The sequence below is a fragment of the Aythya fuligula genome, chromosome 20 (genome assembly GCF_009819795.1).
Source record: "Aythya fuligula isolate bAytFul2 chromosome 20, bAytFul2.pri, whole genome shotgun sequence".
In the NCBI taxonomy this organism is placed as follows: Eukaryota; Metazoa; Chordata; class Aves; order Anseriformes; family Anatidae; genus Aythya; species Aythya fuligula.
Genome location: NC_045578.1, coordinates 533,996 through 594,943, shown reverse-complemented (window position 1 = coordinate 594,943; position 60,948 = coordinate 533,996). Strand labels below are relative to the sequence as shown.

The 60,948-nt window shown below is 46.7% G+C and overlaps 5 protein-coding genes and 2 non-coding genes across 7 annotated transcripts in view; 4 read left to right on the top strand and 3 right to left on the bottom strand.

Moving 5' to 3' along the window:
• The first annotated feature begins 1,421 nt into the window (after positions 1 to 1,421).
• On the top strand, positions 1,422 to 8,958 carry LOC116497457 (1-acyl-sn-glycerol-3-phosphate acyltransferase alpha-like). The gene is made up of 6 exons (XM_032201203.1): positions 1,422 to 1,606; positions 4,652 to 4,785; positions 5,222 to 5,397; positions 5,684 to 5,779; positions 6,280 to 6,352; positions 8,813 to 8,958. The coding sequence occupies exons 1-6, from the start codon at positions 1,422 to 1,424 to the stop codon at positions 8,956 to 8,958; spliced, it is 810 nt and encodes a 269-aa protein (XP_032057094.1).
• A 2,721-nt stretch (positions 8,959 to 11,679) lies between these two features.
• Positions 11,680 to 26,239, bottom strand: LOC116497396 (eosinophil peroxidase-like). Its single transcript, XM_032201131.1, has 14 exons — positions 26,233 to 26,239; positions 25,227 to 25,304; positions 24,526 to 24,619; positions 23,717 to 23,892; positions 21,840 to 21,957; positions 18,946 to 19,075; positions 18,103 to 18,303; positions 17,694 to 18,009; positions 16,339 to 16,499; positions 15,532 to 15,784; positions 14,035 to 14,205; positions 12,961 to 13,198; positions 12,253 to 12,470; positions 11,680 to 11,699 (listed from the first exon to the last, which is right to left on the bottom strand). Exons 1-14 carry the CDS (start codon positions 26,237 to 26,239, stop codon positions 11,680 to 11,682), a joined length of 2,181 nt encoding a protein of 726 aa, XP_032057022.1.
• Positions 26,240 to 35,622: 9,383 nt separating this feature from the next.
• Positions 35,623 to 35,704, top strand: TRNAS-UGA. Its single transcript has one exon. It is a non-coding gene; the product is annotated as a tRNA-Ser (tRNA).
• A 485-nt stretch (positions 35,705 to 36,189) lies between these two features.
• Positions 36,190 to 36,261, bottom strand: TRNAE-CUC. Its single transcript has one exon. It is a non-coding gene; the product is annotated as a tRNA-Glu (tRNA).
• A 4,627-nt stretch (positions 36,262 to 40,888) lies between these two features.
• On the top strand, positions 40,889 to 42,257 carry LOC116497384 (C-C motif chemokine 5-like). Its single transcript, XM_032201118.1, has 3 exons — positions 40,889 to 40,961; positions 41,416 to 41,527; positions 42,170 to 42,257. Exons 1-3 carry the CDS (start codon positions 40,889 to 40,891, stop codon positions 42,255 to 42,257), a joined length of 273 nt encoding a protein of 90 aa, XP_032057009.1.
• Positions 42,258 to 50,406: 8,149 nt separating this feature from the next.
• LOC116497355 (C-C motif chemokine 4-like) lies at positions 50,407 to 51,436 on the bottom strand. The gene is made up of 3 exons (XM_032201059.1): positions 51,364 to 51,436; positions 50,782 to 50,893; positions 50,407 to 50,494 (listed from the first exon to the last, which is right to left on the bottom strand). The coding sequence occupies exons 1-3, from the start codon at positions 51,434 to 51,436 to the stop codon at positions 50,407 to 50,409; spliced, it is 273 nt and encodes a 90-aa protein (XP_032056950.1).
• Positions 51,437 to 60,014: 8,578 nt separating this feature from the next.
• The window catches only part of LOC116497330 (C-C motif chemokine 4 homolog), a 986-nt gene continuing 52 nt past the window's right edge, over positions 60,015 to 60,948 (top strand). The window contains exons 1-3 of the mRNA XM_032201027.1: positions 60,015 to 60,133; positions 60,463 to 60,577; positions 60,913 to 60,948. The exon at positions 60,913 to 60,948 is cut by the window's right edge and continues 52 nt beyond it. Coding sequence (XP_032056918.1) covers positions 60,064 to 60,133; positions 60,463 to 60,577; positions 60,913 to 60,948 — 221 coding nt within the window. The 5' untranslated portion in view covers positions 60,015 to 60,063. The remainder of the gene's footprint in view (positions 60,134 to 60,462; positions 60,578 to 60,912) is intronic.

Below are 60,948 nucleotides of genomic sequence, written 5' to 3'. Positions count from 1 at the left end.
CAGTGCCCAGGTGCTGTGCTGTGCCTGCCTTTAGCACGTGCTGGTGCAGGGCCAGGTGTCTCTCCTCACCATGCAAGACTTTCTGGATACTCAACTGATGCAACAGGAAACACTACGGAGTGAGGAAGCTGTCATTGAAACTCTTAGGTTTGGCTGCCTGTCCTGCGGTCACAGAAAACCTTGAGTATTCACTTATCTCCAGTTTTCCCACAAAAGACGGGAGGAGAAGAGGAGTCACTGGTTAAACCCAAGGAACAGGGAGCACAGCTGATGGCTTTCTTTATTGTCATTCCCTTCTTTTCTTCAAGAATTATTGCTGAGTCTTGCCCCTTTTACTATTCTTGGAGATTTGATTTTGTTCTTTAGGTTGTGGATGAAAACTGATGTTGCTTTATGGGTCTTCCAAATGTTCTTTGAGAATCTGTAGATCTCAGTACCGTTTGGAATTTAGTAATATTACTCCACTTAAGCGATAGCTGCTTGAGCAAGGCCTGTTGTGCAACTGATGAGACACAAAGGTTTTGTTTCTCAGCCTTGTCATTACGCTTGTGAAGATCCTCTTCATGCTGTGTTTTAGGAGCTAAAGTACTGCTGGAGCACTCCCACATTCTACCTGTGATTTCCTGATTTACCTCTTACATATGGAGATGTTGTCTAAACATGTGCCTGACTCTGGCCACGAAAACATCTGGAGTAGCTTTGTTTATTTTTTGTCTAGACAGGTGGCTTTTTTTGTCACTTTTCCCCCTCTCTTTGAGAAACATCCAGTTGCTAAGTTTGGTGCCTCTAATGCCTGCACGTGTGGGCAAGGAATTGGCTGGTATGATCACTGTTTTTCTCTCCATAATATTGATTCCTGATTTCCTGACCTCTTGCAGTCAGCTCACTTGGTGAAGTTTGATGCTTGCACAGGGTGAGGCATTCTAGACAGCACAACAGCTGGGTACCCGTGCTGTCCAAAACACCACACTCCCTCCTGTTAAAGATTTCTTGAAGTTCTTATGCACAGAGCTTGACACAAATGAATGCTTCTGTTAAAGATCCCTGCCCATGAAGGGGAACCCCCGTCTCTCTCTCCAAACAGTCGTTGCTCTACCAGCTGAGAGCCCCTCCAGATCATTCACATACACAGCCTTGCTATTGCATGTTTGCCTCTGCTTGCCAGCCAGCTCCTACACACAGTGTTTCCACAGCTCCCTTGCTAAACCGGCTTTCCGTGGTTATTTTAACTCCAAGATTCAGCCTTGCTGAAGATCTCCCAAATCTCATTCCAGTGCTGTGCCACCCACATGTAGCTGAACAAGGTTGCGCCACCCACATGTAGCTGAACATGTAGCTGAACTCTGCTCTGCAGCATTGGGTGCTAGTTACTCATTTACTGTTCTGGGCAACACTCCTCTGGTTAACACTGGGCTGAAAGGATGGAGCTACTGCTTCTTCGCTACCCATTTACTTTTCTGCTCATTGCATTTCTAATTCTTTACCAGATGTATCCTGCATTCAGATTCTTTTGCAAGATGTGCTTCTATAAGCTGTGGGTCTTCGCCATAAGCCTTCTGGTTATTACCGCCAGTATTCCTCGTGGACGTAACTGTGAAAACATGAAGTAAGTTGGCTGGGGCTTCTTTCCGCTCTGGGCATTGATGTAGTCAGCTCTCTGTTTTGGAGAGTCCTGGGAACTGTGCTGCAGTGGGGAGGAATTAGTTTTATATTGATGTGCAGTATTACATAGTCCTGCAATTGAGAGAATGGAGGCAGTTTTGGGGATTTTACTTGAGTTGATAGAAAGAATAATTAATGATGAGGAAGGAAAGGATGTAAAAGGTGATGAATTTGACAAACCATGTAATACCAACAAACCGAATATAACGCACAGGTAAAGTAACCTGCTTTTTTTCAGTAAACCACTCCTAACTCGTCTTCAGAGCTGTTTCCTGCCTCCCTGTGGGTGGTCATTCCCCTTCTAAGCTGTGTTGAGAAATCTTCTGAGGTACTCTTCTCTTTTTCTCCCCACAACTTTATTCTCAGCCAGTGCCCACATTACCACGGTGCACTGCTGGCATGCACCTTTGAGTTGTCACTGATGTCCCCATCACTGAAATCGCCCAGGTCTGTCAGTCTCTGAGCTTCTGCCCTCATTGCCCATTCTGTCTCCCCATCCATTTCTGCCTTTGCAATGAGCCACGGGGCTGTGCAGCTGGGTGTACTTGTGTGAGCTGTGACTTGCAGCAGCACATGTTAATGGACAGCTTCTTAGGGCATGGGGTAAGTGGGAGCTAGAAGCCAACTGCTACACAGCAGCACTAGCACTTTGTAACCCCTAGAAGTGCTCCAGGGAAAGGATTCACTGCTTCAGAAGGTGTATGTTGCAGTGCAAGTTCCCAGCTTTTCATTTTAAGAAATTTTCTTGACTTTTGTGCCTAACTTTGATCTTTATTTTTTCCATTGACTGTGCAAATTGCAGTCTGTGATCCAGTGACAAAATCACCTCTCTTCCCACCATCTGGGCAATAGCAGTGTCAGATGCACAAAATGTTTACTGCAGCCCATATTCAAGATTAAGCAATGTGGACAGGGGAGTAGAGTATAAACAGGTGCACTGTGAATTTGGGCAGCTGGAAATGTGATCACTGAGGATAAGGATAAGGCTGAGGTTCTCCATGACTTCTTTACATCTGTCTTTAATAGTCAGATCAGTTATCCTCAGGGTACTTTACTCCCTGACCTGGACGTCCCCTGTGATTCAGGTACAGAATCCCCCCTTCATGTGATCCAGGAAGAGACAGTTAGAGTCCTGGTTAGATAGTTAGTTAGAGACCTAAATTCCTCCATCTGGAATGTCACAAGTCCATGGGACCAGATGAGCTCCACCCCTGGGTGCTGAGGAAGCTGGTGGAGGTGATTGCCAAGCTGCTTTCCACCATCTATCAGCATTCCTGGTTCTCTGGGTAGGTCCCAGAGGATTGGAGGCTTGCCAATGTGAGTCCCACAAGAAGGGCCATAAGAAGGACACAGGGAAATACAAACCTGTCAGCCTGACCTTGGTTCCAGGGAAAGTTATGGAGCAAATCATCTTGGGTGAGATCACACGGCACTTGCGTGGCACCCAGGGGATCAGGCCCAGCCAGCACAGGTTCACGAAAGTCAGGTCTTATTTGCCCAACCTCATCTCCTTCTATGACCATGTGACCAGACTGGTAGATGAGGGAAGGGCTGTTGATGTAGTCTACTTAGACTTCAGCAAAGCCTTTGACACGGTCTCCCACAGTACTCTCCTGGTGAAACTGGCTGCCCATGGCCTGGACAGGTATACTCTCCTCTGGGTAAAGATCTGGCTGGAGGACCGTGTCCGTCCAGGTAGTGGTTAATGGAGTTAAGTCCAGCTGGCATCCCATTACAAGTGGTGTCCCCCAGGGGTTGGTACTGGGGCCTATCTTGTTTAATATCTTTATTGATGACCTAGATGAGCAGATTGAATGTACCCTCAGAAAATCTGCAGATGACACCAAGCTGGGAGGTAGTGTCAATCTCCCTGAGGGTATGGTGGCCCTTCAGAGGGATCTGGATAGGCTGGGCTGCTGTGCCAATGGGATGAGGTTTATCAAGGCCAAATGCCAGGTCCTGAGCTTTGGCCACAATAACCCCATGCAACCGTATAGGCTTGGGCAGAGTGGCTAGAAGACTGTGAAGAGTAAAGGGACCTGGAAGTGTTGATCAGTACTCGGCTGAACAGGAGTCAGCAGTGTGCCCAGGTGGCCAAGAAGGCCAATGGCATCCTGGCCTGTATTAGAAATAGTGTAGCCAGCAGGAGCAGGGAGGGGATTATCCTCCTGTACTCAGCTTTGGTGAGGCCGCACCTCAAGTACCGTGTTCAGTTTTGAGGCCCTCACTACAAGAAAGACATCGAGGCCCTGAAGCATGTCCAGGGAAGGGCAACAAAATTGGTGAGGGGTCTGGAGCACAAGTCTTATGAGGGACAGCTGAGGGAGCTGGGATTGTTTAGTCTGGAGGAGGCTCAGGGGAGACCTCATTGCTCTCTACAACTTCCTGAAGGAAAGTTATGATGAGGAGGGGGTCGGCCTCTTCTCTCAGATAACTAATGACAGGACTTGAGGAAATGGCCACAAGTTGCACCTGGGGAGATTTAGATTAGATATCAGGAAAAACCTTTTCTCTCAAAGAGTGGTCAGGCACTGGAACAGCTTGCCCAGGGAGGTGGTGGAGTCATCGTCCCTCCTGGTGTTCAAGAAGGGCCTGGACAAGGTGCTAAGATTTAGTAGTATTGGTGATAGGAGAACAGTTGGACTAGATGGTCTTGTAGGTCCTTTCCAACGTTGTGTTTCTATGATTCTATGATTAGCTGATATTTGGCTGATCCATGGAATTTCTGTAGCTGGAGTTGCTGGGCCATTGGTCTAAACTGTCCTGAAGAAAACCTACCAGGTGTATTTGTCTTCTCTAATGAGAGTTGAGGAGCCATACGAGTAGTTCTTCTCCAAGACAGACAATAATGGATCAAATCTTGGACTGTGGAGAAACAGGCTACTCTCCAGGAGTAGTCTGTAAGACGGGCTAGCATGGAAGATTGTTTTTTTGGCCCCTTTTCTCAATTTTAGCTTCTCTTTATCTCACGTCTGCTTCCCTTTTCCAGGTTTTTCAGCATGTCATTTCTGCCACTTAAATACATCTTCGGTATCAAGATAGTGGTGAAGGGCAAGGAGAACCTCAGGACCAAGAAGCCTTTTGTACTAGTGTTGAATCACCAGACCTCCCTTGACATTATGGGTATGTGGAGAACCTAATCCTGTCTTCTGCTCCTGGTTCCACTGCTCTTGAAGGGATGGTATTTATGATATCCCTAATACCACAGACAGAAGAGCAGGAGTGGCTGCTACACAGTCCATCCCAGCTAGCCTCAAGGCGGTCTGTGTTCCAGGGCATTAGAGCACAACAGTCATTTTCAAGCTAAAGCAGCTTCATCCTTTGCAACAGAATTGGGATGAGAACATCAGCTGATCTTATTCAATAGTCCTGCTCTAAGTGGGTGGTTGATCTGGAGACCCTCAGAATCCCTTTTCCAACATGTTTATGACCCTGTGAAGTTGGGTTGGAGCTACAGAAGCTGTAGGTATGGCATTTCCCAGAGCAGAGGGCTGTAGCCCAGAGGCTGGAGGGAATGTCAGTGTAGAACACTTGTTCTGTCCTTGTTCTTCCCTTCCAGTGATGATGGAGATACTGCCAAGTCGCTGTGTGGCCATTGCAAAGAAGGAAATACTATACATGGGCACTTTTGGCCTAGCATGCTGGCTTGCAGGACTCATTTTCATTGACCGCAAGAAGAGGGAAGAGTCTATCGCTACTTTGACAGAGGTGGCACACTCCATGCACAAAGACAATGTGAGTGGGGAATACCCTTTGGTGGGGAGCAGGAGGCATTTTGAGCCACTGGAAAATGTGAACCTTGATGTACATGGAAGGTGATCTTGGTGTTTGGACTAGGCACAGAACAGAACAAAGAGCTCCTCTGGTGGGTTAATTATATTTTGTGGCCAGAAAGTGCTTGAAGTGGAGGAAGTGCATGTCTCTTCATGGCACCAGATCAGTCCCAGGACAGTATGCCTGTGCAGTGGTTTTGAATAGCAACTCAAGATCCCTTCATCTCAATGTCTTCTCCCTCCTGCAGTTCCGTGTCTTGATCTTCCCTGAGGGAACTCGCAATCATAGTGGCTCCATGTTGCCCTTCAAACGTGGGGCCTTCCAGCTGGCTGTGAAAGCCCAGGTGAGACCCACCTTCTTCCTGCCACTTGGGATGTAGTTTTCCTACCATGGTCCACCAACAAGCAGGACTACAAGGCTCCTGGTCCCTGACTTCCCTTTGGATTGAGCACCTGTCCAGGAGCCCAGCAGGAGCCTGCAGGTAGCACAGGAGGGAGACATGTCTGGGACAGGTAGAAAACCTTAGTGACTCTGCCTGGGAAAAAAAGTGGAAGAACCTTGACAAACGCACTGGACCTTCCGGGAGAGTTCCTGCTGAACAGGCCCCTATTTGGCAATCCAGCCACAGTTGACCTAAATAAAGAGAATAAAAATTAAAAACCAACAGTGCAGACACTGGGTAATATGGTTAAATGATTGAAATATCCCTATTAGTGTCTATTATGAAGCTAACTGGGATAGTTATCAGCCAAGTACTTGGTTCATCTGAAAATACCATTTCCTTTTTGGGTGAGGAACAGAGAAATTCGCAGTTTCACTTACTGTAGACTGCTTCCCCTCCAGGTTCCCATTATTCCTGTGGTGATCTCATCCTACAGTGACTTCTACAGCCAGAAGGAGAAGAGATTCACTCCAGGTGAGGATTACTTGGGGCAAAAAGCAGGCTGGCTGCTTGTGTAGGCTCAGTCCTTGGATGGAGCCATGAGATGGGTGGGCAGAGAACCACATGCAATGTGGGGATTGCAGCTGGACAAAGGCAGTTTCTTTCTTTTCAGGAGGAAAGGGAGTGGAATACTTCAGGAAATACTCATCTGTTTGCTTTCTCAGAGCTTGTCCAATGAGGGAACCTGGAGAAGCAGCAGAGTCCTAGGGCAGATCCTGCCCTGGCTCCACTGCTGTCCTTGGATCTACAGGTGCATGGAAAGCTGGGGAGCAAAAGCAAACACAGGTCTCAGAAAAAGTTATGACTCCTATTTCCTCTCTTTTACCCTGTTCTTTCACATGTTTCATACATTTATGATGACAAAATTTCTGCTTGTCACCGTTATACAATTTCACAGGGAAAAAAAGATGAGTCTTCATCTTTTTGAAGGGTCAAAAAAATGGGTCTAGGTTTCAAAAGGAAAATGTGGAAAAAAAATCTTTCAAGTTCCTGCAGAGAAAAACAGCCTAGCGTGTTCCTCCCTGGCATCTACCCAAAAATGGGCTTCTGGCACTTCCTACCCTCTCCCAGGCTGGTCTCAAGCCCTGCTCTTTCCTAAGGGGAGGATTTGCAGCTGGAATTCTCATTCCTGTCATCATTTGTACTTTGAGGTAGTCATTCCCTTGAAGACAGACATCTGGAAGAGAGAGATAAACACTGAATTATCCGTTTCTATTCAGCTTTCAACTACTGGGTTTATTCTTTCTCTGTTGGCCACTCACAAGAGCTTTTCAGTAGTGGAAGCATTCCCCCATGTGGGCGTTAAGATAGGAGGATGAGCAGCAATTTCAGATGTATACCCTGCTCTGCTAGCCTGCTCCTTGCACTCCCTCTCTATGACATCCTTGCTTAGCTGGGCAATCAAGATAAAGCACTTCCTTGGGAAATAAGAGGAAGATGCAGTGGGGAGGGACCTCTTTGTTAGATGAACCTTTTACTTCACTCAAGACCATCTCCAAAGATAGATGAGTTTGCTCTGTGCCTTGTCCAGCCAAATTTGGTGTAACTCCAAGAAAGCAGATTCCACAACCTCCTCAAACATTTCAGAAAAGACTATTTGCAGTTGTATGTACATTTACCTTTATAATAACCTCCCCAAAACCTGGGAGTTTGTGGTTAGCTGGGATTTTTTGTGACCTCTAAGCACTCTTCAGGGTCAGTCATTTCCAAATTGCTGTTGAATAGAAAGGACTTTCACATCTGAAGAAAGGACCACAGAGTGCTTTTCCTGTACCTCTCTGCTTTTCCGATCTGGAAGTTTTGCCAGGGCTGATTCTGAAGATGTGCTACACATGCCCAAGATTTCTGCATGTTGAGCAGGCTGATCACCAGGCCAGGACAGTTCTCCATGTCCCCAGTGGCTCTGGGCATGCTGATGGACTTCTGGAAGGTCCAGCTGGTGTCCAGTGTCTGCACATTGAAGTTGTCTATCATGCATGGAGCAAGTGGGGTATTGCTGGGGTTATACCCCAGCAGCAGCACTTCTAGCACCACCTTGTCATCATTCAGCTTTTTCTGCAACACCAAGAGAAGTGTAGTAGACTCCTGAGATACAAGGCCTAGCTTTGCATTTAATGTGTTTTGTGGGTATATGTGCAGGCAGAGAGCATGCTCTCTTCTTTTGGGAAGCTATTCTCTGTGCTTTTGTTTCATTTTCCTTGCATGGCTCTGCCAGCAATACTCCTGGATCCTATTTCCTAGCACGCATATAAAGGCATGAAAAAGAAGTTAAAAGTAATATGGACACTCCCCAGATCTTTAGGTGATTGTCTGTGCAGGCAGTGTCTTGTCTCCACTGTCCAGAACAAGGGCGACTGGGTGCAAGAACAGAAGAGCATCATGACAATTCCCCTGTATATCCTTCCTGTTTACACCATTTCATTGCTAAGGCACTTTCTGAGACACATCTTGGCAAACTAAGTTTTTCTGGGCATGGTTCCTCTCATAACTACGTGCGTTTTGGTAAAGATAGACTCTTCTGAATTCGTTATACATAGGCCAGAGCATGTCCAGTTTGGATGTGTTGTATTATAGACCTCTCATTCTCTTTACCCTGATTCACACAGAATCTGAGTTCTAGGGCCAGGACTTTTTGTGAGTGACCGCTTCCCACTGTGAAATCTTATATTCCACTTGTTTTTTTGCATTGGATATAAATGAGTGTCCGTGACTGATGGTCTCTCTGCATGGGAAGAATCTGGTTTGGGCTTTTGCTGCGTGCATCTGGAATATAACTAGGTTGCTGCACAGCTGATTTGGTGTGAAAGAACACATTTCCCTTAATTTTTGTCATGTCCTTTGATTTGCACCAATCCCTCTGCCGTAGTTTCTCTTGCTCTCCCATACCACTCAAATATTTCATTCCCTTCTGACCCTTCTGTCTTACTCTTCCAGGGAAAATCACCATCCAGATTCTGCCAGAAGTCAAGACTCTTGGTCTAGGCCCAGAAGATGTTCCCAAGCTCACTGAGCAGGTCCGTGATTCCATGATCACCACCTATCAGGGGATATCAGGAATGACGAATGGGGCTTCGCATTAGTGATCCAGGAACCACAAAAAGGTCTGGAAACAGAAATAACCATGACTGCAACACTGAAACACCAGAGACAGGCCAAATGTCCACAGAGGAAGAAAAACTTTTACATAGAAGCAGTGAAATGGTTGTGTTCCTTTCAGAGAACTGTGCTGCCTCAGCTCTGTGGACAGACACATAATGGATAACAGGACAATTCTTCGTAATCATAACCCTGAGAACATCTCTCTGGCTGGACCCCAGACAGAACTAGACCTTTCCTGTGATCATCTCTGTGTGCTTATGATTATCTTTTCCTGTTCAAAACCAACAAGGTGGAGGCATTTATCCCTGAACCTGTGGCCATCCTGCCTGGGTGTCTTGGGGATAGAAGGTTACCACGATCCCCTCACAAGAACACGCAGGGGAAAGCACTGTCTCCTACCATGGGGAGGACTTGGGAGTTACCTCTGCCACAAGAGGTGGAAGCCAACGCAGTTTATTATAGGGGAATTAAAGACCAACGCATTCTTTATGTGTGTCTGCAGGGGTCAGTGTTTTCTGTTTTTTTTTTTTTTTGTTTTTTTTTTTGTTTTTTTTTTTGTGTGTGTGTGTGTGTGTGTATCTTCTCTTCTCTTCTCTTCTCTTCTCTTCTCTTCTCTTCTCTTCTCTTCTCTTCTCTTCTCTTCTCTTCTCTTCTCTTCTCTTCTCTTCTTTCTTTCTCTCTCTTCTTCTTTCTCTTTCTTTCTTTCTTTCTTTCTTTCTTTCTTTCTTTCTTTCTTTCTTTCTTTCTTTCTTTCTTTCTTTCTTTCTTTCTTTCTTTCTTTCTTTCTTTCTTTCTTTCTTTTCTTTCTTCAGCCTGCCTATTAAGCAAAGTAAGAATTTGCATTCAGTAGATGGGCAGACCTTGAAAGTGTGAAGGGAATGTGCCCAGGGGACTCAGAGGCGAACAGCAGAAAGGTATTGCTTGACACCCTTACCATAACATGATAATCTCGTGATTTTTAATACAACACATATTTTTCAATCCAAGTACACTCTGGAAGCTGCAGCTGCTCCCAGAATGAATTTTCTGAATACTTCCTAGTTCTTCTCTGTCTTCTCCATCTCCTCAACACAATTTCTGTGGCAGGTTAGGGAGAATAGAGTACCAGTAGACATCAAATTATCAAATATCTTTTTTTTTTTTAAAAAAAGCTTGAGTTTCAGGCACTGAACTTCATTTTTACCATTGGCTGTTTGTGATTGAAAAAGTAAAAGTGTTTTGTGTTTGTATATGGGCCAGCCTGGTAGCCATGGTGTGGAAGAGACGCAGCTCTCCAAGACCCCCAAGGAGTCCTATGAGCAAGGACCTGAGAAGTGTCTGGGTCTCTGTTGCTGTAAAAGACCTGGATCTGGTCTATGCTGCCTAGGAAACCTGGCCAGGTGAGTCCTGGGGACCATGGGGAACAGCCACCTCTGGTAGGACTGCATTTATTTGGCTTGCCTGGCATCTTGGCCTCCTCTGCCCAAGGGCATCACTGCCTTACCCTGTTCCCAGCCTGCTGGGGGATCATGAAGCAGCATGGTCCACATGCTCAATCACACACCTGGCAGCTATCAGTGTGAAGCGTGGGGCACTCTGGGCTGAGACACACATGCCTGCACACCCACTAGGCAAAGCCTGCATGCAGTTGCTGTAGCCATGGAAATTTACAAGCATCTCCTTCATTAGTCCTCGCCAGAGAGGTACCTGCTCCACCCAGAAACTTCAGGCATGATTCCACCTTAAACTGCTGCCTTCATGCTCCCATTCCCCTCTTTGCCTCCTGGTTGTGCCAAGGAGAGATGGAAACTTAACATAATTTTTGCATGTTTGGTATTTACTGATTTAATACAGTCTTGGGAGCGATCATTTAACCAGATGATTAATTTTTAGCCCTAATGTTTGTGGTTTACATACCAGTCAATTTACAGTTTGCTTTTTTTGTGCTGATAAGTTTAGCAATGAACCATAGTCAAAGAATATTTTGGGACAGATGTTTGACATACCAGAATGGATGCCAAATGCAGATGAGTGCATTTAATGTATTTTATTAATGCTCAGCACAAACACATCTTCACAATGGAGTTAAGTAAAAGTTGTCTCTAGGCTTCAAGATGCAGCTGCCATTCTCCAGCATCTTCCAAGAGTGAAATCTCACTGCTAACTAGAAACTGCACTTCTCCTCTCCCCCCCCCCCCCCCCCGAAGTTACACTCTTTAGCAAAACAAGGAGATAAGTAACATTGGGATAAAGATTATATGTTACATGCACTTGCTAGATTCTGAGCAGATACAAAGGATAAGGAATTTGATTTAGAAGGCTAAATTACTACTACTGTAATTAGGAGATCATAAATAAGGACAATGTTTGAAACCTGTTTCATGCAAGCACCTTGGCTTCCAGATTTCCCTCCCCTTCAGGATGGGAAAAGCAGAAAATTCCTTCTTTGATTGTGCTTTTAAACATTCATAAAACAAAAGGCACCTAATTGAGTCTTGTAAACCTCGGAAAATTTTTAAGGCAATAGGTGATAAAATGTCACTACTTTATCTGAATAATTTAATTACAGAAAGCTTTTACAAAAGAATGAGAAAAAAAATACAGTACAGTAAATGAAACAGTGGTATCAGTCTTGAGCTCCTCTCTGGGAAAACACATGCCAGATGCTCACTACAGCAGTTAGTTGAACATGACATACAGGCAGAATGCACAGCTTAGTGCCGTCAAAAGAAGTTTCCAGTACCTGTTGGAAGAGCGAGATTAGAAGCTATAAATGAAGCAGAAAAGGCTACTGAATAGCAAAAAGTCTTTGCTGGACACAGTATTTCCCTCCACATTTTTATTTGATAGTGTAACTTAAAATACTGTAATTCCTCAGGGAAGGCAAAAGGAAAGTAGGGGCTTAGACCAGCAGAGTAAGAGTTTGAAGCAGTTTGGATAATTCTGATTGATTTCTTCATAGACACCTTTCCTATGAAGAAAGACTCCAGATATCTTGGAATAACTTATCTGACTTGGAATGTTTCCTAGAGAAGGACACATTCACAGAGGCCAAAACAGATTGGACTGTCAGGGATTTTCCATCAAGTTGAAGAGGAAGAATTAGGCTGCTAAGGAGGGGATTATGAGAAGAGTAGGCTAACAGCTTGTGCGCTTCCTGTTGTGTCTGAGTGGGGCTGAATGGATGGACATACTGTATTCTGGGGGCAGGATCACTATGATGACCTTAATTCTTTTATTTCTTTAGGTAGATCAGATTTAGTATTTTCGAGAGACAAAGGAAGTCCCCTGAGTACCTTTCCTGCCACTCTCAGGTTCATCTTTCCAGGCTGAGAGATTGAGCATGTCAATCTCATGGCAGTCAACGAAGTTCTCAGGATAAGTGCTGGCTTGGAACATGTCCCGGGGTAACTTTTTGATATGAGTATTATCACAGATCACCTTCGACAGAGAAACTTTTTTCAGTGCATGTAACTGCTGCAGAGTGAAAACTCCTGGTTTCTCCCACCAGAATCTGCAATGATATTTACAGAAGCAGCTTATAGTCTCCTTCAAGGCACTTGATGCTGTTTACTTCCCAAAATGGAAATCTGGCCAAGATGAATCCCAGTTCAGATCCACCTTAATTCATCAGGCCATAAGCACAACACTTTGGAAAGAGGTGTCTCCAGGTGTGACTTCTGCCACACTCATCTGCTGGTACACAGCATCACCAGGTTGCTGGGACACAGTGACTGATCCTCCTCCCTTCTGTACGTTGAGAGCAAATGTCACCTCAAGCAGAGCCTGCTGCAGATCACCCATGGCCTGGAGCTGGTGCTCCTCAGACACGTGGGTCTGTATGGCTGGGCTGTAAGAAAGAACCCTTTGACAACTAGGGCTAAAATCAAGGTGTGAGTCCTTCTGGGAGCACTCAGTGATGTGTTAGCGATGGGCTGGATCAGTACAAGGCATAAAATGTAACCATTTTTCCCCATAATAAATGCCATGGGAGAGCCACCTACCTGTCTCCGTCACGCAGGTTCCTGAACTGGGTGCCAATGATGCAGGCCAGGAGGGGCCCGACTCTACCCTGGGGAATGAAGGGCTCTGCAATTGCACCAATCCAAAGGTCAATATTGTCTGGTGTCCCATACAAGTCCATGAACTTCTTGGCCAATTTGGAGTTGCCTAGCACCTCAGAGAGTTCTTCTACACTTTGAGGCTGGGAGAGCCCACAGAAGCGTCTCCAGGCATTGTAACCTGCAAAAGCAGAAGCTGGTCAGGACCCATGTCTCCCCACTATCTGCTTATGCTCAGAAGCTAAACAGACCCCTGAGGTCATGAGCAACATCTGCTTCTTCACATGGCATTAAAGAATTTGGAAGACATTCTTACCTAGGTAGAGACAGTCACAACAGATGTTCTCAAAAGTTGTTTTTATATGCACATACTAACATTTTGGGTTTTCTTTACACATGACTACCAGTTCAGCCCATCCTGTCACTTAGAGCTACCTGGTGCTGATGGTGAATGCACCAGTTCTTGCAGGAGGCAAAATGCCTAGGATCAAAATTGTAGGAAAGACATTTTGTTGTGCTTATCCCAAAAACACCAATTCCTCTGCAGCACCTGGAGGCGATCATCCCCATGGGTAAAAACCACTTCTGCTCAGAGTTGTGGGTTGTCTGAAGACATAAAACGAGTCTTGATGGGCAAAGAACAGATGGTCTGTCCAGCTTAGATGAAAACTGAACTTTGTCACTTGGGTCTGTACTTTCTGTACACCACACGCTTTCTTGGCAATACACCACTGCTTCTTCCACCCTTTAATACATTATTCCAATTATCATCTTTGCTCTCCAGGTCCCTTGTCCTCTTCTTACTTCCTCAGAGAAAAATCTGTATAATAGACTCTTCTTCCCTGAGTCTGTCTATCCATTCTTCCACCTCAAATCAAAGTACTGTTTTTTTGTTTGTTTGTTTGTTTGTTTTTTCCCCATTGGTTTGGAAAAAGCTTGGTACATTCATGAAGCTGCTATAAACAACCAAGAAAAAGGAATTTTATTCACAGGATCTGTGGACTTGTGTCTCCTTACCTGGAAGGCCATGGTCTCTTCCCCGCTGCAAATTCAGGGCTGCTAGATCCAGACCCATTACAGCAGTCTGTTCAAAAAGGTGGTTCTGGAGCTCCTCAACAAGCAGTTGATTCTGTTTCATTAGTTTTGCATGATCAACAACCATGCCTCGTATCAGAGGGTCAATGCCACCTGCATTCATTGCAAATCAGGAAAGGACTTATCTTTTTACCAAGTTCCAGCTTTGATGGGCCCTTCTATGCAGCTGAAACAGTGCTGCATTAGATCATTTTTCTACTCTGAGCAGTGTAGTTCCACAATTCCATCTCAGCATATGCTAGTGCCTATGTACATATCTGCAAAGGCCAGCTGATAAGGCCCCCCTTCAGCAACCAGATTCCCTATCCCTTCCTGTCCCTCAACCTTCCTTTCTTCAACCTTAAATGAACTTGTTGCCAACCGGTACCCCCAGGTCCCTTTTTGCAGATCTGCTCCTTAGGCAGTCAGTCCCCAACACACACTGATGTACGGGGTTCCATCCAAAGTTTTGTTCTGCAATTTACTTTGTTTAGAATTAGCTATCAACTGAGAAATATTTACTGGAACATTAAATGAAAAAAAATAAAATCAATTCATGTCTGTTTGTCTATGTCTTTTTCATAGCCATTAAGACAGAATTACAAAAACACAGTAAAACTGGCTGCATGCGTACATTTTGGTATATTTTCCATAATTAGTGAGATAATTCATTTTGGAGGAGACATTTGTCTTCCTTGGAAAGATTCATGCCTGCAGACATTAGCTGTATAAGAGCTGGATTCCATAATTCTCTTTAGAGTCATAAAGAGACCACTAGAAAGCAATTATCCTGTCTTAGCTCAGTTGGATTGATGTGTCACCCTCTGGCAATGGCTACCAACTACAGGGGGTTATAAAAAAAAAAAAAAAAACTTGCTTAGTCTGGCCTAAATTTTGGTTGACTGATTTTTGGCACTGTGAATCTTGTGCCTCCCAGAACAGCATGAGCACTACAGTATTTGAGTGAAGGCACAGTGCTCACACTGTCAGGTCTCACTGAGATGATAGGCCACCTGAGACGCAGATTTGATCTGTTACATATTCTGGTTATTTACTGGCATGTTCAGAATACAAATGCAATGATGTAGTGGGTGCTCAATAACATTCAGTGACTGGAGTATTACAACATGTAATTTTGGGCAGAGCTCCTTCCCCTGGGTACAGTATAGGTTCAATGTTCTTGTGATATGTTTGGAGACAGTTCTGCAGGACTGTTCTGATGTGCCACATCTAGCAGACCACTCATTTGTCTTCAGCCCCTTGGGTAGACATGTCATGAGCAACTTTCAAGCTCAATGGCACTATAATTTCTGTTAAAAATTAAGTAAATAGAGCTAGAGCAGTTTTTGGAGTCTAGGCTTGTGTGTCTAACCAGTGTACCTCCACCTGAGTGCCTACTTCAGGACCAGATCAAGACTGCTGGCTGCCCTATGTTCTTACCTTCTGTTATAATTCTCCAAGAAGCACAAAATGTCAGATGAAGAGGGACATGGGAAAATTGACCCATAGGCTGAAAACTGTCATCTAAACGGGATACAAAAGGCTGTACTGAGGTATGACCAAATCGGAAAGCCAAAGAGAAAACATTTGATACCGTAGGATTCATAGTCTCATTGTAACCACTGTACGAGGGTATCCACCTGTTAGTCTCCTCTCCAAGCACAAGTGGAAGATAATCCCTGTATGTTATTTTCTGAAAAAGGTATAAAAGCAGAGCAAGTGGTCAGCAGCTGTAGCAGAAATGCCATCAATGTCAAAGAGAACATGGAATCTCAGTGAACATAGAATCTTAGACCAGTGGCAGAGACATTGTAAGATAGTCAGGGAAGAGAGAGAAGAAAAAAAAAAAAAAAAAAAAAAAAAAAAAAAAAAAAAAGCAAGCTGTAGCAATAATATGAGTCTGGCAGGAGATGCTGAGGTAAAGTAATTGATTTAAAAAAAAAAAAAAAAGGCAGCATTAGAGAAAGGGGAGGAGGATTTTCCATGATTTCCATCCTGTTGTTACTACACAAGGTGACAAAGAGAACAGCTGAATTGAACATCTTCATATCTGCTAAAGAAAGTACACGTGGGTTTCACAAAACCTCTGGACATGCATGCTGTCTCAGGTGGACTGTGCTTATTCATGAGTTTTCAGCTCCCACAAATATCTCCATGAGTTATGCAAAGCACTATTTTTCCTCCTTTTACAGGAATAAAACCAATTTCTAAGGATGCAAGTGATAAACAGTGAGTAGTGGTTGGTACCTGAGTCATGGCAACTACGATCTTTCGACTCTCTTGGTAAAGCTTTTCGCCATCCCAGTGAGGATTTAACTTCCCCAGCTTTGTAACCAGGCGATTGTGCTCTCTGAGGAAGACAGTGTGCAGAGCAGAAAGTCCCAGGTTTTCAGTTACCCGTTTATCACCTATAAATGAAAATATTTTAGGAAGTTTGTAAGCTGCTTTTTATTTCAACTGCAGATTTTGATGTTAGGATAGACAAGCAGCAACCAATAGTGCTACTGACAGTAATGCTTGTGGTCACACTTCCTCACACTCATGACAGATATTTGTTTCCATCACAGACAATCCAGATCATTTATCCAAAAACCTTGGAAAGGGGGCTTTGGGCAATTTAAGCTAAATTGCACTTGTTCATGAAGTACCTGTAAACATATCATTTTGTGAAAATCTAATATCTGTCTTCCTCTTGTACCTCAAGGCTTTTAACTATCTTCCTTTGTATCACTGTGAATGTTTGTTTTTGAAAATCTATCTCAGTTCACTCAAGTTATGAACACCTCTGAGAGGCTTGTGAATATACTTTCAGCAGAGATGCTGGAGAGAAAACTGAGGTGATGTGGCAAAGTCCCTCAGGCAGCTTACAGAAGAAGCACCGAGTCCCTCCTCATTCAGCAAGGGGCTCTTCTCATGTGGAAGGAAAGTGACAATATTATGTAATGGGTACACGTTATATTCTTATCATTACCTTTGGAAGCTTCACATTTCTAGTTTTTTGTTTTGTTTTAATATTGTACTTATTCTGGACTACTTCCCAATTTAAATCAGTACCTTTTGAGTCATTGGCTTGTTTAAAATTCAGATTGAAATTTCTAGACTTGTCTTCAGATATATGTTGGGATATTCTTAAATATTAAAAATTTAGAATGTAGTATGAAGGAGTTACTAATAGAATTTAAGAGCTTTTAATTTTTAGTATTTATTGAATTGAAAACTGGTGAATTCTAGGTAGGAGGGAAAAGATCACTGAGAAGTTTTAAACTGTTATTTAAACTTTTGAAGGGGGTGGGGGAGGATTTGCTGTAACTCTTTCTGGAAATGAAAATAAAGTCACTTTTGTATTTAATTAAACAATTTAAACAATTTAATTTAAATAATTTATTTAATTAAACAAATTAAACAATTATTGTTTTGTTATTACTCTTTCTAAATTTAGGAGTGGTCTCTGTCTTTCACCTTATAAATTCACGTCTTGCAGCGCCTCATACAAATATAAAGAGACATGAGACAAGTGACCATAACAATCCTTTTTGGCTTTATGGACCATTAAAATATCACTGTTGCTGCCAGGAGAAAATTACTCCATGGATGTACCTTACCTGCTTTAAAACAGGGGATGTTCATACTCTTGTTTGTGAGTACACAAATACTTTTTGTTTTGTTCTCAAAGGGCAATAACTCCAACCCTGCATCAGTAAAGTTCTGGTTCACAGCCAACAAACCCATCCAGCTGGTCTGATTTCTAAGACTCTTTGCCACAGAGTCTTCGCTCCCATACACCATGCTGGCATCAATGAATGAGCTGACTGCATTGATCTGCTCGCGGGTAAATGTCCTGGAATTGCACACTGAAGCTGACTGGATGAACGGCATACAAGAATTTGATCTCAGCACCCGTGGGTCATCAGGGGGGAACTAAAGCAAACAAACGTAAGCAATGCCTCAGAGAAAGTTGTGTGGCTTTTTTTATTATTAAGGTGGCATGGGATGGAACAAAATTCATGGTACCTTGATTGGGAAGCAAGGGGACTTGAAGGTACAGTCGGTCTCACAGTGAAGATCCGGGTTTGCTCCTGCACCACTGGAAGGGGCTAAGTCTATATCGTGGCTGACCCACTGGCCCCAGTGCATGAAGAAAAGAGAGAGCTCTTGATCCTGAGTAACGTTCTCATTGCCTGTTCGAGCAAGTTCATTGGACACTCTTCGAACCTGCAGAAAATCAAAATTAACATGTGTGGACTATCTGTTCCAAGATGAATTTGCCTCTCAGCATAACACCTACCATGAGAACATGGCTAAGATGATCTCAGATATGTTCATAAGAGTTAGTTATGGCTTTGAACAGCCCCATGCCATGTCTCAGTTGGACTAAAATTGATGTGATTATAGCCTCCAGCCCTTTTGCAGCACCATCTTAACTCCACAATCACTCAGCCAAGCCTCACTTCATGGCAGGCTCAATGTGAGGTATGTGCACATACCCATAAAGACAAGATGGCTTAGGAACAGCCAAGCCTCCTTGCATGTATAAAAATCCTGTTGTATCTGAGTACACCCTGGTGCTGTCTGCACCAAACCCGAAAATGCACACTTCTGAAAGTATTTTGATGTTGCCCTGGCTTTGCTTAGTGAAGTACTTGCGTCATTGTTTCTCATCTCTGTCTCTGACAAACACATGAGCCCATGCCACAACTTCATTTCAGAAAACAATCTCTAAGTTAGTACCTGATTTAGCAGCCAATTTACACTCTAGGTGTTGTCATTGTTTCACTTCTGATGAAAGTGAATAACTTTCTGCTTCCTGAGGGCAACGTTCACTACTATTACTCAGACAAGAGTAACTGTTCTCACCAGTGGGAGTGGAAATCCATTGTAAAGCTTTCCTTCACTTACTCCTCTGGGAACAGACACTCCATCTTCATATGCCGCTGGGAGCCAGCGAACAAATGCATGGTTGGAGGCCCCAAAATGAGAATGCTTTCTGGAACATCACAAGAAGAAATGCAAACACTGGTATTATTTCATAGATAATTTAATTATTTCAGGCATGTAGACAAATGCTTTCCAGGCCTTTAATCCATGTCTGATTATTCCAGTAACAAAGGTGATAGCCAGAAAACACTGAGAAGTAAACAATACCAAGATTATGACTGATTATTATTATAAATTCCAAATAAAATTAATATAATGTCATGAGGAATCTTTTCTTATTTTTTTCTAAGTTTATTTATTGAAGTTTATCTAAATAAACTTTTTAAAAAAATAAGATTCCTCATGACATTAAATTAATTTTATTTGGAATTTATATCTCTCTAGCACCTTGCTCACACAAAATCACAGTCTCACAGTAAGGCCATCATCAATTATCAGGGTGGCCATGCTTTGTCCAGTTGAGGCTTGGAAGCCTCAAAGGATGAAGATCCTCCACCAAAGGATGAAGGTCTCTCACCTCAGTGGGGACCAGTCCCAAGGCTGCTCCTTCGGGAAGTTTTCCCCTTGTCCAGCATGAACAGCTCAAAGTGCTATCTGCAGTTATAGTAAGTATATTTTCCCACATTAATTAGAAGAATTTGACTCCATTGTTTAGTAACTACACTTCAAATAGCTGATGCAGATACTAGATCTGCTTTTGGCCTCCTCCTAGCCAAACTACAGAAGCCTAGCTTCCTTCACCCCTTCTCAGGGGCCATGTGCTCTAGGCCCCTGATATTCCTGAAAGTCCTCTGCTAAATCCTCACTAGTTTTTTTTGCATCCCTCATGAATTATGGACTATCCAAAACTGGACCCTCTATCTGCACGTCATGTTCCTCCTCCTCCTTCTATAGTCCAATATGTCATGGGCCCTATTTGCAGTACAAATGAATAGTTGCAAGGTGAGAGCATTCTTAAACTTATCTGTGTGCCTACCAGTTTTGAAGACAGGTTTCCTCAGCTGACTTGGCACAATAAGAGAGTTAGTCCTGGTTGTGACTTGAAACACTAAAAGCAACTTCCTTGTAGGGAGCTATGAAGCATCAGATTTTTTCCCCAAACATCCTTTGAAATCACTCAGTTAATAAACTCAAGGTTAACTTCAGTTAACTAGGCAATCTTGAAAGGAGGTAGGTTATACATTTCTACACTATAACTACGTTATCAATAACATTAGTAAAACTTGTTCAGAAGAACAATAATACTGGTTGAGCTAATGATCTGTGACTCTAGGGACATAGTAAAACAGGCTATTTTGATGAAGATAGTTACTGAATATCAGCTTATGCACATCAACTGTCTGTGTATAAGCTTTTAAATCAATAAACACAGAGTAATACCTGTCTATACTGAAAAAGGGGTAGTATACCCAGAATTCACACCAACGTGCTGTGAAATTAGAGCATGCCCTAGAACAAATGCCACACTATAGCTGAAGCAATTACAAAATAAATAAATCGGTACAGAGCCCATTACCACCACAGCTTGTTTTGATTGCTATTATTGTCCTTACAGGAAATTTTTGCAGAGTATTCAAGCACTATCTCATGGTGTGCATCTCAGGCTGAGCAAGATCCATTTTAAATGATCTTTATATAACACAGAGTGCCTTTGTTACTGAGTATCTTGTTATCTCACTGGATTAGGAAGCCAGAAGACAACCCTACCGTGAGCCTAAGAAACAGCATGGGCATAGCTGCTCTTTGGGTGCTGAAGCCTCTGTGGATGGAGTGAAAGTACAGATTAACCATAATGCCAGCACTGAGTATGAGCTCCCCGCACAGGTCATATAGAGCTGTGATGTCCAATCATATCTGGGGTGTGGAGTTAGCACATCAGGCAGCAAATCTGTGGTAGACCAGGACAGTATGCTTTGCTTTCCAAGTATCAAGCTAGAAATTTTCTGCTCATCAAAAATCCCAACCAAACAAAAACAAACAAACAAAAAGCTATCAAGGAGAAACAAACCAAAGTATGATCCTAGGTTTGAACCAGGAAGTAAGAATGCCCAGAAAAGTGAAAAACTCTTTTTTCCAGCTTAAAGTATCGTGCTATGCAGAGCTAAAAAGCCAAGAATGAAAGTCTTTTGATGCATAAGAATGGGAAGCAAATAAGAGTATGTACTTGGATAGCCACAGATATGCTGAGAGTTATAAAGATGTGTTTATACAAACCAGGCACTAAAATTAGTCTCATGTGCCATAATTCTTAGTGGAGTATAACAAACAAGGATTATTTATATTCGCAGGACCCATGAGACCTATGTTTTTAAAAATATTTTTTAGGTAGTATGTCCAAGAAATCTGAAGTTAAAAATTTTTTATAATCAACACTCATCAGGTTCAAAACTTGGAGTCTCCCTAAGGCTGGGAAAATCAATATTACTAGTATTACAAAGGAGGAAGGGGAGGTTTTCTGGGACCTCAAACAGAGAGTGTGGTAGGATTCCATAGTCCCCAAATATTCTTTCCTCAACTTTTGACCTTCCCCACCCCAGGAATTCCTTTCCTTCAGCCAAAGCAATGTATGGAGAGCAGTGGACTTATATGCAAAATTTTCAAGACATGTCTTTTTTCCTGCCAGGTATAAGTAGAAATGAAACATCTGATACTGGCATCACTAAAAAATAATAATAACAATTAAAAAACAAACAAACAAAAAACAACAGATATTTCACTCTTCTTGTCCTTTTGAAAGGTACACAAATGACTTTAAGATTTCTAACCAAGTGAATGCATAAACTGGAAACTCCTTGCCCACACACAGATCCTACCTGTTGTTACACTCTCCAGTAATGGTCCGGTAAATATCATCCTCTGGGCATTTAATAGAATGATAGTCACAGCCAGTTTCTCTGGAAATCATCTCCTTCTGTTTTCTGTCTAGGAGGTCTGCAAAAGAAACCATGCAAAATAACATTCACTCTTATTGTATCTTTTTGGTATTCTAAGTTAATGCTTGAAATTTCTGTATCCCTAGTAAGGTCAGCATCCACTGCACCAACATCAAATGTTATTTAAAACTTCCTCTGATTTAAACTGTATTCCACAAGAAGAATGCATTTTCTGCCATTCTGTTACCAATATCTGCCTACTTCATCTCTCAGCAACGCGAGAATCTTGGCATGGGAAACAGTGGGTCTATGCTGAAAATGTCAGCAACTAACTCCCACCAGATAACACTTCTTCTCAGGGATTTAAACTTGTACAATGGCTTTAACAAGCTCAGTGAATTTTCTCTGAAGATGAATCACAAATGGAGAAGGTTCATGCACTGACTTTTGGTGTCTAGAGTTGACAGCTTTCCTGAAGTTACTTAGGGGTAGTTACATTGAAGTTCAGCTTATGATTCATCTGACCAAATGCAGGTCTTCACTTATCCCTGTTCTATTACAGATATTTATCACAGGGCATTTATTGGCCTAAGAACACATACGCAAAAAGTTGCTGAGTACCAGCTGATATGCAGTAACTGGTTTCCTCATAATAACTTCTGCCTGTCTGTCTCTCTGTGCCACAGACCATTAGCTCATCCAGAATTACTCTGCTCTTACTAAGTCTAGTAACTACAAAAAAAAAAAAAAAAAGAAGAGGAGATGTGAGATACTATGAGAATAGTGGTAAGGCTGTGAGGCTTAGTAGGAAAGGATGACACCACAGAGCTCAGCACTAGTGAAGTTGTCTTAAACAAGAACTTCTTTGCACCAGCAAATTGTCAGCATCAGCTTGATGGTGGGCATGTTGCAGCTGCCAATTACCTGGCATTGCAGCCTGTGCTTTAGCAGCTGTGCTCAGCTCAAAGACTCCAGATGGCTGGTTCACACTCCTCAGCTGTGACACAATGTACCTCCAACATCAGCAAGGTCACATGACAATTGTTTTATTTGTTCTAGGAATTAATCCATTGGGAATAAAACAAGGAATACAGTCAGGACCACTGCAATAATTTGAAGAGCCCCGTTTGGTTGATATCTCAGAAACGTTCAGGCAGAATAGATGAGAAATTGCTCATCTGTATGTCCTTTATATTCTCTAGCACAGGCAAGGCTGGGTTGACTAGAGGCACACTAGCTGTGATCTGAGTCAGGACTGTGGAAATATAACAGCTGTGTTTCCATTGTTAATTTGATCCCTAAAACCTTTTGTCATCTCTGGGCAAGGAAAGCTGGGATGGCATGGAATAACTTTCCAGGAGATTTGGAGACCATCATCACCAGCAAAGTTTTACATTTGACTGGGAACAAAATCATGAGCATGTAGATGTGCTTCTGTCCTTGGAGGCTAGAGTCTCTTGACATTCAGCATGGTTTGTCGCAGATTTATTCTACTTATTCTTAGCAACCTTGTTACTACCCCATTCACTCTAGGTTTTGTTTTTTTTTAATCATCAAAGATATGAGTTGAAAGAGGCAGTGCCAAACTGATGATTAATACACCAGGTGGTCTGGGTCTGCCTCTGAACACACTTTATCTTTCCACTACTTACAGAGTCTACTCACCCAGGACCATAAAGTCAAACAGAACCAGCTTTGTTTCTGTAGGGAAGGGCTTTATAACCAGTTGTTTGGATCATGGCAGAGCTGCTCTCTAATGTGCCTGCTGTGATAGCTTTTCTGCTGTTGGCAAGATATTTTGGACTAAACCACATTACCTGTAACATTGAATCTCCCCTTCCCAAGCAGCTGCAGCTTTCCTTTGAGGAGTTTCAAGGTAGTTTCCAAATAGTCAGCAGCACGGACTGCACATCTGGTTCTTCCTACAGGCTCCTTTAAGTGCTTCAGGAAATCCATGGAGCTGGCAACTTTTTCCTCTAGTTTTTGCTTTAAACTGAACAGGAAAGAGCCCCATGAAGTGACATCTTCTGCCCTGCAGGGCTGGTGTACTTAGTCATAACTGACTACTCATCAGGTTTGCATATCTCTATCTTAGGTAAATTTTGGAAAACAAGTCATTGTAATCCCTTTCAAGTTTGCTTTACATCCTTGTCACAATGAGTCCTGTTAAACTATATGAAAAGCTAGAAAAAAAAAAATCTGTGGAAAACTGAGTTATTCAGTCACTGGATAAAACTTTACATTTAGGATGTCCTAATATATATTCTGTGAACAGAAACTGCCTTGGATATGCTGCTTCTGTTCCTGGCCCCAGGAATCTTTTGTAGAAAAAGGGACTCGTCCCCAAAACAGCCTGCTGCCTGGAACTGGCTTTCGGGGACAATACAAATGGTATAAACCAGTTCCTGGTTTTTGACTCCCTTTAACTTTAGTGACACAGAAACAGCATGCTCATACCACTAGACACCAGATCCAGCCATACTGAGGAAAAGGACCTCTTCAACTGTAACAGGGAGAGTCCTTAGATAAAGGTATCTCCTTAATAGACACACACTGGAGAGAAGAACAAATATATTTCCTCTTATTGCCTTATAATGTTGAAGCTGTTGTGCAAAAAAAGACTCACCTTTTTCGGGCACGTAAGTATGCTGAATCCACCAGCTGCCTGGCTTCATTTATGGTGCTCAGGAGAGATGAGTCTGATAGCACTTCCAAGTGCTCTACTCAAAAAAGGCAGAAATTGAGGATACTTTGATACTTTGTAGTGCACACCAGGAGCTACACGTCCCACTCTATCTCTGGGTGCTGGGGCACGTTGACTCACTTTACTTGCAATTCTCACTATGTTTTTAGCACTACTTTGACAGATTTGTCTGTTCCTCCTGTTCACCTGCTTTGTCCCATCACTAAGGTCATGAAAGTTATAGGACAGTAAGTGACTATAAAGTGATAGCTTATTATCCATGTCATACTTGACTCTGTTGGCTTTGGGACATCTTTAGAGAGTTAATTTTCACCCTTCTTTTTGAAGTTATTCTTCCCCTTAAGAAGGGACATTCACTTAAGATATAACATGGAAGAAGCCAAATATATGGTCTGTGACCAGTTTTACTGTCATAAAATGATACTCACGCCCTCAGAAGACCCAACAAGACAAGCTTCTTAGGCATTGATTTCATTGTCAGTGGGCAAATTTGAAGGGTATTTCAAACTTATATTGGAGCTATGACTAACTAGGAAATCAGACTGACTGAGTTTTGACTCAAATGGCCAATAAAACATCACATTTTTTCAAGCACAATATCAGCAGGAGGAAAACAAACTTACGATTTAATGAGGAGTCCAATGGCCCAACTAAGCAGAAGGTGATGATTACTCCTTGCAGAGTTACTATCAGTTTTATGCCTAGAGAGAAACAAAACATAATAATTCTCAGTTCACATAAATGAATGGGCAGAGCTTCCCTGAACCATCAGAAGGGATTGACAGGCCTTGTTTGGTTGGAGTATTTCTTTCATGACCCAGGAATAAAATACAGAACCCCTCTGATCAGATTTGTAGGTGGGATTCTGACTTGCAAAGACAGTAGCTGCAGGTCTTGGTGGGACACAAGGCTGTACCTGTGATGTAGGACATTTAATAAATTGCACTGAGTAATTGCCAAGGAGATAGCAAAATACAGTTCAACCTTCAGTGACAATGGTTGTCAGGAAAGTGTATTGGAAGAGGGCAGTGTCCCACTGTACGGAGATTGGGAGGGTCCGTTGCAGGTGGCTGGTGTGAAGGAGACTCCATAAATTCATGGTCAGCCTGACCTCTCTTCCCCTTCTCAGTCTTGTTACTGATGAGGAGGCAAATCTAGCACTGGTCCTCCAGACTTTATATATACAGTAGCAGAATGACTTCCTTGGAAGGAATTACTTAACAAAAAGGTTGTTATTATGTATATATATAAAGCCATTTAGTCAATATTTTAACAGTTTAGAACAGGAAATAAAGATAAAATTTGGAGGAACTGGTGAAATTCTCATCATGAGCCAGGCTATTTGTATTTGCAGCCTAGGGAAATTCTTCACAGGGATTGACAGCTGCTTATTCCTTGCAGTCTTTTACTGCCATGTATTGCTATGTGAGGGAGGAAAACTCGTTTTTCTCACTTCTCAAAATATATGTATTTCAGGTATGCTGGGAGAAGTAAGTAGAGACACCAGCTCCTAATGCTCTACTCTGTGTCCTCATCTCCTTGGGCTCAGTTAAGGAATGCATCAATACCCACACCAGAAATACCAAACTGGTTAAATACAGACTTAAGATTAAAAAGCACTGATCTTACCTTCCATCTCTGCAGAGTTCAAAACACTGGGAAACTAGCCAGTCATTTATAACATCTGCAGCAGGGCAGAAATCAGCTGGGTCTGAGCTGGGTGTGGCGAAAAAGGGAGAACTTGGGACCAGGTTGAGCCAAGAGGAAATATCTGCTGGTTTACTTTCCTGAATTAAGAAAGGTGCACACACCTCTATCCCTTTTTGGTAAATGTGTACTTCCTTTTTGAAAAAAATAAAATAAATAAATAAATAAAATTGGGGGGGGGGGGGGGGGGAAACAGTAAAAAGGGAAAAAGAATAAAGGCACACATTTCTTTTCTGCAAGGTGAAAGGGAACATCTTAATTTTATGAAGGTATAAGATGATGGTGAAATTTGGCTTCTTTTTTCCTTTTGGTTGACGTGTCTGCTGGTTTAGAAAGCCAGAGATGTGTCATTTTGCCAACATGTGTTTGCAGAGTATGCAAAGGTCAAAATAAGCATGTCTGCCTGGTGGACCTGTGGGCTTGCATGCAATTTCTCTGTGAGTGCCCTGTATTTTCAGAATATGCGTTATGAACTGCTGACCATAAGTGTGCAGAAGAAGGCTGCATGCATTTGTCATAGCACTATACAAAACCATAAGCAGTAACCAGCCATCAGAATCTGTAGATTTGGCAGGAGTGAAGACATGATATTTATAAAAAATAAAAAAAAAATTGCAACCTTATTTTAAAGTGACATAGTTGAGTAAGTGCCATTTCAGGTACTTGCCAAAATTTGTATCAAGGAAAACCAAAGTTGTATCCCATTTCAAATTGCTTAATAACATTATTAGTATAATTAAAAACTTGTCAGATCATCAATGATTTGGAAATTAAAATAAAATCTCTGTTCATAATTGTGGATGAAAAACACTGGACAAAGAACAAGGCAGTTGCACAGAACAAGGTGGATCAGTAGGAAAAAGGGCTGCACTTCAGTGGGCAAACAGGAAGGTAGAAGCAAGAATTTACTTCTTTGAACATCAGTCAGGATTATTTCAAAAGACAATGCTCATGATCACAATGTGGAAAAAAAAAGAAAAAAAAAAAAAAGAAAAAAAAACATCCTACATAAGGCACTTGTGCCAGGTAAAGCTATATTCAGAAAATAAGAGTACTCTGTTTTAAATTCAGTTTAAGTAGCCAAATTTTTAGGCTCAGACAAGCTTTTTCAGAAGCCCATCAATTTACCGAAAAGAAAATTAAGTACTGACTTAGAGCGTACGTATATCTGAACACCTCTACCAGTGGTGAAGTACTTAAAACATATCTTAGTGCGAAAATGAAGAGCACATATCTATCCTTCCTTTTCTTCCACCAGTAAGCCAAATGCCTACACATGGTCTTGCCTTCTTCAGCGCAGAAGCAGGCACCTCCATCCTGTCCAAGTCACTGGGGGACTTGAAATGATTACTTCTGCCACACTATGAACTGACTCTTCATTCTACCAGGAAAGATGGAACAAGTGCAAAATTATATAAATTAAACCCAGAAGAATAATCAAAAATAAGACAAAAATTTTGAAAGATAAGAATGAATCATCCACAAAAGATACTGCTATAATTTATTCATCTTTGATTTCTTAATAATTTCAGCTTGAGATCAGATAGGTGAGATGGGTGAGTGTAAGAATGTTACTGTGGAATAATAAACTCTTTTCATTAGCAGCAAGGGCCCAGAACTCCTTACGATAGGAAGACTAAAGTCACCAAAAGACAGGGACAAAAATAAGCAAAAGGAGAGAGGTTTACACACAGCACATAACTGTGAAACCATTGAGCATAGAATGAGTCCAGAGACTGATCAGACAAATTAATGGAAGAAAGAACCTTCCAAAGTGGATTAGACACAAAGACACCAATATAGTTCAGGTATCCCAGAACTACAAACTGCAGACAGGAGGTGGAGGAGAAATCACATGGTATGTTTTCTCAGCTGAATTTTCCGCTCCTATGATCATATCTAACTCTCTCTCTATTCCACATATGAAAACACTAGATATGAGTGGATGAAGAAGTGCTCCAGTGTTCAAAGAGAGATCAAGTGATTCATGTCTGAATAACAGGTTCTTTAGTTAGTTTTATACCCACTCTGAATTAGTTTCTTTGAGACCAGGCTTTGATAGTTTGCTTACAAGAATATAATTGGAAGCAGAGCCAAAAGCACCACTGGGTCTTATCTGTGGTATCTTTATCTTTCTTCAAAGTACCTGCTGCCCTGATTGGTTTGGCATGGTTTCTTGAGAAGCCAGTGTTGACTCTTGCTCATCATCTTGGCAGTTAAATAATCAAACACTTGGTCAGTGTTGGTAGAACTTTATCCAAGAATTGAATGAATTTCCTAGTTCTTCCTTCTGAAGTGAGAAATTTGTCCTGTTCAGTGTCCTTCATTTTCATCCAGCCCTTCTCCTAGAAAAATGTCACAGGCTTGAAGACTCTATCAAAGAGTTTAGTTTCCTCAGTTCTTTAAAAATGAGGTTCAATATTTTTGAAAACATCTCATTTGTATAAATTCAATGCTGATAGATTGCTTTTTGCCAGTATTATGAAAACCACCTGATTTGCACTGACTTTTAAAGTGCAGACTGTTGCCAGAAGGGTAGTAAGTATTTTTGTCATCAGAAGTCACAGGCTGACAGCAGTCCAGTGCATTGTGCACCTGCTTTTTTGGTTGTCTTTTTTTTTTGTTTGTTTGTTTATTTGTTTTTACTCCTAGATGCATTTATTGAATGATCTTTGAGGGCAGCCAGGCTTTGTGGCAGGTGGTGGCAACAGGATCATCTACATGGGGGTGACAACCTCTCTTTGCCGTTGGACATTAAACAAATGGGAATTTTGAGCCTCCATGTGTGGAAGTGGGAGTGGGGAACAATGGATGTCTCAGCAGGTCATACTAGATGAAAGAGTGTTGCATTTTTTGTGTGAAAATCCCACAGGTTGTGCCCAGAAGCTGCAGGTAAAGAGCAAAACCATGGTCAACGTATGTTTGTGAGCTGTGTGCTAAATGTTGTACCACATTCACTGGCACTCCAAGGCAACCATAGCACCAATTCCCTGCCCTGTACTGGCTGCAAAGATTTCAGAAGCATTTCATTATTGCAGAATACTTTATGACACCACGATGATTCAGTGTCAGAATTGCAAAAGGAGTACATCACTGATCTTAAAAAAGTGAAATCTTACTTCTGAACAGCAAAAGAAAAATACGTAATGTACCAGGAATTAATTCTGTTCTGTTTGCTCAGAAATAGTTACTGTTCAGTGTAAACCCTTCTCTGTGTCACTACTGTTATTTATGATCATTCTATAGAACATTATACAAGCTGTTGTGGAGAGACTGACATTCAAGAGGAACTTCTTACTGATGATCAACCATGTAAATCCCAAAAGATTAAGTATCCAGTCCTTCCTAGTGTTTAAATATTTTCACAGATCTTACTGAGACAAAATAAATAGATAAATATACAAAGAAGAAAACTGCAAACAAATATGCATCACGTTAAATCAAATATTTATATATGTGTGAAGGTTAGGTTTTTGGGAACTGAAAATACAATGCCTTTTTTCCAGTCCTAAAATGAAATTCAGAATCAAAAGCAGAAGCTGGTACTAGAGGCGCTCTGCTCACCCTGACTGACGATCTACCACGTCCATCCAGCTTTCTACATATAAACTGTACTTATGCAGAATTCTAGGTATCTCAGGGTGATTTTGCTAAATTGCTTTTGTATTTTAGGCTATACATCAGGAAAAGGTTCTTGACTGAGAGGGTGGTTGCACACTGGAACAGGCTCCCCAGTGAAGTAGTCACTGCACCAAGCCTGTCTGAATTCAAGAAGAGATTGGACTGTGCACTTAGTCACATGGTCTGAATTTTTGGGTAGACCTGTGCAGTGCCAAGAGTTGGGTTTGATGATCCTTATGGGTCCCTTCCAACTTGGGATATTCGATGATTCTATGATTCTATTTTTGACATGTATCATTGCAGTTGCATTAGTGCCTCAGTGAAGCCTAAACCCCCAAGCTGCCCTTGGAACAGTGAAACTGCAAAGACAGGGACACTGTCTGCCTTCAGAGGTGTGCATTGTCACTTACAGGTGGCCCAATGCCCATTCCCAAGGTTGAAGTAACCTGACATTTGCATTGCAAGTGTGACACTAGATGTGTTCTGCCAATTACTCCAGCTCAGGTCTAAGTACAGTACCCAGGGCTTCCAACTGCCCACAGGCAAGTTGACTCATGTCACCTGCAGCTAGGAGTTATGGTTCTTCAGTGCAATCTTTTGAGCTTTTGAGCATTGCCTACCAATGCTGATCACCATTCAGCAAAGCATACAAGACATCTGGGCAGCCAGGGCATTCATTATCCATTAATTAGCCTATCTCAACTGCAATAGCCTCTCTGTCAGATCTTCTCTCTGTTCTGAGTGAATAGAAGTTTGAGAATTCTTCTCTTTCAGACTCTTATTGTGTTATTCATATTATGTCTTGGTGATACCATTTAGGTTGCATATCCTCACCTGTAAATCTTAGTGTAAGTCTAAAAATATATAGCTATGCAGCCACTGATAGTGTTTGCTAAATATGTCATCAAGAATTAGCTGTAGCAACAAGATCTTTAAACTTAAGTAACACACACACACACACACACAAAAAAAAAAAAAAAAGGCTTGTATGGACACAAGACTATGACAAGGATTTGGACAGGTTTGCTTGTGGATCTACTTGGGCAATAAGTAAGAGGCCAAACACAGCAACAGTGTGGTTTGAAATCAGGTGAATTAAAAACCAAGACGCTATGGGCTAAGGTGGGCTCTTTGGCTCCCCTACACGTAACACTTCCCTTCTGTCCATGGTTCAACCAATCTACCCCAACCACCAGCAGTTCTGCAGTTCTCACTCTCCACCCAGGGACAGCAACTGGTAAAGTTTGCTGAGAAAATCCCCTAAGCACAAAATACTACCAGCAGGAGCTGGTACCCATCTCGCAGCAGCTGCATACATTCTTGAAGGCCCCATGGGATCTGACCACTTCAAACTCTTCTCTCAGTGGGCACTTTCAGTGCTGTTGGGACAGCAGTGTTGGACTGGCAGCAACACCATGGGACACTCAGGAGGTGGCACCAGAGGCCTTTACAGCATCAAAGGCCTGGTGGTGAGATTCCTACCTCTCTTTGAAGTCCTCCATTTCTCCAGTTTACATTATCTTCCTGCTCTGGAACCAGTTCCTATCTCATCTGGGCATCTGGGACAAAGTCAAAGCAGGAGCGGCTGTCAAGCACCTACAAAGCCACTGAGAAGACTTACAGGACTACCAGGTGATCAGGCCCAGTCAGCATGGGCTTATCAAAGGCAGGGCCTGCTTGATGAATTTTATTTCCTTCTACAACAAGGTGACATGTTCAGTGGATGAAGGAAAGGCTGTGGATGTGGTCTACCTAGACTTCAGTAAGGCTTTTGACACTGTTTCCCTCAGCATTCTCCTGAAGAAGATGGCTGCTCAAAGGTGTATGCTTCATTGGATTAAACACTGGTTGTGTGGTCAGACCCAAAGAGTTGTGGTGAATGGATTTAAATCCAGTTGGAGACCAGTCACTAGCGGTGCCCCCCAGAGCTCAGTGTTGGGCCAGTTCTCTTCAGTATCGTTATCAATGATCTGGACAGGGGGATGGAGTGCATACTCAGTTGGTCTACAGGCAACACCAAGTTAGGAAGGAATGTAGGCTCAAGGGTAGGAGGGGTCTGCAGAAGGATCTGGATAGGCTGGAATGATGGGATGAGGCCAACTGTATGAGGTTCAAAAAGGCCAAGTACCAAGACCTGCACTTGGGGCACGATAACTCCAAGCAGCACTACAGGCTGGGAGATGAATGGCTGGAAAGCTGCCTGGCAGAAAGAGACCTGGGGGTATTGGTCAATAGCCAGCTGAATATGAGCCAGCAGTGTGCTCAGGTGGCCAAGAAGGCCAACAGCGTCCTGGATTGTATAAGAAACAGTGTGGCCAACAGGTCTAGGGAAGTGATTGACCCCCTGTACTCGGCTCTGGTGAGGTCACTGTGTTCAGTTTTGGGCCCCTCACTACAAGAAGGGCATTGAGATGCTGGAGTGTGTCCAAAGAAGGACAACGAAGCTGGTGAAGGGTCTAGAGAACATGTCTTACAAGAAGTGGCTGAGGGAGCTGGAGTTGTTTAGCTTGGAGACAGGAAGGCTCAAGGGAGACCTTTATAATTAAAGTACATCAGGGAGGTGCTTTACAATTACATTAAAGGAGGTTGTAGCAAGGTGAGGATCAGGCTCTTCTCCCAAACATCAAGTGATAAGATGAGGGGAAATGGCCTTAAGTTGTGCTAGGGGAGGTTTAGGTTGGGTATTAGAGAAATCTGCTGGGCCTACCAAAACCAGCACTGGAGAAAAGCCATTATTTTCTGAACCTTGGGAGATAAAAGGGTAAAAAATTGCAGATAGAAGGAGTGTTTGAACATTTCTCTGAAGAAGAAGAAAAGTCTGTCTCATGAGTACTGCTTTTGTTGTAGTTTGCTGTCTTGCATAATATTGAAAAATGCCATTTGTTATATGAGATGAACTGTCATCTCTCCTCTTGTTCTCAGATTTTTCTTTAAATACATCCTGTTCTTATTAGGCAATATGGTTTTGTCTGTAAACATTCCAAGAACTGTAGATGAAAATAGGTGCTCACTGACAATGACACAAGATGAGATAAGAAAAAAAAGTCAACAACAATTAAAAAAAAAATAAATGAATAATGTTGTGGGAATTCTGACCAGAGTAATGAAAGCCTGGGTCTAGCCAAGCCGCAGGAACCAGTCAAGGATGTGGTCCTCTCCAGACCCATCTGGTGTCCTGATCAAACCATATGCCCTCTTTACCTTTGTCAGACATTTTCTTCATGCTCTGGTCTGCTCCAATCTCCTCTGTTTAGCTGCCAATGCTCTCCAGACCCTCCACACCTTCTCTGATCCTCTCCAGGTCCCTTCATTGGGGTCTGGAGCCTCTCTGTCCTTTCCATATACACTGTGGATCCCTCCAGACCCCTCCATTTGGGGTCTGTGCTCTGTGAACATAGTATCCTGTGCTCTGTGAACCTTGTCCTTCCAGGTTCCTCCATTTGCCATCTGAAGGGTGTTTGAACCCTTACCCTAAAATGAAGTGTCACTTCAACAGAGCTCTTTGGATACCAAATGCACAGTACTTCATGCTCAAAAGGAATAACAAGAAATAGCTCATTGCAGACCATAGACCTCAGCTTTACTAACTGTGCCAATCAGGACAGTAGTGCTTTCCAGCTCTGAAGGCTCTTCTCCCTTGTGCCATATCCTAAGCTGAACCCCACAGTCATTTCAGGAGATCTAGAGGATGCATCTCCTAGCTGCGAGTGTGAATATGGAGCCTAGAAGAGGGAAAGGACTGAATAACTGAAAGGGATGAATTTAAGCATAATTTTTCTCTTGAGTCTCTCCATAATTGTCCAAAGACAGCTTCCCCCCACTCACCCCTCTATTTAGCTCTATCACATTTGTTAGTCTTATTCTATTCACTATTTCATGTGTGCAGAGATAGAGATGGTTTAAGGACCTGGTTTCCTTAGGTTAGATATTAGGAGAAATTTTCATTACTGAAAGGGTTGTGCAGCATTGGAATAGGCTGCCCAGGTAAGTGTTTGAGTCACCATCCCTGGAGGTCCTCAAGAAACATGTAGATGTAGAACTTAGTAGCGTGGTTTAGTGGTGGACTTGTCAGTACTAGGTTAAAGGTTGGACTAGATGATCTTAGAGGTCTTTTCTGATCTGAATGATTCTATGAATCCAACACACAGGTTCATGTGAGCAGGCAGGCATTCATGCCCAGGCATTCTTCCATGCATGTGTGACTGTGCCAAGCCTGAGTATGGCAGGAACATGCTCCTCCCTCCCTGGCCAGTGGAGGAAGAAAATCAAACCACAAAGACAGACGCCAGGGAGGGTGGCAGTGCAGTAAGACCCTACTTTGGGCTGGGAGCTGCGCCCAAACTGAACTGAACATGCAGTTCCTGCACAGTGAGGTTTCTATCCAAGCTGCTCCTGCTAATAAGTCACCCAAGGGAGGGGGTGGCACTGAGATACTGAAGCACTTGCACAGGTCCTGGACATAACACTGTGTTGTGGTTTAACACAGACAGCAGCTAAACACCACACAGCTGTTCGCTTACCCTCTCCCCCTCCCTCTCTGGGATGGGGGAGAGAAATGAGAAAACCGAAGCCTGTGGGTTGAGATAGAGACAGTTTATTAAGACAGAAAACAAAATAACAATAACAACAACAACAACAACAATAATAATAATAATAATATGTACAAAACAAGTGATGCACAATGTAATTGCTCACCACCTTCTGACTGATGCCCAGCCTATCCCCGAGCAGCTGCTCTCCCCCAACCCTGGCTAGCCACCCCTATATATTGTTTAGCATGACCCCAGATGGTATGGAATACCCCTTTGGCCAGTTCTGGGTCTGTCCCCTCCCAGCTCTTGCTGCACCCCCAGCCTGCCTGCTGTTGGGACAGAGCGAGAAGCTGAAAAGTCCTTGGCTTAGTGTAAGCACTGCTCTGCAACAGTGTTATCAACACTATTTTCATCCTAAATCCAAAACATAGCACCCTACCAGCTACTAGGAGGAAAATTAACTCTATCCTAGCTAAAACCAGGACACACTGGGAACTCAGGAAAGGCTTTGGATATCTAAAGATAGGCACCCAAACCAGAGATAGGCAAATGCTTCTAGGACTGTCCTCCAGATAGGATTTCTGTGGTACAAAGTAGAGACCAAGGTTGCTATAGACTGCTCAGCAAGGATTTCTACTCAACAGTCTCTTTTATTCCTTTCTCCAAATCCCTTTTGCCAGAAGCCAAAAGGCAGGTCAAAACCATGCAAATCTGGCAATATCAACCTGCCAGCTGTGGGACAGGACACTGCCTGGTCTGTGTGTCAGGTGGCCTCAATTAGCTAAGTCTGGACCCATTTTCACAGAAGCAAATGTATGTGTATCAGGAGGGACAGAGCAGGCAAGGGTGTGCCCAGACTGGGAAAGACAGCTGGGGCTGGATGTTCAGGGCCAGGTTTTTGCTGTTAGAAAGGAGATGAGATGGGACACAGAGCTCCTGCCATGTCCCTCTACCACATCACAACCACTGATGTTGTGAATGGTGCCTGGTTCCCTTTCCCAGCACGGTGCAGTGCAGGTGACAGCAGTAGCAGAAATACCAGCACTGGATGTGCAGGAGGGACCCCTGTCTAGTATGGGATTGGGTCCTTTTGTGACCCCCCAGGGCCAGGTGAAAGTCCCTCCTGACATCCTCCTGTGGAGACTCCACCATGCAAGCTGCTGTGATGGCCGAGCGGTGAAGGCGTTGGACTTGAAATCCAATGGGGTTTCCCCACGCAGGTTCAAATCCTGCTCACAGCGGGAGCTTTTACTGACAGCCCCTGTCCTCTTGTCCACAGGAGGGACAGATGGATGTGACCCCACCTGCTACTGACACCAGTCTCCTACTGGCCCCCTTCCCTTTAGGATGACGAAGACTATGTTCATTGGAGCAGCCCTGCACACCTACATCTCATTATCACAGGAAGAAACCCACACACACAGCTGCAGCATCACTGTGTTTGCTACAGCGGTAGCATTCTGCTCTGCATTGCCCTAATCCCTGCAGCCACATCACCCTCCCTGAAGCCACATCACTCTGCTCCCTGCAGCCACAGGACAGGCTCTGGCTGCCCTCCATGCAGGACAGCTTTCTGCTGGAGGTGCACGCCTTGTGGCAGTGAGGGAGAGTCAGTTGCTGCTGACCCCAAAAGTTACCCAAGCACTGACCCCACATCATTCCAAACCCCAAGATCTGCTCCAGGGCACTGCAGGAAAAGGCTGGAACCTGCAGTGGGGGGAACCCCTTCCCTGGCTGGGAATCGAACCCAGGCCGTGGCAATGAGAGTGCCCAATCCTGCCCACTAGACTACCAAGGATAAGATGAGGGTAATGGTGACAGATTCTGTGATGGTGACCAACCAAGCTCTGAAGGGATATGGATACATGGACCCCACAGACAGAGGGAAAGACTGGTTGGTATGGATGCCACAGACTTTCTGTGGGACTTTGCAGGAACATCTGCTGCTTTCTGAGAGCTATGGTATTGGGCAGACCCTCTGTGCAAGAGGATGCCATCTCTGCCAGGTATGGGAAGCAGAACTTAGCTATGCTGAGGCTATGATCACCAATGAAGGCAGGTTTGGGAAAGACAATGATGTCCAATTGCTCAAGAAAACAATCAGCAGTACCCAAGGAGGTTCAGCCCTGCTGCTGATGGAGCAGGCACCCCATTTGTGCTGCTGTGCATGGCCAGGCTAAGGTGACACAAATCACAGGTGATCATGGACACAGCAACCCCAGTTCATGGAACTCAGCCAGAGTGCCCCTGAAATTGGGTGAAGCAGAACAGCATAGGCACAGGCTGATGATTACTAGCAGAGCTTTCCCCTGCTCAAGGGAAACAAGGTTCTGAGTCCTTGTGCTGGTAGAGGGGCTGTGTCTGGGGTCCTCATTCCTACTTGGTGCACAGTAAAATCTGTATCTTGTTTTCCCAGGTGCCATCTTTTGAGAGTTTGGCTGGAGCTGCAAAGAGAAAGTGACCCTAGTTTACAGAGAGAGTCCTTCTAAAGGAGCAGAGCCTTTTGCCTTCATTTACCCCACAGAAGGAAGATGAGTAAACACTTGCCCACTTGCTCTGGGAACTGTGCTGCAGGAGGGGACAGGTGAGGGACACAGGCAGCACTACATGGGTATCATGCAGCAGTGGCACTTGTCATCCACCAACCCTTGCCCCAAGCACCTCACTTAGCATTTTTTATTTCAGAACAGTATTTTTTCTTAAGTGAAATGTCTTTTTCAGTCTTATTTTGTTAAGTGAAATTTATTGGACAAAATCCCTGGAGCTTAAGTGAGGTTAGGCTGGGACAAAAACAAAACCTGACTTCTCCCCCAGTGCCTGTGCACATCCCCTAAAAAAAAAAAAAAAAAAAAGACTTTCTGCTGAACAAAACAGAGAAGAGCAGAGGGGTTCGGAGTGGGCCCCCATTCCTCGGGTGGTTGCTGCCAGCGTGGGCAGCACCACGTCAGGCTGCAGGGAGACGAGCCCCACGCTTGCACCTGGGGCACTGCAGGGCTTCCCAGCAGACGGGCGAATGGTGACTACGATGCAGAGGAACGAAAAGGCTCCAGGAGCATTTCCCACAAAAGACAGCAGAGGGCTCATGCACCTTGCGCACTCATGCATGGTTCAGAAAAGTAAATGATGTGCAGGACAAGGGAGCTCTCTCTGCTCCTTCACCAGCCTATGCTACACCCGTGTCTTTAGCTGAATACACAAAGGAATGTGCCATCACAGCCTCTTCCTTCCTTCCTTCCTTCCTTCCTTCCTTCCTTCCTTCCTTCCTTCCTTCCTTCCTTCCTTCCTTCCTTCCTTCCTTCCTTCCTTCCTTCCTTCCTTCCTTCCTTCTCTCTCACATCCCCCAGCACAGTTCCTATTCCTGTCAGTGTTGGCCAGGGTCCCTTGACGGGGACTTGCTCACACAGAGTGCCCTGGGGAGGCTCCTTCAGGGCTCTCCCTGCCCCATGCAGCTCCCTAAAATGGCCACACAGCTCCCCTCTCCATCCAAACTCTGGCACGGTCCGCATGGACCCCCTGCAGTCCTTCCTTGACATGGTCTGGGGTCACAGAGGGACATCCAGGGACAGCTCCCCTGTCCCTATGGTGCCCTGGCCTCTACCCAGTCATGCTGTGCCCACTGAATGATGACTGCTGCTTGCTGCCTTTGCCTGAGGAGCTGTGCTGCAGGAAGCAGGAAAGGACAAAGGGAGGCAGTGGATAACACTGGAGGACTGACTAGTGAATTGCAGAGTAGGATGAAGAGAGCAGAGTGTCACCTTCCCTCAAGAGCAAGGATGGAGCCAAGACAAAAGAACAGGGCCTCGCATCTTTGCAATTCTGCAGCATCTCAGCCATGTCCCCACCACAAAGACCTGCATAGGGCCAAAGCCCCAGTGTGAGGGATGAGGCTGGGTGTTAGAGGACGCATGGCCGAAAGCACGACAGACACCAGTAGAGTCAGATCATGCTCCATTTTATTGCCCGAATAGCCTAACTTTTATAGTGAACTTAGCAGGGGCGGATAGTGTTTCACACAAGATTATTGGTCAACAGCACTCAGACAAACAACTACAAGAAAACAACCCCACCTGCAAGAAAACAACCCCCTTGTGATTAGCAGTCATGTAGACCTTGTCCTTGAAGCCAGCTGCTGGTAACAATATTTTTCTGAATTCCTCAGCTGGGCTGTGCAGTGGACTCCAGAGACACCTAACATTATTGCACCCCTTGTGCTCATTAGGGCAGAGGGGAGAGGAGAGTCGTGCTGGGCTGAGGTGCAGATACCCTGCATCATCAGAAAGATATGCAGATTTCATGGTTTTGGTTGCCTCTACAAGCTCCAACAGAGCATGGGCTCTGGCAGTCTTGTGGTTGGGGCAGTGTCAGTATCTCTCTGTGGTTTCTTAGATCTCTATCTGGGACTTTCAGATGTTTTGTCATAGGCAGTAACCAGTCTGCTGGCTGCAGCAGCCTCACTTGCATGACACATACTGGGCACAGTCTCTGGCTGTGATGGCAGAGGACTGAGAGGTGGGTGATTGCCACCCCCTGAATGCAACAAGGAAGCAATGCAGTCCAGAAGCTGCACCTTGTCAGCAGTGTGCAGGGCTGTGTGTGATGTGCAGCTGTGGGGGATGAAAATATTTTCTAAAAGCACTACTCCTTTGAAGGACAAGTCCCAGCCCCAGGGGCAGCCTTGGAGCAGCAGGCACAGATCAGGACCCAGTACAAAATGCAGCCACCATTGCAGCAAGGAGATGGGGCTGAGATGCATGGCCTTGCTTTGTACCCCATTGTGGATCTAGGGTATATAATGCAATAAGTGCATAAATTAGCCAGAATATTTGGCTAAGTGCAATACTAAAATACATTCAGCAGAGGAGTAGCAATAAATAATCCCTCTTTCCAACTCAAAGAGTAGGACATCCCTTGGAAAATCCCAGTTGAGGTTTTGTCTCTGACAAAGCCCAAGTGCCTGTTAGCATATTGATGTTCTGCCCCAAATTGCTGCCACCAGGCATTTATGACAACCCCATGGTGCCAGTCACAGCAGCTGCACTATCTCTATCACTGGGTTCAGCTCCAGACCCTTCACATTAGTTTGAGGGCAGGAGTTCTTGGGGTCCCCAGGGCACTTCACCTGCCTGGCATCCCCCCTCTAGCCCACCGGGAGAGCTCCTGACTGCTCATCTGGGAGGGAGGTTTGGGGAAGCCTTAAGTTCTTGCTGTCCTGTAGCACAGAGCCCTCCTGCAGCACCTCTCATTCTCCCAGTTTTTGGGGACATAATGGTGAAAGGGACACCATGCCGTGGGAACAGAACACAGCTCCTATGGCAGTCCACTGCACTGCAGGAGCCACAGGATGGCAAGGAAACCCCAGGGAGAGGGGCTCGTGGTGCCTCGTGAGCAGCACTTGTCTCTGGGAGCCAGGCATGAAATTCACGGAGAAACCACAGGCTGTGAGCTGGCAAATGTGGTGCCAGCTGAAGAGAAGAGGGAGGTGGAGAAAAGGGAAATGCTCCCTGCGGCAACCCGGGGAGCCCATCGCGAGGCCCATGACTGTGAGTGTGCACATGGTGATGGGGCTCTGCCTTGGCATGAGATCAGGTCCCAAGCAGGGGAGCCTCCTGCTCTGCCTTCTTCATCCCACCTTCCCCCAAGCCCAGGTTGGTGCTTGTGTTTGCCCCACATGTCTGGGAGAAGTCAGTGTTTGTAGAGGTGGACTTCAAGGTGGACTTACCAGGCAAGCACCCCCTTTCTTGGCTGATGCTGGTGTGTACTGGGAGGTCCTAAGCTCCATGCTGGGAGCACAGCTTTGAGGGTTTTGTGTCTCTCAAAGATTGCCCAGGGCTACAGCCTCCCCAGGGTGCCAGCTATCCTTGCTACCTGCACAGGCAGTGGTTCTTGGAGCATGCACACTGCCCACGCTGCCCCTCACATGTGTCCCAGCCCACCATAGGACCCCCAACTGGACCTGGTCCCAAGCCATTCAAGGGGCTGAGCACCTTTGTGATCAGGACTTGGGTTCTTAAAAAAGACATTGGGTTGACATCTTCCTGGCCCTGTGGGAGGCTGCTGAGATGAGCTTGTTGGGGTTTGCTGTCATCTCGGTGAATCTAAGTGCAAACCTGCTTCTCAAGAGCTATCGCATATCCTGTCTTGGTCAGTATAGCCCTCATGAGGATGCTGGTTTGTTCAGACTTACCCCACCTTACACAAAGGCTATTTTAGTATTTCCTAAACCTGCTGCTTCCTCTTTTTTTCAGTATTTCTGAGGCAAAGGTGCCGTGACATCAGCTCTGTTACGCTTTGGAAATTCCGAATACTTGCCTTGAAATCTGCTGCCACCCCTATAAAAAGCAAGGAGCATCCAAACCATCTTGCACCAGACGAAGGAGAAACGTGATCTGATCCTGCTTCTGCCTTGCAGCTCGCCTCTGTCCATAATGAACATCTTTAGTGCAGCCCTCTCCATCCTCCTGGTTGCTGGCCTCTTTTCTCAGGCTTTTTCTGGTCCAAGTGAGTACAACTCTCTGCTCTCCTGGGGTGGGATGTTGGCATTCAGGATTTTTGCTCTGAAGGCAATAATTTTGAAGAAGAGATGGAAAAAGTTTCAAAGATTAAAAACCTGTGTGAATGGCTTTTCATGCTTTGAATTGGTTTTCCTTTCCAGCATCCTTTTAACTTAGGGAGGTAATTATGAATTTTACATCGCAAGGATTAAAGGTTTCAGGTTTCACAACTCTGCTTCTGTTACCAGGCTTTAGGAGTGATCCTAGAGTGACCGAGGGGATGTTTATCATTGGTAGTGAGGGAGAGAGCCTTTAGCAAGACACTCTAACAGTGACTTTCATTAAGCACTGTCATTTTTTGCTGACTTTATGGTTAATTTGGATAAGAAGAGGGCTCCACAGCTGAGTAAGGGAATGGTTGCTCATGGTAGACTTATGCTGTCCTTCCTGATCTCTTCCAGTTGGAGCTGACACAACCATCTGCTGCTTCAGCTATACCTCACAGAAGCTGCCCCAGAGTCATGTGAAGGATTATTTCTACACCAGCAGCAAATGCCCACAGCCAGCAGTTGTGTAAGTACTGGCTCCTGCTCTGAGCTCTTTGGGAAAGGCTCCACCAGTCTTTGGGCTCTGCTCCAAAGTTTCCTGCCATCCACTGGGACTAAGAGCATGGTGGTGTGAGGAACCATGCATGAAGTCAGGGGGCAGCCACCACAGGCCCCACATGCTGTATGTGAGCACTCATCCTCCTCAGCTGACAAATAGGGCCATCCTGGTGCTGGGAACAAGGTGTGGGAAGGATATTCCTGCATAGCCAGCAGGACCTCCCTGTGGCCATGAGCCCAAGGCACATAACGTGCCACTTGTGAGACTTGTACCTGATGTAGACTAGGGGTCTGAGGCCAGCAGATGCTTGCCCCAGAAATGCCAGATGCCCATACACTGCTTCCAGGCTCACCTCCAGACTGGACAGGGACAGGAATGTCTGAGCATGGGGGCTTCTCCCAGGGGACCTAGAGCTCTCCTTGATGCATGGGTTTAGCTGGCTCCCCTGGAGCTTGTGGTTTATGGGAGGGTAAATGATCCCCTTGGGAGCCAGCACTGATCACAGGACAGGTCAGTAGGTGTCCAGAAAGCGACCCAAGGCCCTGGCTGCCACTTCGGCATGTCCCTTCTACCTCCAGAACTATAACACCTCTCTGCCTGGCTTGACAGGTTCATCACCAGGAGGACTCGGCAGGTCTGTGCTAAACCTGATGCCAGGTGGGTGAAGGAATATGTGAACTTCCTGGAGCTGCACTGAGCACTGGGAGCTGAGGGGAACCTGCCAGGAGAGTCCTGCAAGACCATCCAGCAAAGTCATGGCATGGACAAGAAATCCTGCTTGTTCTGAGCACCGAGGCCAACAGACGCCTCAGGGGCCTTGAATTTCCTTTCGTCTTGCAAGGGCGTTGTTTATCTTTTACAATTTAGCCACCCCTACTGGGCAGCTATGATGCTGGGGACCTACCTCCTGGCCTTGCAGACATGGCCTGGCATAGCCTGCTGTGTGAGCTGTGACTAAACTCCATCCACTCCTTGCGCCTCTGCTGCTAGAATGGGAGGGGAATCTTATCTTAGGAGCTATTTGTGGGAAGTGGTCTGTCAAAACTAGGTGTAAGTGCTGTCATGTAAATGCAGTCTGACTACCAAGCCAGCTGGCTGAACCCTGCAGTACAGCAGATGCTGTGAATGAGATTCAATGAATGAAATCCTTCCTTAATGGAAGATATGGTACACTGGATATTTATGGGATGCTGGTTGTGGAACCATGTTGTTCAGCCTTATTCTCAAAATGCTGTGTCTTGCTGGTACCAAAGAATAAAGATTTTCTCTCGCTCTCTTCACTCTGTGTCATCTCTTGCCTAGCCCCAGAGGAAGGCAGAAAGCACTTGGTCCTGGGAGTGCTGGAGTGTGACGGGACCTTTCTGCTACACAGCCCAGCACCTGCCTACCCCAGAGCTGGTGCTTGGAAGGTACTTGTCTAGGAGGACTCCACCACAACCACCTTGGGAGAGGCAGGAGACTGGCCATGACTTCCCACCTGGAAATACCTCATCCTTCTTTTTCCTAAGTCTTCCCTCCTGCATTGCCTCCCTAGTCTCCAGCACCCAGCACTGCCCAGGGCTGCATCCTCCCAGCCCCTGCTCTGCTGTGAGCCAGTCCTTGCCCCCATCACGAGTGACCAACGCCAGGAGCTGGTGGAGCTGGTCCCGCAGGATCTGATGCTCTGCTCTGGCCCTATCTTCTTAGTGTTTTACCACAGGCACCCATTATCTGCTGCAGATCTGTCTGCAGCTGGTTTGCAAAGAAAACCTGAATTTGGTTTTAAAAAGCACACTGAGTAAAAACAAGAAAAACACTTTGTCAAGCTATGGTTTGCATTTAAAGCTTACTGATGTCTTTGTGGGTGGAAAGCGAAACTGCTGGGTCTGACCTCCTGCCACTGAAGCTCTGTGCAGGGGGGAGAGGACCTTCGCTATGTGCCCTGGGCTGCTTCCATCAAAGCTGCCTGAAGCAAAAAAGAGCTTTTGTAAGCTGACCTGACCTTGTGCAGGCAGTTTGTGCATGTCCATGTTCACCTCCCAGGCCATTGTTTACAAGGAAATGAGCTCCTCTTCACTCACTGGGACTTATTTCTCAGCCCTCCCCTCATTGCCATAATTTTCTTCCATAGTTTGGAGCAAGCAAACCAGTGTGAGATGATACAGTTTCTGTTAAATACCCCAAGCCCACTGGTGCTACAGTGGTCTGCAGGTGTTTGTGTTGTCTCCTGTCCTCCCCTTGCCCATCACCACCTTTCCACAGGTCTCCCTGATTAATGACCACACTTTCCTATGAAGTTCTTTATTAGCTGCCTCAAAGTCTCAATTTCTGGCAGAATCTGAGCACAGAGCTCTAACCCACTGCTCCCAGGGCTCTCCACAGACCGAAGCTGTGTTCCCTGCAGCCTGGGGCAGGAAACAGATGCAGAAGCTTCGCCAAGCTAAAGTGCACAGTGGACACTGTCATTGCCCAGAGGATGGTGGAGGTGGTTTCAGTGAAGAAGGGGCTGCCCGGCTCAGCACGAGGCCTTGCAGCCCTGCTGTGCTTTCATCTGACTGGCTGAGCTGGCAGCATGTTCTTACAGTGAGAGCAGGCAACAGGGAGCCCGGAGACATCTGTGTATGTGTCCATGTCAAAATATCACAACCCAAAATGATCCCGTCCTTGAATCCTGGCAGGTCTCCTGCCTGTGTAGTGTCCACATGCTGAGAGGGTCCTGTCCCCGGGGGACCCAGCTGTGGAGGGATTCCAGATCCTTGGTGATGGGATACAAGGAAACAACTTCAGGCAGAACAGAGTGGCTCTCCCTAGGGATGGGGAAGAAAAGTGTAGGGGGTGGAGTTGGGTGCAGGGCACTCCATGGGACAGGAACCATCAAGGAGGCACAGATGAAAGAGGCAGAGAGCTGGGAGGTTGAGGACAGAAGCAGAGGAGGGAGAGAGAGGTTGCAGTAGAGGAAGGGATGCGAGCGCCCAGGCCTGGGATGGGAAGAGCCCTGTCTGGTCAGTGGTGTTCCCAGGCATAAAAGCAGGGTCCCCAGGGGTGCTGCCTCCAACCCACCTTGTCAGAAGCCTGTGGAATGTACAGAGACCTGTCAGCAGGAGATGGGGGACAATGAAATCCACATGGGTGTCAGGTCTGGTGCTCACAGCAGCCTTGTGGCTGGGGCCCTGCACATCCAGGGTTCTGCAGGGCTTCGGGGTCCTAAAGGATGTGAGGTTGTGCTCCCTTTGCCCTGTCTGGCAAACACCATGAGTGAGAAGAGGGGGCCATGGTGTTCATGACACTGAAACTACTTTGCAAGAGGAGGAAAAGAAGCTGGGGCTGAGATGCCATGCTGATTCATGTGTCCCCAAAAACTTCACAAATGCCCTCACCCAGCAGTGGTGTAGCAGCTCAGACCATTTTTTTCCTGGTGGTGAAGATGTGGAGAGGACCAGGAAGCCTTTGTGGTGAGGAAGGGATGCACCACTGCAGAGCTGCACTGTGGTGCCACATCAAGGCTGGGAACTGTCTTTTGTGTGACCGCTGACCACTGTGCAGGCAGCCAGCCAAGGGGAGGTGCTGAGAAACCAGAGAAGGTCCCATGAAAGACTCCTGGATCTGCCTCCACTTGCTGCAGGCTTTGGCAGGCAGGAAGGAGGACCACAGACTGCAGGCCTGAGTGGCTGCTGCAGAGTAGTTGGTGTCTGCTGGGGCAGGCATCATGTGGACATAGATCTCTGCACACCACACACATCACCCAGGGGCTCCTCCTCAGTCAGGCTGGGATGGTTTTGTGGTGGTTTATGTAGCTGAATTCCACCACAACCTCTCTATTTCTCTTCCCCTCCTTGAAGGAAAAAGGGGAGAAAATATGACTGAAAGGGTGCCACGGTTGAGATAAGGACATGGAGATTTATTGACAAACAGTTATTGTCATGGGCAAAACAAACTCAGCATAGGAAGATTTATGTAATTTATGGCCTATCACTACTGGATTACAACAGTGAGAAACTAAAAACAAATTTAAAAAAACCTTCCTCCCCACCCACCCTCTTCTCTGACCTCTCCTGAGTGGCACAGGGAAATGGGGAATGGGATCTGCAGTCAGTCCCTGACGCTTCATCTCTGCCACTCCTTCATGGTCACTCTCTGCCCCTGCTCCATGCAGGGTCCCTCCCACAGGACACCGTCCTTCCTGAACTAAGCCTGCGGGGGCTGTCCACAGGCAGCAGTTCCTCAATAACTGCTCCCACATGGCTCTGTACCACGGGGTCCAACCCCCATGAGCAAACTGCTCCAGCACGGGTCCCCCACAGGCAGCAGCTCACCACAGGCCCCTGCTCCTGCGTGGGCTCCTCTCCACGGGCTGCAGCTCCAGCCTGAGGCCTGCTCCTGCTGGGGGTCTCCATGGGCCACAGCCTCCTCTAGGCTACATCCACCTGCTCCACTGGGAGGCTCCTCCATGGCCTGCAGCATGGAGATCTGCTCCATGTGGGACCCATGGGCTGCAGGGGGACAGCCTGCTCCACCAGGTGCCTCTCCACAAGCCGCAGGGGAACTTGTGATGCGTACCTGGAGTACCTCCTGCCTCCTGCTGCACTCACCTTGGGGGTTGCAGGGCTGGTTCTCACTCATCTCTCTCCCAGTTGTTGTTGCACAGCAATTTTCTGTTTTGTTTTGTTTTGTTTTCCCACCTTTCTTAAATCTGCTCTCACAGAGGTGCAAACATCACTTCTTGGCTCAACTCTGGCTATCAGTGGGTCCTTTTTGGAACCAGCTGGAGCTGGCTCTGTTCTGACATGAGGTCTCTTCTCACAGAGGCCAACCCTGCAGACCCCTGCTACCAAAACCTTGCCACATAAAACCAAGACAGATTTCCCAGAATAACATCCCATCCTTCTACAGGGCTTGTCCCTTCACCAGTACAGGCAGGTCTTTCTCAGCCACCTCCCTGCAGCTGGAAAATCTCTCTCCTTGCCAGTGCAGAGTGATGGCCAGTCCCAGATAACACCCAACAAACCCAACTCTTGGTCCCAAGATAGAGAAAGACTTGTGGGGTCAAGTCAAAAGCTTCCTGAATGGGCCCAGGGCTGGCTGCTGGCACCAGCTGGTAGTGTATGAAGGCTCCTTCTCACATTTCCTGGAAAGCTTCTGCAAAGCAAGCACGAAGCAGTGCACAGCTGTGACAGGGCTGTCTGAAAGAGATTTGGAGTGTAGGACTGAATCCCTACAACCAGAAGGAGACACATCAGGGATGCTGACCCTGCCATCCCACACACATGGAGAGTGAGAGCACCTAACCCTAACCATTCCCACCCCAGAGACCTTGGGACTTTCTCCCCACTGGGCAAGGATGGGCAAACAGGACACAGGCTTCCTGCACCACCAGTGAAGATATGCTGAAGTCTGTAGTGGGAAGGGGCAGTAGTTCCAACAGCTTCAGCCCCCCTTGCCCTATCTGGCTCTGTGGGCAGTCCCCAGTCAAGGAAAGCTCCAGCTGGACTTCCTGAAAGGCCTTGCCATTGCTTGCCTGTGACTGGACTCCCCAGGAACTTCTTGTGCTCTCCCAGAGTCCTCAGGCATAATAAGGAAAATCAACCATGTACTACCAGCAGAGAACAAGCGCTCCTGCTGGGCCATGTTCCAGGCCAAAGATTCAGAGCATCCCATGCCTGTTTGTCAGGCCTTACAGGTCACAATGATGAAACCTTCTTCCTCCAGGAGAACAAAAACAACCCAAAGACAGAAGTGGGTTCACCTTGGGAGTAGAGGGCAGCAATAAGGAGAGCAACCAGAGAGACCCTTACTTTCCCAACTAGAGCTAAGCAGACATACAGATCATTTCTGTGCTCATCACTGATCCAACCAGTCCTTGCTTTCCATAGGGAAGCACCAGTGATGGGTGCTATAAAAATGGGTTTAGGAGAAAGGTTTCCTGAGTGATGTGGAGCTGCCACTCAGGAGCTGCCACACAGACAGCATTACATAGCTTAGAAAGACAAAATTCAAAGACACTGAGTGGTGAGGTCAGATCCAAAACAACAGCTAACACAGAAGAGCTGCAGGGGGAGGCTGTGACAGGATATGCCTCCCTTAATACTTCAGCAAAGTTGTCCAGAAGTAATCACAACTCCACTCCTCATGGTGAGGACAGCTAAGAGAGGTAGGAGGCAAGAAGTGCCTCCTTACACTCTTTACCCCCTGAGGGCTGATGAAGGGGATAGCTGCAGAATCGGGTTAGGAAGAATGGCCATAGGGAGAGAATGCTGCCTGTGGGGTTGCTCACCACCTATCCCAGGGCTTTTCCCAGATTCACAGGCAGTAAGGGAAGAGCTAAATAGGGTTCAAGCTCCCCAAATGACCAGAGAGGACCAAGATACCAGGTTTAGCCTCCAGTAGTGCCCAAGGTTTGATGCTTTGCCCATGGGACTACAAAGGTCTTTTGACACTCTGGGTGCCTTCTGGGCATTACTGAGCACAGGCAGGGAAAGAGAAGCCTGTGCACGTTCAGCAGCCTCAATATGCCAGTCTCCTTAGCTTCTGTCCACCTCACTAAACACACAAGAAGCCTTGTAGCAAGCAAGAAAGAGCTGGGAAAAATCTGGTGTTGTCCCAAGCCTCAGGAGAGGACCATTGCAGGCAGCTGATGCATCGCCCCGCAGCCCTGCCCTGCCCTGCCTAGAGCTAGCGGCAGACAAGAGGCTGGGGGCAGGCTGCTCCCCTGCACCCAGGTGCACCCCATTGTTCTGAGCCTCCCCCCCCCCCATATCTCACACTCGTACTGGCTCACTGGAAGCCAGGGCTGGGGTGTCAGTGAGCAGGGCTGGCACGACTGCTGCTCCGGGAGCTCCAGCAAGGAAACCGAAAGCAGAGAGTCTGAGGGAAATTCCCACAGAAGCCTGGGCTTCCAGCCAGGGACTGTCCGGAAAAGATCCATCTGCAGAGCCAAGCTCCTCCTGCCTCTCCCGACTGTCGGGTCTGGAGCATAACCTCCCACCCCCCCAGGCTCCCTGCATCAGTGCTCTGTCCCCTCACAGAAAAGAGGATCGGGGAGGATTTGGGGAACAAAGCTAAAGGCATGTTGGCCGTCGGGTGGGGTAAGATTTTTGCAGTCATGCTGACCCCCCCTGGTCCCTGCTTTAAGCTGCTCCTGTCTGCTAGAACCCTGCTGAGGAGAGAGAGAGAAAGGAGGGGGAAGCTGCTCATCCTCCCAGCTCAGCAGGCAGAAACAGGATTGCAGAAGACCCCTCCACATGGTCCCCATCACCAGCGCCATCTCCTGGGACACAGAACAACGCTCATGGCCAGGGACAGGGCTGGGTCTGCCCATGCTGCCCCTTGGGTCCCCCATGAGCCTTCCTGCCTGAGGTTCAGCAGGGAAAACACAACACTAGAGGGAAATCACAAGACAGCTGAGAGGTGCTTTCCCAGTCTCAGGGCAGCCAAGTCTGACCTATAAGCAGCAGGGAAAAAAATGAAACAATAAGAGACTTTTTGCATTAGGAAGAAGAAATACTGACTGAACAGAGCAGACAATGTGCTGAGCATGACACAGGAAACTGCGCCCAGCACTACACTTTCTCCATTGGGACCTGCACTATTGCAAAGCCTTGTCCTGGGAACAACAGCTGGGATAAAGCAGGTTTGCTGGTGGTTTTTTTTCACCCCAGCAGCACAACTGAACTGTGTTTTTGTTTACTGGTGGGAATGTGAGGAGCAACTCCATTGGGATGCTCAGAGAGCCAGGGTGCCTGCTGTCTTCTGCTGCCAGCCAGAAGGACCCAGATATATGCTGGGGCTGGTGGCAGAGCTGCAGTGGTGTCCTGGAGGAGCAGGAATATGGGACAAGTGATGTTGCAGGGCTGCTGACAATATGGGTGTGGTGCCTGAAGGCTCCATTATGGGAACTGCGTCACCTTCACTGGCACAAAGCTCCAGAAGAGCACGCTTGTGGGCAGGGAGTGCACGCTTGTGGGCACATGGGTGGCTCACGTGTCCTCTGTGCCTGTCAGCTTCGCGCACAACCCCAAAGCCATGACAGCCTTCCCCAGTCGTGCCCTCTGAAGTGTGCCCAGCCACTGCCTTGTCACACAGACAGTGCCCATCTGGGGACCAAGGCACCTGAGGTGTGTGTGGGGCACCTTCTTGTGTGTGCGAGGCTATGTGTGTGCACTGGCGTGTCTGATTTTGTAGAGGATGTGGGAGGCAGAGGTATACGTGGTGGGGGAACAGAGTCAGAGGATATTTATATGTCTGTCGTATGGAAACAGCATGGTTTTACCTCAAACCATTTCCCATTATCACATGTCATCCAGAGTGTGTCAATGGGCTCAGTGGTGAGGTCTTGTCTCTGTGCTGATGAAAGGGAAATAAAGGGGCGAAAAATAAAAACGCTTTATCCAAATCCATGTTTTATCCAAATTCTTTATTCTCCAGAATCATAATTTCACACAAGTAAGCCAGGGCCACTCGTTGTCCTATGTTGAGACTCTGAGCTGCCCTCCTGTAAATACCCTCCCTGCCACCCTCCTATAAATAGCATTATGATCCACCGATGAAAATACCATCTATCTCATATGATCATTTCTTAAATAAATTAAAATAATAAAAGAACAATAGAGGCGCAGTCCCATGGGCCTTTCTGGGCCACAGGCAGAGGTGTCAGGCTGACTGATGACGTTTCAGACTGGTCTGTGCAAGCTGAGTGCAAGCAGCAACACCCCAACATGGGGTGTCTCATGGTGCCCTTCCCACAGTCCCTGGGAGCTGCATGCAGACGGTGTGGTATCGTGCAGCTCCTGCCATCCCAAAGCCCTGCTCTGTCACAGGGGCTCTGGATGACAAGACTCATGACAGCAGCTGTGCTTCCTATCTGGCTTTGCTCAGTTCCGCTTCATGTTCTGCAGGTATCTTTGCACCCAGGTGTCACTTGGATTGGCACAGACTTCGCGCCCTTTCTTTGTGATGAACCTGTGGAACAGGGATGAGACACGTGAGGTCTCTGCTCAGACCAAGATCCCAGGTTTGGGGTATTGCAGGAGGTTCTCCCTTGTGTCCCAAGCTTGTGCCATGGCTGACAGTGATTTTCCCCCATTCCCATCTGCTTTTTCACACTACAGGAATATCCCTGGGAGTGCCCACAAAAGATTTGTTGGCAGTCCCTGCAGGAGCATCCCCCGCAGGTCCCTGCACATGAGCACGCACGTGCCAAAATGGCTGTGCCTGCGCTGCACCCAGGCGTCAGCCTTGATACCTACACGAGGGCTGGCAGGGAGCAGCTGGTGCTGGTGACGTAGTAATGCAGGATGAGCTTCTTTGGGAGCTTGTGGGATGTGTAAGAGAAGCAGCAGGTTGGGTGGTCAGGTCCAACTGGAAGAGACAGGGAGAGACAGCATGAGCATGTGCTGAGCTGTGCACCAGGAGCAGCCAGCCCAGAAGTGCAGGAAGCTAGGCAGGTAGGAGGGAGTGAGGAACCAGGGAATAATTAAGGCTGAAAGGGACATGGGAGATTGTCTGGTCCAATGTCAACGACCATTGCTAGGGAAGGCAAGTATAGGAGAGATTCCCACTCAGTTTTTGGGCAGTGATTGGGAACCCTAAACTATAACCAGGAATAAGTATCCCAGGTCCAGGATGGCTGGACAGATGGCTAGTTAGATGGAGGGGCGGACGGATGGACGGAGGGATGATTTTCCAGTTCAGGGAAATTGTAATTGATTGCAGTGCAGAGTGGAGAGTGGCTGAAAAATTCCCAGCTATCTACCAGGGGATCTCAGTGGAGAAATAATAATGAAGGCTCAGCTCCATTCTTCCTTCACAAATAAGAAAGCAGGACTCACCTGGGGCAGAGGACATTTGGGAGCAAGAGGCTGCAATGAGGAGAAGAGCGAGAACAACTGAAGAGACCTTCATCTTCCCGTCAGACAAGGACAGTCGGAGCAGGACCAGGAGCTCTGGCAGATGCAACACAGACTGCATCAGCTGGATTCAGTTCCCTTTTAATAGGGAGTCCTGGAGGCAGCAGAGAAGCCCAAGTGGAAATTCCAGAATTATGATAGAGGATGTCACGAAAGTGAAATAGCCAAAAAATAATAAGGCAGAAGGAATGGGATATAGTTCACATTGGAGCCAAGAATGTTGAGCTTTGACTCAGCATTCATTTTCGTTTTTATCAAATCAAAAGGAAACTGAAGCGTGCCAAGTAGCTTGGCCACAAAGAAGGTATCTATTCATCCAAATTACAGGAGGGATTTTCCCTGTGAGTCTGTACAAAAAAAAAAAAAAAAAAAAAAACATTTACTTAAGATTATGCAAGTCTGGAAAAAAAAAAAAAAAGGCACGCTCGTGCTGTTTTTATGCCGGGTGTTTGCTAAACTGCAGTGCAAGGAGCTGAGGGGTGGCTGCACTGCAGACTCTGTGCTGTCTGAATCGCTCAACCCCTACCAGTTCCACCATGCCGGGTTTAGCAGGGACCAGCCAGGAGCTGGGGCTGGAGGCACCCCTGGAGGTCACCCGGCCCAGCCCCTGCTCGCAGCAGGGTCAGCTGGAAGCCCTGCATGGGCTGTCCGTGTTCAGCTGGTCTTTGAAGACCTCCAAGGAGAGGAACACCCCAGACTCTCTGGACAACCTGTTGCAGTGTTCAGTAATAAAGTTTTACCTGAGTTTTAAATAGAATTCCTTGTGTTTTGGTGTGTGCATTGCTTCTTGTCCTGTCATAGACACTGAGAAGAGTCTGATTTCAGCTGCTTCTTTTCCCATCCACGCATGGATAAGGCCCCCCTGCGAGTCCCAGGTCTCACAGCCTCTCTTCCCATGACAGGTGCCCCAGCCGCTAAATCATCTCTGTGGCCTTCACCGGACTCTCCAGTATGACCGTACCTCTCTTTCGCTGGGGAGCCCAGAGCTGGACGCAGGACTCCAGCGGTGTCTCATCAGTAGGGGGGAAGAATCTCCTTGCTGGCAGCACTCAGGCAGCCCAGGATGCTGCTGGCTTTCTTTGCCACAAGGACACACTGCTGGCTCACGTCCAGTTCGGTGCCCATCAGGACCCCTAAGTCCTTCCCTCCCAGGCTGCTTTCAAGCCAATCAGCTCTGAGCATGCCCTGGTGCACGGGGCTATTCTTCCCCGGGGGAAGGGGTTTGCGTGTCCATTTGCTGAACTTGATGAGGTTCTTGTCCTCTCATCTCTCCAGCCTCTCCAGGTCCTTCTGGCTGAGAGCACAACCCACTGGCATCTTAGCCAGCTCTTGCAGTTTGTGCTGTCTGCAGGCTTGCAGAGGGTGCACTCTGTCCCACTATCCAGGTAATTAAGATATTAAACAGGACCGGCCCCAGTACTGACACCTGGAGTGTCCCAGTGGTGACGCTAGCTGGACTTTGTGCCATGGATCACAATCTTGTGAGCCCGGATATTCAGCCAGCTGTCAGCCCACATTAATGCCCAATATCATCGCCCTCATCGGTTTGTCTATGAGGATTCTGTGGGAGCCAGTTGAAAGCCTTGTTAAAGTCAACATAAATAACATCCCTGCTCTGCCAGGAGGATTATGGAAGAGGAGTTTTGCCAACCTGAGATGTTTTCCAGTCTGAACTGCTCCTCTGGCTCCAAGATGGATTGTTCTGGCTGAAAAGGTGAGAAACAGGTAGCAGAAAACCTGCCTGGCATGGGAGACACTCTCCAGCCCCGCAGGTGCCCAGCACTGGAGCTGTAACAGGGCAGTGCCACAGTGCAGCACGGGGCAGCTGGGCACAGCTGCAGCTCTGTAGGGGAACGGACGAGCCTGTAATATCTGACCTCCTGCCCCAGCCTGGGGGTGCATGGGTGGGAGCCTCCTCCACGGCAAAGAGGAGACTTGGGGCTGTGTGTGGGCCCCTGGGCCTGGATCTTCATCCCCAGGAGTGCAAACCCCTGCTTGTCTCTCCTGGAGCTGCAAACGGGAGCAGTGGAGTCACTGATTTAACTCTGTTCTCCATCAGGAACAGGTATGAGATGCTTAGAGAGAAGGCTGACGGCTCCTGGCACAGGTGATGGTCTGCTCCACCACACCCTGACCCCTCCAGGGAGGATCCCTGTCACACTCCTGCTTCCTGCTTGCTCTTCCCCTGCAGTGCGATTCAGGATACTGGTGCTGTCAGATGCAGCGGGCTGCAGCTCACCTTGCAGCTGGGCAGATGCATCATCACAGAAGCTCACAACCACTTTTGTTGGTTCCAAAGCCTCTGTAGGATTTGACACAGGCATCAGGAAAGTGGAGTTTTGCTAGATTCAGAGCAAGGCCTGGCAGGACAGGCGGGGCTCTGCTTTCCATGGCTTAGCAGAGAAGCTCTGGACAGAGGTGCATGGCAGAACAAGAAGTGGCTCCAGCTTTCAGATGAATTGCTGTGGAGTAAAACTAAATCCTGGCTTTTTGCCACGGAAATAAAGTGTGCAGAAACCAACAGTGGGAGCTATCTGTTCCCCTCTTCTTGCAGCTCATAGGGTAGCATGTACACTGGGAAATGACAAATACTCGCTGCTGGTTCTGCAATTCTTGCTGCATTTCCATGACAGAGAGACTGCGGCTACAGAAAGGCAGTTTTGTGGCTAACACCAGCCAGAAAGAGCTTTGCTCATGGGAACTTTGCACTTTCTTCTCCCCAGCGTCCCCCACCTGCAGTGAACGAGCCCAAGAGCTAGAGGCTCGCACTGTGCCGTCTTGCTCAGCGCCCATAGCACCCGGGGCAGTGAGGAGGTGTGATGGAAACGTTCCACATCAGGAAGCTCTGCCCTCCATCCAGAAGCTCTGAGATGCTCAGTGGAATGAAAGGAGCTGTTGTTCACTGCTACTGAATTTGACAAGGCTGGGCGGAAGAGGAGGGTCTGGAAGGAGCTGCTGCAGCCACAGTTGTTTGCTTGTGTCATTGGCCCAGACTGATAAGCACTTACAAAAATGCCCTTTGAGAGCCGTGATGCCTTCTGCCAGGGTGGGCACCTCTCCAGCCACGCCTGCGTGGCACTGACCCCTGCTGCAGGTCTCCACCTTTGAGCTTCCAGCTGCAACCACAGCCACACGCTCCTGCCTGGCTGTTCCTGGAGCAAGATGACCCTGTTGGCCTCTGAGGCCTGCATCTGTTTCCAGCTTTCTGTTTCTCTGCACTGTTTTCTGTCTGTCTGTTAAATCCTAGAGCCCTCTGCTGTCAGAAAGCTCCTGCAGTTTAAGTAGTTATAATTCAATCTCTCTCAAGCTTGCTTCCCTTATTATTCCTGGCATGGAGCTGCCTTTTATAGCTTTGGCCTCACCCAGCCTTGGGCATGAGGTTTGTTTGAGTAGCAAAAGAAAGCTAAAATTATTCAAAAAAGAAGATTATAGAGAAGGATGCTATAGTGGCTGCCAAGACTTCTTCCACTGGGATAGCGGTCCCAGGGGCCCTGGGACTCCCTCCAGTCCCCCCAGATCCTGCCCTTGCCAAGAGGTACCAGGCGCAAAGCATGTGCCCCAAGGGGAAGGGACCCTGAGTGCTTCGCTTGAGGTGATGCTGAGGTCTCCCGGACTGGAGAAAGCCACATCTGCTGCACCAAAGCACAGCTCACCTGCAGGCACTGCAACATCCCCAACCCAGCTCTGCAGCACAGTCAGATGCAGCACACAAAGGGATATTAGCCTGTCCACAGCTAAGCCACTGCTCGATGTTCACTCCTGTTGTCCATAAGCCTACAAGTGGCTGTGAGCTCCAGCGTGCAGGGTGCTGTGTTTGGGGGGTGCTGGGGGTCTCGCCCTGGGCAGAGGGCAGTGTCCGGGACTCTGTGCACAGCTGGGGCTAAAGGAGACCCCTCAGCACCTGTTCCCAAACTGTCCCTGGCCCAGGAGACCACAGGGGGAGGCTGCAAAGCTGCATGCAGCGTTCCCCAACACCAACCCCTGCCCTGTGTCTGCCAGCACCAGACAGTGCTCATGGCTCTTTTGAAGGGCGCAAACCCATCCAGGGGCGCAAGAGGCTCACATGGGAACTGTGCTTCAGAGAGGTGCTGCAGAGTACCCCAACCTGCAAGCAGTCTCCACGCATGGGAAGTGGTTTGCAGCCTTGCAGAGAGCCCAAACCAAAATAAATGTTGAGGCTAATAAACATCCGAGCATCACTGTTGGACTCTGTGTGTGGCCTCGCCCCTTGCTGTGAGAGCAGGGGCTCACACCTCCCACAGGGTTTTGCTGCCCCCAGCTCTGGGGGGCCAGTGCCAGACATACCCCTGCCACATGCTGCTAGGAGGGTGGTCAAGGTGGTGCTTGTGAGCATGGGGTCCTCAGGAGGCAGGGCACAATCGAAAGGCTCCTGAGCCAGGTCATGGTGCTCAGCCATCCTCAGAGCTCCCAAAACCCTCCCCAGCTTCCTGGAGAGCTGGGCATCAGCACAGCTTACAGAGAAGATGATCAATATATGGCTTTCATCTCCTCTCTGCTTGATGATGTCATACACACAAAGCCTAGTGGGTTCACTTACAAATTGGCTTTATTTTTCACCCTAGCAGAGCTCTGAATTTTCAGCCTGGTCTTCTTTGCTTTTCCTGGGGCACTCACCAAAGATCTGACTGATATGGCCCATCCTTCTGGACAAAGGACACAGACCAGGCAGAGACACGTTGTCATTTCCATGCATTCGTGGGGTTTGAGGGCCACCGAGGGGATGCTGAGGGGTGGGGGTGGGGGCGAGCCCCCACCACTCCAGCCAGGAGTACCCTGACAGCTGCAAACACTGCCCTAGGGCTCCAAAATCACTGAAACTCACTTTTCCCTGTTTCTTTCATTGGCTTTCATGACATGGATGGGGAGGGGGCTGGAGCAAGGAGAGTTGTGTTGTTGTGTGTGTTTTTTTTTTTTTATTATTATACTTTTATTTGGTTTGAAATACCCTACATTTAATCCTCTTTTGTTTGTTTTATTTCAAAACAAAGGCCAGGAAAAATGTGAGGCACACATAGGAAAGCAATATTTTTCTCCAAAGCATTTTCTCAGAAAATATCCTTGCTGGAAGAAGGTTCAGCCTTTGATGAGATACCATCTCTTATCAACACTAACAGCTTGCTGTACCCTGCTTCTCAATGGCCGTCACTGTCCAGGATTCCTTGCATGACACGGTTTCAAGGAAACACGAAGCCGCTCTCTTGTGCAATGCAGCCACACTCGCCCATGCTGTGTGGCCTGGATGGCTGCACTGCCCTCACCCCAGTGCAGCTGAGGCACTGGTTCCCAGTCACTCCCACACGCACAGGTTCCCCCTGGAGCCAGTTCCAGGACATAACATCATCTTGAAAGTTCCATTGTTTCTCCAGAAATGTCAAGAGTAGGGAGGAAAAGAATTTCTGGTTCCTTCAGGGACGTTTTCAGCAGCCATGCTCTGAGCAGGGCAAGACAAAGACTGCTGCAGATTGTGCTGGAGGCAGTTACTGAACTTAGGCCATTTTTAACACTTCCTTTTCCAAGTGGATCCTGCCAGCTCAGCATTTAAAACTGCTATAAATAGCAAGTTACATCATCCAGTCTCACCATTTTTTGCAGTGTTCCCCTTTCATAAGGCAGATCTAGAATTTCTCTATTTCTGCCTCTGACCAAACTTATTTGGGGCATTTGCTTTATTTAGCATTTTCTTCTGGGATTTCCGTTGGCCTGCAGACAAGCTCTAACATAACCTTCCAGGCAAATCAGTGCAACATCAGACAGACTGCTTCAACCAGCCTTCCTTCTGACTCGAAACATTGCCTGCCCGTGGGGGGGGGAGAAGGGCAGACCATGTGCTGTGTCACAGGCCCTGAAACCAGCTGGAGCCAGAGTGGGAAAATGTTTATTTTCCTGCACAGCATCTTTTGCATGAACCTAATTTCCCTTAAGGAGCTCCAGCCTACTTTGGCCACTCTTCCATGGCCATCTGCCCATTCCAGAGCACCTCCCAGACAAACGTCCTTCATCCCAGACACCCAGCCCCACAGCTACCCTCTTTCCAAAACAGAAAGGTGAGAAGAAGTTACTTTCTCATTTCATCATGATAGGGCTGCAGGGGTATGGGTAAGCACACCGTTTTAGACACATTACCACATCTCAGGGCATTGACTACAGCCTCCCACTTCCACCCAGCCTGGGAAGAGCTGGCAGAGTCAGGGCTTTTGTCAGATTTCTAGGGAAAAAACAGACTCATAGGAAGCAAACACTCCGATTTTGAGGTTATTTTATTGGCTTTCGGTAGTGGAAAAGTTCCAGCACTTGCCTGGCCCCTGTAACACACATTATCTAGGCTAATCTGATCCTAAACTGACCCAACTAAACTGAAAAGGTGTTTTCTTTCTTTGTTTGTTGTTGGGTGGTTTTCTTGTTTGTTTGTTTGTTTTAATTTAAAAATTGTCCCTGAAAATTCAAAACATTTTTGTATCTGCTTGCCAACAGAGGTACAAATGCATGGAGAATTTCAGCTACCTGAAACTGAAAAAATATCTCACTGAAAGCATTCAAATAACCGATGCGTACTTACAAATAATTCTTCTATTCTAATGAAACCTGCTTTTATCAGAACATCTCTGCACCATAAATGGCATTTTGCCTGCCTGCCCTACCCACGTCATCTGTCTTGGGAGCAGGACAGGACCAGATGGCTGTAGGTGGCAAATCTCAAGACATGACCTATGAATGCCTGAAGGTACAATCACAGGGAATAGCTCAGAGGCAAACCACGCTCTTGCGTATCTACAAGTTACATTCCCCAAGCAACCAGACAGAAGAGCCAAGAAAGCTGAGGCTGGCTCAGAGCTGACTTCTGGTCCAGCTGGCTTCTGGCTGAATGTCAGCTTCCCTCCCCCTTCCTGGCCAGGCGCCCCAAGGCTCTCCCAGAACTTTGAGGGCTCAGCACATGAACAAGCAGGGGGGGCTGTGCTGGTGGGGGAGCCTGCAAGGTGCTTCACCACCCTGGCCAGATGGCAAAAAGAAGGCTAGGGAGGGGACCAGCTTGGCATGGTGTTGCCAGGGAAGAGCTGATGCTCCATTTGGCAAGTGCCACATTTGCTCCATCTGCCTTCCATGCAGAAAAAGCGCTGCAGCCATGCCAGGGCAAGGGGCAGGCATCCCACCACCGTGGCTCTCTGCAGGCTCTGGAGACCACCTGGAGGGTGGGTCACCTCTGGGACCTCTCCCACTAAGGCCTTGGACCACATTGTCTCCCAGAAACCCCAGTCTGCTTGGAGGTCAAGCCCCCTTCACAGGGCTGTACTGCCTCCCTTCCCACCAACTGCAGACGGTGGAAGGACTGTGCACACCATGCGACATTGGAGTGAGGGTTGGAAAACACTGGGTTATCTACAGAACTCATCCAAGTCGACAGCCTAAAAGTTGCCTTTTACAGAAACATGGTGAGTCAGACCCCAGCACTGCGGCAGGGGTTGTTTGGTTGGCTTGCTCTACTTTTTGTCATATTCTTTCAACAGACCTTGAGGAAGCATCTGTTGAAACATCACTGAGTAGATGAAAATAATGAAATGGAGACATTTCCCTGAAATGCAGCTACCTTGCTGTTGAGAAGAGGCCAAATTCTCTTTTCCTGACTGACATCCCAGTTTATGCTTGTGCCTTCACCCCCATCTCGAGAGTTCCTGGTCTTTAGAACTGGTGACTTCTTCCTCACCCAGCTCCTGGAGCTCCTCCTGCTTCATCTGCAGGGTCACAGTCAACATCTCCATACTTTTCTGGATCTCTGCATCTCCAGGCCCATCAACAATAGGCCTCACCTCACCTATCAGTAGCCAAAGAAACGTAAGTGTCTAACCTAAATTGGTCATTTAAGGTCTTCTTGTAGGACCCGGAGTGAGGCAGGCCCCTCCAGGAGATAACACCCCATCTCAGCTCCCTTAAAACTGAGGAAAAAACTCAAGCACTTCAGCTTCTGGAACTCTTTTTTCCACCCTTATGCTCACCACTACCTGCGCTGGTGCCTGCAGTGCTGTCACAGCAGCAGGGCAGCTACTGAGTCCCCTCAGACAATATGAAGAGGGAGCCCACAGGTGACAGCCCCTATCTTGTGCTGCTGTAGGAGGGAAACAGTTCAGGGTAGAAGAGATCTCTCTCCCCGTTGTTTCTAAGATGGCCTCATCCCATCTATACTCTTCGTCCCATTTGTGCAGTGCAGAGGCAGGATGCATGCTTGCCTCTAAGTTGCTGTTACAGGTTGGGTAATACAGGCCTGTTGACAAATGCAGGAACCTCCACAGGGGAACTTCTTACCAAGGGACATGCATGAAAGAAACAGAAATAGATATTGTGATAGTTTCATATCCTGTGTCACTGGGGAGGCACTGAATCAAGTGGACAGCTTCACGTTTCCGGGGCTGGGGCTACCACTTCGTTCCATCACGAGACTGTGCTGCGAGCCGCTTCTCTGGGGGAAATTCCACCACACCTACGCAAGCAACTGCCCAGACCTGCTTGCCCTATAAATTGGAGGGTATCTGAATGTCTCAGCACCAAAGAGAAAAGAAGCTTTCAAGCTCACTTGCCTGCTTCAGCTCCGGCCACAACTTCTGCGTTGACATGAAGGTCTCTGTGGTTGCCCTGGCTGTTCTCATCGCCGCCTTCTGCTACCAGACCTCTGCTGCACCAAGTAAGTCTGGACTCTATGAATCTCTCTAAATGGGGACAGGGTCCTTTCTGCCAGCCCTTCCACCCCCTCATGTCAGATCTCCTTCTAGCGGGTGCTCAATGGGTGCTATTCAGCCGTGGGCAGGCACAGCGCAAAGCACAACACGTGTGTGGTGTCAGCAACAGCTCAGGGTGAACCCAAATGAGAAAGAATTTAAGGAAGAAGGAAAAAGACCTTGCTTTTTGTATTCCCCCTCCACGTCCTCCCAGACCCATGGGGACTCCAGTCCCAGCTCCCTGCCCCTGTTCGCCTGTCACTTGCAACTGCTCACACCTGTCTTTCCTTCACAGTTGGCTCTGACCCACCAACCTCCTGCTGTTTCACCTACGTCCAACGGGAGCTGCCCCGTAGCTTTGTGACCGACTACTATGAGACCAACAGCCTGTGCTCCCAGCCAGGTGTCGTGTAAGTGTTCTCCTCCAGGACTGGGGGTTCTCCCTTTGGGATGAGGATTCCTCCACATTTTGGACCTGCAATGAGAAAGACTCATTATCAGGGGGGACAGGAAGGATGTGGAGCCAAGAGATGCATGGGGATGCTCCATGGGCTCAGTGTACTTGGGGCTTACACTGGTCCTGCTCCAGGGTTTTGCAGGCTGGTGGCTGCCAACATGGTCAGCACCAGGTGGTGCTGCCCAAACCCTACTGACCCTCAGGAGAGGCTGGGTGTGGAACAGGGATGGTGGGGTCTCCCCCACATGGAGCTCTCACATGGAAAACTCATCTCGCTGCTCCCCACAGGTTCATCACAAGGAAGGGACGTGAAGTCTGTGCCAA

Excerpts from the sequence above, each read along its gene's own strand:
- LOC116497457 (XM_032201203.1), top strand. The coding sequence starts at position 1,422 with ATGGAGCTACTGCTTCTTCGCTACCCATTTACTTTTCTGCTCATTGCA. Across the intron at positions 1,607-4,651 it reads CGTAACTGTGAAAACATGAA|GTTTTTCAGCATGTCATTTC; the intron begins GTAAGTTGGCTG and ends TCCCTTTTCCAG. Across the intron at positions 6,353-8,812 it reads GGAGAAGAGATTCACTCCAG|GGAAAATCACCATCCAGATT; the intron begins GTGAGGATTACT and ends TTACTCTTCCAG.
- LOC116497396 (XM_032201131.1), bottom strand. Across the intron at positions 19,076-21,839 it reads ACTGGAGAGTGTAACAACAG|AAAGCATTCTCATTTTGGGG; the intron begins GTAGGATCTGTG and ends GTGATGTTCCAG. Across the intron at positions 18,010-18,102 it reads CCCCTTGCTTCCCAATCAAG|TTCCCCCCTGATGACCCACG; the intron begins GTACCATGAATT and ends TGTTTGCTTTAG.
- LOC116497384 (XM_032201118.1), top strand. The coding sequence starts at position 40,889 with ATGAACATCTTTAGTGCAGCCCTCTCCATCCTCCTGGTTGCTGGCCTC. Across the intron at positions 40,962-41,415 it reads TCAGGCTTTTTCTGGTCCAA|TTGGAGCTGACACAACCATC; the intron begins GTGAGTACAACT and ends GATCTCTTCCAG. Across the intron at positions 41,528-42,169 it reads TGCCCACAGCCAGCAGTTGT|GTTCATCACCAGGAGGACTC; the intron begins GTAAGTACTGGC and ends CTGGCTTGACAG.
- LOC116497355 (XM_032201059.1), bottom strand. The coding sequence starts at position 51,436 with ATGAAGGTCTCTTCAGTTGTTCTCGCTCTTCTCCTCATTGCAGCCTCT. Across the intron at positions 50,894-51,363 it reads CCAAATGTCCTCTGCCCCAG|TTGGACCTGACCACCCAACC; the intron begins GTGAGTCCTGCT and ends TGTCTCTTCCAG. Across the intron at positions 50,495-50,781 it reads TGCTCCCTGCCAGCCCTCGT|GTTCATCACAAAGAAAGGGC; the intron begins GTAGGTATCAAG and ends CCTGTTCCACAG.